Source organism: Salarias fasciatus, chromosome 20, assembly GCF_902148845.1.
Source record: "Salarias fasciatus chromosome 20, fSalaFa1.1, whole genome shotgun sequence".
Taxonomy (NCBI): domain Eukaryota; kingdom Metazoa; phylum Chordata; class Actinopteri; order Blenniiformes; family Blenniidae; genus Salarias; species Salarias fasciatus.
In genome coordinates, this window is record NC_043764.1 from 17909316 (window position 1) to 17960517 (window position 51202).

General features: G+C 41.5%; 3 protein-coding genes across 3 annotated transcripts; all 3 read right to left on the reverse strand.

Annotated features, from left to right (window-relative positions):
• Positions 1 to 6802: 6802 nt before the first annotated feature.
• Positions 6803 to 7985, reverse strand: tcf15 (transcription factor 15). Its single transcript, XM_030119042.1, has 2 exons — positions 7515 to 7985; positions 6803 to 7116 (listed from the first exon to the last, which is right to left on the reverse strand). The coding sequence occupies exons 1-2, from the start codon at positions 7983 to 7985 to the stop codon at positions 7054 to 7056; spliced, it is 534 nt and encodes a 177-aa protein (XP_029974902.1). The 3' UTR covers positions 6803 to 7053.
• Positions 7986 to 13518: 5533 nt separating this feature from the next.
• Positions 13519 to 18375, reverse strand: srxn1 (sulfiredoxin 1 homolog (S. cerevisiae)). Its single transcript, XM_030118709.1, has 2 exons — positions 18142 to 18375; positions 13519 to 17078 (listed from the first exon to the last, which is right to left on the reverse strand). The coding sequence occupies exons 1-2, from the start codon at positions 18355 to 18357 to the stop codon at positions 16869 to 16871; spliced, it is 426 nt and encodes a 141-aa protein (XP_029974569.1). The 5' UTR covers positions 18358 to 18375; the 3' UTR covers positions 13519 to 16868.
• Positions 18376 to 30641: 12266 nt separating this feature from the next.
• scrt2 (scratch family zinc finger 2) lies at positions 30642 to 35913 on the reverse strand. The gene is made up of 2 exons (XM_030118630.1): positions 35275 to 35913; positions 30642 to 31808 (listed from the first exon to the last, which is right to left on the reverse strand). Exons 1-2 carry the CDS (start codon positions 35432 to 35434, stop codon positions 31009 to 31011), a joined length of 960 nt encoding a protein of 319 aa, XP_029974490.1. The 5' UTR covers positions 35435 to 35913; the 3' UTR covers positions 30642 to 31008.
• Between the last annotated feature and the right edge of the window lie 15289 nt (positions 35914 to 51202).

Consider the following 51202-nt stretch of genomic DNA (forward strand, 5'->3'; position numbering starts at 1 on the left):
TCAGTGGCGAAAGCTGCTCGGGCTTGTACGACTCATCAGCGTTGTGATCCTCTGAGGGTGTCATTCTCCGTGTAAATATGAGCGAGTGCACATGTGATTTGTGCACGTATGCATTTGATTCGGCTCTGGCTGCTGCAGTTAAAGGGTGTTGCACGCCACGGTAAATCCCAGAGGTTGTTAGCACGCCCAGCTGCCGGTGCAGGTCTCCATGTTTCTGTCAGCGAGGTTGTTCGCTGCACACTCTCTCGCCTCTGATTGAGGAAATCCTCTGTTTGCAGAAATGAAACATCCCAATGGTTCCGCCATCTCTCCCCCCGGTCCTGTACACTGAGACTTTCCCATGCAGGCTGTGCATGTTTACTGGGATTTGACAGATTTAAAGCTCTTTGACGGGCCGTTACAGTGCCAGTGTTTCAGTGCGGGCTAAGAGGACAGATTTTGAGAGAAAAATAGGCAAAGTCTGAAGTTACTCCAAAAAATTATTGTTGAAAGAAAAACAATTAGGTACAGAACAATAAGAGCACAAAGAATCAACTTCCTTATATAAACATTTATAGATCTTTATTGCTCTATATGTTTTTTTTTTCTTTTTCAGCAACACATAGTGAAAACAGAAAAAGCTAAAAGTCAATTCAAGTTTAATATAGTCCAAAAATGTGCTTTTTTTAGGGAGCTAATTGATCAGTCTAAAAATGTACCAAATATCTGCTCCATGGTTGTTTGCATTAATCGACCCTTTGTCTTTGCTTCCAGGAGACGTCAGCATCGTTCTCCTTTTGCCACGACTTGGATCAAAGACAGAGGACTGGCTGGGGGATCCACTTGTTTGGAGGCTGTCACAGATTTGCTGCATGTCAGAGGAAGAGGATGCCAACGATTTCCTGCCAAGACCATCAGATCCAACATGTCAGACCGCAGCACTTACCCGGGGGCTTCCACGCCTGATCTGCGGTGAGTCCGGATGAACAAACAGGAGTTTTTTCTGCCTCATATTAGTTACTGCTTAGAGACCTTTTCAAGGGAGCTGCCCAGTGTTGTAGTGGTTAGCGCTCTCACCACTCAGCCAATGGGCTTGGGAGCTTTTCTGAGTGGAGTTTACATGTTCTCCCTGTGTGTGCACAGGGGTTAAGCAGTTATTTATATTCATTGGTGTTCAATTCAACTATATTTCTGAGAAAATATCAAAATATGAAATATTTCTCTCCTTTTTAAAAGACATTAAGGTGGATAATGTAGTAAATATGCATAAACTATTCAACATGTACAACAGTGGCAAAACTGGGACTGATTGTTCTATTATTCTTGAAAGTTGAGTTACTTCAACAGCCCTGTAGTAGTTTAAAAGAAATGTTGAACATTCTTGAGGAGTGGACATGTGGAACTGCTCTCGTTCATGCTTCGGGAGTCTCTCTTTACTCTCTACTTATGAAAATAAATATGTCATTATTAAGATTCAGCAGAATTCAATATCAGTCCATTCATTTCCAACCATTGTGTTGTAGAAGCTAAGAGACTCCTAAAACAGGCAGAGTGTTTCAATTACTATCTGTAACAACGCTAGACGCTCTCAAGGCGGTTTTATCTTCAGTCCCCGTGCTTCTCAGTTGGCCAGATCACTTCTCAGGAAACTCAGGAGTCCCATAGCATTCAGTGTGGGATGTAAGGCAGCCTGTATCTGTCAATTTCTGCAACTTTCTATAACCGCCCATGTGAAATTCACACTCACTTCACACTACGACTGGTCGGCAGTGTGGAGGTGAGAAAGAAGCTGAGGATTGCACTTGTCTCAATAGCTTTCTGTTTTCCTGTTGCACCTCTATTGGTGCTTTTCTCATGTTCAGCCAAGCATGGCACAATGCATTTCCCCCCCTTGTTTTCAAATCATGTCACAGCCATCCATTCATGATAAGATCTTTCAGTCTCCAATGTCGTTTAGAATAAAAGGAAGAAAGAAAAAGAAAACAAATTCAATTGTTAGCTTGCTGCAACATTTGAACCCTGAGCATAAAGCACATCAAAAGATTATTTTAAATGTATTGCAGGTATTTCATCATACATTTGTTGACCTGAGGATGACAACAAATGCAAAGTAAGATAAAAAACTAAACCTCTGATCCCTATGCTGATTCTGATGGCGACATAAATGTCCAAGCATCATGAATACCTGCAAATGCATGAAACTGCCGACCCTGAAAGGGTGTGAAAACAGAAAAGCTTGTTGCATCATTTTTGAATGACAAATGCTCATCATGGTTACAGTCTCACAGAAAAGATCCAGGTTTGCTGGGATTTTATATCGCCTTGTTCCTGCGTAGGTTTTCTTTTGAGAGCTGCAGCTTTCTTCCACGATCCACAGACATGCCTGTTACACAAATCTTTGTCTCGAAATTGTCCATATGTCTGAGTGTGTGTGTCTGGATAGTATCCCTCTATGTTGGCCTTGTGATGGTGACCTATCCAGGGTGTAGCACTCCTTTCTCTCATTGTCAGATGGGATCTGAGACAAACTGAGAGAAAAAGACAGATGTGGTGCTGCTCCTGAAATAGAGTAATCCATGTTTCATTTCATTTAAATTTGCAGTGATAGACAGTCCCGCATACTGTGGAAAATAAGCTCTCTTATCTTCACTCAAAATGGGATATTTTCTCCTGTGCGATCTGGATAATGTCTTTGTTTTGTCCAGCTGAATGCAGCTGTAACTCGGCGAAATGATTCCTGTCTTTGTGAGGGAATTGAGGCTGAGCGGCATCACATTGCCTGTTCAATTGTTTATTTAAGGAAGCAAAAGCCCCCTTTAAGTCTGCTTTGCTGGATTCTCACCTCTGCCTCTGGGCCTTGGCAGGCTGCAGACGGTTGGGCGTGGATTGTCCGAGCCTGCAACAGAACACAGCAGCCTCACGACAGGCTGTATTGTTCCCTGATTTCTTCTCTGGGATTTCCTCTGACTAGCTGCCCCCACCCACCCCTCCTATTCGCTCTGCAGCCCTCCATCATCCTCCCTCTGTCTGAGGGTCTTGCCAAACTCTTTGGCACATGAAAACAATTGTTCTGGTACGTTTTAGAGGATAAAACTGTCACCTTGCATGACTTTTTTTCTCCTCCAAAAGAGGCTCGGCTAATGGCCGTTTGGACAGACTTCCTCCTACTGCCCCCTCCTACCTTTGGAAAAGTGGTCATGTTCAGTAAAATCGGAAGCAAACTATCCGAGTCTGGAGCCACGGAGTGACTCAGAACCATTAATATCTTTGACATGCAGGTGGAGCGAGGGGCCATCTCCCCAGCCAGCGAGTGTTTGAAACACGCTGAAGCAGACTCTGAGAGCAAAAGCTATTAAAATATTACCATGTGCAGGTTTGTTTCTAACAACAGCTCGCTGGCAAGACTACAAAATTCTGAGCGTAAGCACCCACCTGGGAATCAAGACAGCGCTCCCAGATGATGCTGAAAAAACGCTTCACATCCTTCCTGTTTCTGGATCATCTATTTTAACTTTTTTCCCCCCCTTCTCTTCTGTCGGTGAGGCAAGGACAGGAACGCGTTTGAGCTGTCTGAGCGGTGATTTGTGTTTCATCTGCAAAGGTGTTTTCATGGAGACGTTGCCGAACAGTATTCATTAAGCCGCGCTTGCAAAACGTGACAGCTTCCTTGTCTGTGTGTTTAGATCACATAACTGTCAGTCGGCGTGAACGCATTATGTCAGTCTCTCCTGCTTTTATTCTTGAATAACTTTCTCATAAGGCAGACAAGAGCACTAAACTCCAAGCTGTGATGTACAGATGTACAACAACACGCTGAGATACCCAAAGGGGAACTTAAATAAACTGCTTTTACACACTCCAAAGTGTTCAGTCTTCATAGTACCTCTGAATGTTCGTGGGTTAAATCAGCAGAGGCCACTGGTCCGACCAGCATGAATTTTATTTGTTTGGGTGCTTTTGTTTGGGATCTCCTCTTAAAGTAATCATGTAACAAACATCATGTCTCGTACTCCATCCATTTTTGCCAATACAGGGTAGGGACACACTCATGCTCTCACCTTCAAGAAAAATTAAAAGTTATCCATTTACAACAGTTTCTGGGACTGAGAAATAAACCAGAACACTTGAAGAAAACCCACACATGCACAGAGGAACATAACTCCGTACAGAAAAGCCCTAAAATGAATGTTTTCATGAATGAAAGATTTGCATCGAGGCTGGTCAAGGCTCGTACCTGTGATCCTTTTTAGAAATCATCGGTCAAGTAAACCACTTTTCTTTATTAATTAAATTCAAATCATAAAAACAGAAATAACCAAACAGTGAAAAGTCATTATGGTGATTATTGTCAACAGAAAACACCAAAACTCTACTCACCTGCTATTTTCCATGCTCTGTCTAAATATGTCCAGGCCCCCAAAGCCTGTTGATGTTGTAGCTCTGAGGAAGAGTTGGAAACGTTACATGATCATGTCGCTCCATGGATTTCATTCATTTGTTTCCAGATACTTTTCAAATTAAGTTGCATCTTTATTGGATGGTTTATTTATCCTGCTATGAGTGCAACACTGGACAAAGCAGTGATCGAGGACTGGAGACCAACAAAATCACTATCAGCTGATTTATTTACTAAACAAGAAGATGACAAGGTCATCTTTACTCGTGTTAGTGCCACTGATAATTACGATGCTGATTTAAAAATGTGACAGAATGTAAGATTCAGATAAATTCAGAGTATGTTTTTCCCTTATAGAGTGAAGTAATGGCAAATTTTAAATAAAAAAAGTTAAACATATACAAATAAAGAAAAAGCAGTGTGTTTACTAGCCAAGGGTCCAGTGTGCAACAATTTATTTTAAGTTTCTGGGTCATGCTGAAGCCCATCCTTTAAAGAAAAGCCAGAAGAATCTCAGTTAAAGACGATAGAAGAAGCAGGGCAGGTTTGCTCTTGTGTTTTCTGCTGCTATCATCCACTAAACTACTCTGACTATCACATACATTTTTCACCTGAAGTCATAACTCTGGCAGGACACGGAGGTGGAAGTGCCATCTAGCTTCATTTCATCCCTGCAGAAATACTTCCTGCATCCTCTGCTGGGATTAAGAGATGCGAGTGTCTGAGGAAGAGGAAAAACTCACCAAAGCGAAGTGGTAAAGCTTTGCGGTGGTCCCCAGGTGGATCCTCTGGACTCTCGCCTGTCAGACATGTTAAACAGATTCACACTGACTTTATCTGCCATCGTTGCTTCCCCCTCCCCGCCGTCTCCTCTGATGGTTACTGCTCTCAATTTGTTACCTGTCATCCACGGTAGGAATATATAAAAAAAAAAGGAAGATCTCCCTCGGATTTCTTCTGGAAACTCACTGTTTCGCGAGCTCGCTCTGAGAAGCATCACCGGAGAGCTGTACATCTGGGTCCCAGCGCCGGATGATGTCAAGACTGGCGATGACCCAAAGCCCACCGCACAGAGAGTTCCTCGGAGAGGTCGGCTGCACGTTGTTTTCCCTTCCTCTGTCTACGTGACATCTTCCTGCCGGGGGGAGCCTCGGGGAGCCATTTGAGGAGGCCCAGCGCCTGAGCGTGGTGGACAAATTCAACTCCTCCTGACAGAGCAGGTGGGGGAGGGATGACGAGGGGAGCAAAGACCCCCAGCAGGCACCTTTAACTGCCTCAGAATTCACTTTCCATACAAACTCCTGCCACTGGGGAGATTTGCACTGCTGTTCAGAGGCAGCGTTTTGCAGCCTTATTCAGAGCGATGCCAGACAGGAACTGTGGCTCAGCTGTCCGTATGTCTGAGCTGAAATCTGGCTGTCAGTGTTCACTGGAGTGACTTTTTTCAGACTGGAGGAGACAAAAGGACGTCCACAGAGGCTGGGCTGTTTCCGTTATTCAGCTTGATTTCTCAGCATGTATCAAGTATTTGAGTTAAAAGTTCTCCTGTGCTAAACAGACCACAATGCATGAAAATCTAACAATTACAGGGTAAAAAAAAAAAAAATCCAACATTTGCTCCTTTTTGCAAGAAAATAAATGAAAACGCAGTTATGTCTTAATAAAAAGCACAAGAATCAAGTTCAGGCTGAAACTTCCATCCGCTGCCGACGTGAACTGAACTACTAACAAGAGGTGACACACTAAAAAGACAAGTCACCCCAAAACTCTGCATTGGGATTATATTTGCATCAATTGCAGCGATTATACGTCAACAAGGTTTCACATCAGCGCTCCACTGTGACTTCTGACCTCTCACCCCATCTCTCCCTGTCCACTGAGTCCGCCGCCGTTGATTTATCCCTCTGACATACCAGCAGCTGTGTTGGGGGCTCTGAAACAGAGTGTGGGCTACTATTTGCCGTGACTAATCGATAGCAGACTTCAAAAAACACCAGTCATGAGATTTCGGGAAAAATGCACCATTCACTGACACGGGAAACCCTCAACCTTTTCCTTCATAAACAAAGTCTTTTTTTTAACATTAGAACAGAAAAAAAGAGAATGTTTTATCATTAAAAAGTTGATATAACCGGTTAGCAAACAGAGCCTAAAAATGTGCAATCAGTAAAAATTTAAACATACATTTAACTGTTTTTTTTTAAAAAAACATAAATGTAAATGTAAATTTAGTATAATGGATTTCCAAAACTGCAGCAGCCAGTTTCAATAATAAAGTTTTTTTTTTTTTTTTTGGCCTCAAAAAATTGTTGGTAGTTTCTGATCTTTTCATAAAAGGGATTTTTTTTTTTCATTAATGTGCAAACCTCATTTGATCAAAATTGGCAACAAGAAGAAGAAGTAATTTTTTTAATAAAATATATTTTATTTAAACTTTTTGACAAATAGAAAAGGAATACAAAAAAATCATAAGTTTCAAACAAATGCACTGCATCTTTGAAAGGCTTATGCCTAGATTTCTCAGTCAAGTATAAATAGTCTCTTCTTTGGCTCCATCATTTGATCCAGCATGTGTACATGTACGTGTACGTGTGCGCGCTCTGCAAAACCAGCTTGGACTCTTCCCTGAGAAAGTCTTTTGAGGATTTTCAGGTTGTTGATCATTCGCTGGTCCCCAGTCAACGTCTCATCCGCAGCGGACCCAGTCCTCGCATTTTCAAACAGTCTTTTCCATCTTTAATCTGCAAAGAAAGGAAAGAAGCCAGTCATTAAAAAAAAAAGAGTTGAACACAGTTTATCCGTGCCAGATGTTTCTGCAGATAACGGGCTTTATAAAAGAATAATAATAAAATAAACAACATTTAATGTTATATGTTAACAAATACAGACGGATTTATCGGCCATGCTATATTCTGCGTTGGGCAGATGAAAAAAAAAAAAAGTCGCCTCAAAAGCCACCTGTGCCAGGAATTTATAAGCACTTTTACGCACACGTGTTGGATGTGCGTAAACGCGCTCTGAACGCACACGTCAACCATTAAACGTGTGAAAACGGGATCACTCCAAAAATGTAAAAGGATTGAGGTTAAGCCCTTTTTTCTCTTCTTTTCATGCACCAATAAAACCAAACAGCATGTACCCCTCTCCTCTGGTTGCTCAGGCAGAAGGTGCAGATGGTCCTCGGCTGCTTGCCCCCGCTCTCCTCTTGCGCGTGGAGGCACGGCTGACCGTCGGCGCTGCCGTCCCCGGTCAGCAGCACGTTGGCCAGATGGGAGATGTAGCTGGACGCCAGGCGCAGGGTCTCGATCTTGGAGAGCTTTCTGTCCACCGGCTCGGTGGGTATGAGCGTCCGCAGGGCCGTGAAGGCGGTGTTGACGCTCTGGGTCCGGCCTCGCTCCCGGGCGTTCGCCGCGCTCCTCTGCTTCATGACCACGGCCGTGTCCCCGTCCGAGCCCCGCGAGATCCGCCTCCGCTTCTCGGAGGAGCCGCAGTAGCTCTGCTCCGAGCTGCCGTCGCTCTCGCTGCGGTTCTCGTCGTCCTCGGATGTGACCGTGAAATCCGAGTAGATTAAGTGCGTCGCCATCGGCCGCAGCATGGCAAAAGTCATCATTAGGAGGAAAAGAAGAAGAAGAAAAAAAACTAAAGAAAAGAAAAAAAAAAAAAATCCCACTCCAAAAATCCAGGCTCCGGATCTGAAAACTACCCCACAAGTTGCCCCTACATCTCAGTATAGGCGCGAAGGCTGCGACTTGTAGCCACCTGCGTTAAAGCGCGTGTTTAGCGAAGGCTGGTGATCTTTTCATGGAGTCTGGTTGGCCTCAGTCAGGGATGGACCCGGACTACCTGGTCAGCTGGGCTCTTATAGCTGGATGGGAGGAGCTGCCAGCAGCGCTCACTCTTACTGTCTGTAATGTGAAACATGGAGCAGAGATAGAAATAAACAGAAACCTGCAGAGTTGCAATACCAGCAGACACTTTTCTCTGTTATTTGTTGTTTATGCGACGTGAAATCAACCAGCTGAATTGCAAGACAATGAAGAGTGTGACAGTATGCAAACATTGAACAACAAATAAGGAATAAACTATCATAAAGTGTACAGTATTTGTAGAATGTAGTGTAAAATGTGCATATGTGATAATGCTTGAAATAGATACTATATAAATTTGGTGATATAATCTAAAACATCAGCTGTATGATGTGTTTTGTATGTAAAAAGGAAATAGCTGCAAAATAAATAACTGATATATAAATGATAGATATATAAATGATATTTGTACTGAAAAATCGTTTAATTAAATGTAATGTCAATTGTATTAAGTCACCAAATGTCCTCAAGAAAAATCAAGCCATATTTGCTAATATATTTTTAAAAATTGTAAATATTGAGTGGGACTTCATCTTTGAAATAATTTCAAGTTATTTAAGGTTTAAAAATTGAGATTAAATGTTAAAGGAATCTGTTGTGATTTCTTTTTGAATCCAGGTCATTTAGCTTTGAGCCTTATATGATCAAATGCTTGAAATAAAGAAAAAGTTATTTGCCCACTCTCTCAGTTTCACCACTGCCTAAATGCACACATGTTTAGAGATGACTGTTTCTAGATGTGTGGTTTTAGTCCTCTTTGTGGATTTTCAGACTAAAGCTTTCTTTCCTGTTGTTTTATGGTTAACTCTGTCATTTCAGACTGACATGTTTATGGTCCTTCCACCTGCTGAGGTCTGTTTTTGTTGTCTGGTTAAGTGCTTCAGTGAAAGCAAAACCCAAATTACCTTCGCCTAATTCCTTCACAAACTGCAAACTTTCCCAACATCCAAGCATATTGGAAACTATTAAACTGCTTTAGAGCTTCAGAGGTTCAAATATATCAAGTTCTCCAATTTGAATATGTTTTATCAGGAGCATGTACTCTCTACTGAACATATTCTAACAGCTCTACTCCTGTTAAACTAAATAGTAGCTGCTACGCCTCCCTATTAAGGCTGCTTTTGGCTCGTCCAGAGGATCACAGGTCAGACAGCAGGAGAAAGTTAAGTGTGAGTAAATAAACAATGAACAGATGATCCTGGGATGGCAGAGACTTATTTGCTTGCTGCCCCGAGTTCAGAAAAACAAAGCGGTGGCAAATGGATGATTTAGCTCCTGCAAGCCACAGCAGTAGCCACAAGCCAGCAGCACATGCGGCCACTTCAGCGAGCCTCAGCTGCATCAACAGTCGGACGTCACACACCCAAACTGTCTGCTGAAGGAGCGCCGAGGTCTCACAAAGGACAGCAGGAACCAATCACCACACTCTGTGAAAGAAGATCCCCTCTCCAGAAGAGGCATCTAAAATAACTTTAAATAACTTTCTGTCGTGTCTGATGAACCAGGAAGAACAAATATTCCCAACTTGTGTTTTTCTCAGTGGTTAATACCATTCATCGTGAATCCTGTTATTTACACGTGTGTGTGTGCGTGTAACGGCGCACTAGCGTGGTGACTTGTCTCCAGAGGTGCAGGCTGAATCTTTGTGAGAACAGCTCTGATTTCTCAGAATGGTGAATTGCTCTTTTGCTCATCAGGAAGATGCACATTCGTGTCTCCACAGAGATGAGGCCACAGCGTGTTGGTTTTACCACCCACTGAGATCCACACTGTCAACCTTCAGAAATCCCCTACAACAACAGCATGCAGAGAAGAAGAATCTGTGTGTTTTCACAGATTTTAGTTGAACAGTGATGATCTTTAAAGTTTAAATTCCACAGTCCTGTACTTATAGACAACTGGTGTAACAGTTTCAGTTTTTGTTCACCTGCCATAAAGTTTGGCAGCGGTATTCATGTTTTCCAGGGGATAAATCCGAAGACAGAAAAACCTATTTTGTTGATTGGGGACAGTAAACAAAAACATCCTTGAGAATTTTTCCTTACAAAACATACAAATGGGAGTGGGAGCTCTGGATATTTTTTTTTCTCTCTCCCTGAAAATCCCTGGTTTGAGTCCAGGCTCTGTGTGTGTGTGTGTGTGTGTGTGTGTGTGTGTGTGTGTGTGTGTGTGTGTGTTTGTGTGTGTGTGTGTGTGTGTGTGTGTGTTGTCAGCTGGGATTGGCTCCAGCACCCCTCAGCTGGATAAAGCCTTATAGAAGTGGTTGAATAAATGGAAACTATATTACACTATTTGCACTGGATCACCAATGGATAAATCGCCCATGTACCCCTTTGCTTTAGGAATACAACACAATCCAAACACAGGGTCTCTGAGGTCAAAGGTCGTTGGATTTCAAACACATCATAAATTAGCCCCAATTTTTTGGAGTCTGAGATTATATAGAAAATATTTACTCTCACTTCGGCAAGTTGTCTCAGACATATTTATTTTCTTTTTCCTTTGAGGTCTGAAAGTATTTCTTATTCTTCCAGCATAGAAGTTTTTAAAAATTTGCTTTTTTTTTTTTCAATATGTGGATACACTGTTTTGAATCTTTTTACTTTTATCCTTATTTTTTTTCAGATTAAACTGAAACCAGCCTTTTTCTGAAATCTACACAGATCTGCACATGATTATTGATAGTTTTAAAAGATTGCAGCACTGACTGAAGGAGCTGGGAAAGTCAGAATTAAAATGAGTGGCATTCACTGGACTGTAGATGATTTATAGCAGGTTATTCTGTTTTTTTGAATCTCTGGCATGCAGTGCTGATTTGTGATGTACATAAGTTACAGATGCTTTTTTTTGTTTGTTTCATTTATTCATTTGGGCTGTGACTGTGCTTGGAAATGATTTAATAGGTGAAATTTTGGAAAAAAAATCCCAGGTTAAATAGTAGTACTCTTAATCTGTTGACTTTTCATCTAGAAAATCAACAATGAAATTGTCTCGGCTTATTTCTCTGGAACCTTGAAGCCCCATTGTTGTGCAAGAGCTATTAAAAACACATCAGAGAGCTCGACATTGTTGCATGGTGTGACACATCCCTCAATTAGTGGATCCCACGCACACACCGTCCCGCTGCGCTAAATACCCACTTCAACACTAAATCCACAAACTGAAAATAGACTCCAGTAAATACAGGACAGAGACCTGTGTGAGTAATGATGCCTAAACTCTGCAGCGCCCCGGCTTTTTCAAAACTTCATGTAAAGGTGGCCTGGTTTCACAGGAATTAAAATATGCTTGAGGCTGAGAGCTAAGAGAAAGCCTGGGGAAAAAAAGATGCTGGGCTTTAAAAGGCTCTAATCCAGTTCTTTTTTCTTCTGAGCCTCTGGTTTGAAGAGTTTTCTGTTTAGTCCCCTTTTGTAAGTTGAAATGATTTGATGCCAGGAGTCATAAAATTGCCTACAATCACCCTGCTCGCCCTCTTCTTCAAACCAGCAATGCACTTAGTTGTATTGCATTCCTATTGAGTCTTGCCAACATCAGTCTTAATTTCCTTGGTGAAATTAAAGCACTCGTCTGTCTTTCCTAAAATACCCCACAGGAATGCATCATTCCATCCTCTTTACCACTTTATCCTCAGGTTGTGGGGCGCTGGAGCCGATCCAAGCTGATTATGTGTGAAGGCAGTGTACACCCTGTAAAAGACGACGATCTATTATAGGGAATAATTAATATATTTGTGTTTTTTAATTCAGTCTCATTCATTATCTATTGTCAGAAATGATGAACAGTCATTCATTAAGGGTATCGAACAACAGCTATCAATAAATTTATGTTGGAGAAAATCCAAATGCCAGTTAAGGTATTTAGTTTCTCCTCCCGGCTGTGATGAACGAATGAAGTCAAATGAGCTGCTGTCACAGCAGACATGACGAGCTTTTTCTTGTTAAATAACCTTAAGCCATTACTTTATGGTGCTGCTTATCAAAGCCTTTTTCTAAAATGGTTCTGGATCTTTTGTATTTAATGCATTTTTTTTAGGTTTTTTTCTTTTATCTCTTTTTGACTTTTGCATTTGTTTTCGTGTTTGTGTAAAACAGTTTTCTCTCCATTGCTACATATTTTCATCATGGACAGAATATTTTATTCCTGATATATTTTTAGCAGAAGATCTTCTGTAAAAGGGATGACTAACTTTGAGTTTCATTAAAAAACACAATCCACACTGAATGCAGTGTAAAAATGAAGTCAAACTTGAAGACCCAGTGTAAAGCAAAAATAATGCAACAGGTGTGGCAGCTGCAGGTTGGTGTGAACACACACCTCATTTTTCAAAGTCAATGACAACAAAATGCTTTAATGAGGAAACACAGGAATCAGTCAGAAAAATTTCTACTTGGTTTGTAGACTTAAATGCATGATTTTATGCTCTGAATGTGTTAGGTCAGACTGCACTAGAAATTTAAACCAAATACTTTGATGTGCTCTGAACTGCTGGTAAAGCTGCTCTGATCGTCAGGTTTTATTCCCACTGCATTAAACAAACATGGGAGCTGTGTGGTTGAGACGAGGAGGGGGGAGACCCCTCATACCTTGGTTAATTGTGCAGTTATATTCAGAATACAAGCAAAACTCCAAAGACATTATGCTGCACAATAAAGTTTCCTCATGAGACAATCCCTCTATGATCGGCCGGTCACATTCACTGCCAGCGTTTAAGCCTTGGTATTCGTCGGAAGCCTCTGGGAAACACAACCGATTTCTATTATACCACATGTATACTTTCACAAAGCTACATGGAGAAGGAGGTTTATGCACAGTGAGTCTCTGTGCTGAGGTCAGAGGGTGGATACGGCATTGCAAATCTGGCCCAAATTACACGCCTGCAGCCACCAGTAGTCTGAGCGAATTCCAGATAGGAAGCTGTGAGAAGTCCTCACCGTCTCCCAACACCTAAACTCTTTCAAGAGGATTTGGCTGTAATGCCTTCTCGGGTGGAACAAATGGGTGAGCTGGCTAACCAGAGATCATTTTTCAGCTCCATTTTAAATGTGGACTTACTCAACAGGAAGGCCAGAATCCATTTTTTAAGGTCTCTCAGCAGTCTAATTGGGGCACTTTGTAGAAGAGGAGCAATCGCTTCGTAGAAACATTTTCAGAGACATATGCCTCAATAAAGACGTGTAAAGACAGATTTGTTTTATGATGCATTGTCAGGGGTCGGGGTGGGACGTTCTAATGGAGAAATCCAGGATGACACATGGGCAGTGCTGCTTCACTCTTTATTTCACTGAAACACAGGAAAAATTCATGACAATTCTTTTTTTAAACAAACCCAATGAGTGGTTCACCATCACAGAGGTTGATCTAAAAAGTATTAATCATTTTAATTCTCTTGTTTGTGTGGCATCAGCTCGTCAGTCAAAAACAAGGGTAACATAACTTGTTTGACACAAGTAATTAAAGAAAACTGCTTTGCTGCTGTCTTAAATTTGTGTGTTGACATTATTCTAGCAGTCCTGTCACTTTGAAGGGCCGCGGTGCCTCTTCGATTTCTTGTACTTATAAAAATCTACACATTTCATATTTTGTTCACAAACTAAGTTGTTGTTCAGAGGTGCCACTCTCTCCCCTGTTTCCTCTAAAAATAGCACAAGAAAGGAAAAAAAAAGTTTTTGAAGTCCTTTAAGCACATCGGGACGAAAACGATCACATTCCAGAATGTTCTTCATGATTGGTCACACTGTTGTTGGTAGAATCAGTTACAAAAACAGTCTCTCAGTCCTTTATAACATACTCTAATATATATTGATAGACTTGTTGAAGGATATTTCAAAACCTTTTCACCTTCGTCATATATTTTTCCATTGAATATTGCTCAAAAAAATATCAATACTTTATCTTTTTAGCACTTTGCATGCAGAAAATGTCTTGCTGGATTATTGTAAAAGGTTATAAAAGATAGTTACTTGCTATGCACAATTTTTTTTTTAATAAGATGTTATATACTTGAAAAGTACTTTAAGTATGTTTTACATGGAATTCAGAACATGTATAAAACGGGAACACAACCGTATGTATTAGTTTTATGCATGGTGAATTTGATCACACATTATTTTTCATGGTTAAAAAACAATCTTGTGCTTTAATTAGGAGTTAGAGATGCTTTGCCAGAGTAAAAGACCAACATCCAGGCTGTTTCGAATAACTTCTAATAATCCATTGTAATTCTGGCTGAAATGTGAAAACACATAAATGTCATAAACTACAGTCACTTGCTAGATAAAAGTCAATATTCCACTCCTCTGTTTTGGAAATCTTAGTTTGTGTTTTTATGTAGAAAGATCATAAAAAGAGGAAAACAAATGTGAAAAGCAACACATTCACTCTTTGATTACAACAACTAATAGTAAATTAAAGTACATGAGAACTATCCCAATATTGATTTAACTCATTTGAATCAGGCTATTCTTCAAGAATGAATATACTTTATATTCTCATATTTTTCACACTGTCAATCTCTCTGAGCATAAAACAGTTCTTTTACAGGTGATTGAACTCCAAATCAGGAAAATAATTAATCTTCACTTACTGTCAGCCAAACACAATAATTAACAAGTAAATTCAATAATCGCCTTTCATCAAAGCAGGAAATCAATAGGACAAAAAAAAAACTTACAAGAAAATTACATGCTGTTGTAAAAACGGCCTCAAACAGTTCCTCTTCTTAACCGCCCAAATCTCCTTGATCTGTTCAAATCCTCCAAGATAAGGCGTGCAGAACCACCCATGGAAACCGCTCCCCGGAGCAACAGGTGCAATGTATTTTTTCCATAGCAGTATTGCGTGTCAAAACCCCTTTGAGGATATGGTTACTTCCAGACAGTGAGTGAGCCACAGGAAATCTTCTCACACGCGACGATTCAGGGGAGAAATTTAGAGCCCTTTAGGGCCGGTCGGTAAAAGCTGCCCCGGGTCTCCCTTCATTTCCTCGATGGCCACAAAGGGAGATCGTCAGGCAGCTCAGAGCTTGCATTGTGAGAGCGCTCACGTCGGAAAAGCCCTGTCTCGACGTATAGCTCACCTATATTATTCTGTAAAGTTCCTTCCTCCAAGACGGAGGGAAGGGAACTGCTGTCTGACTTGATTTAGTAAGTGGAGCCGGTGTCAAGGTCAGCAACAACAACAAACAGGGCATGATGTAATACATCAAAGCGTTCGCCGAAGATTATCCCTGATGATTACTGCAGGAAGAAAGCATTTATACCCCTGATTAATGTCAAAATGCAGTGTCACAGGGGAATTAAGTAATTTACAAGGTTATCTTTAATTTAATTTCTGAAAAGATTGCATCTGATATGACTTTGCTTCGGCGGCGTTTTCAAAGGAACACAATGGAACTTCCATTCCTTTGTCGAAGCACAATCTGGGAGGTTAGAGGCAAGATATTTTTCAGATATCTGGAGAGGGAGAGGAAGACCGACGACAGGCAGAACGAGCAGACTCAGCAAGACTCGACAACATCTTGCATTTTGTCAGCCTGATGTTCTTAAAGCACCTGACTCCTTCCACACGCCATCTGGTCTATAGGCTCCTTTCTGCTGCCGAGCTGTCTGGTCCGTCACAATCAAAGTTGACTGTGCATGAACAAAGTGTGTAAATAGCACTCAAAAACTAAGGGCTGCATGACACGTACTCCACTGAGATTTTATTAAGTTCTCATGAAAATGAAGAAGATTAGCACAGTAGAGAGATGTTGTCTTTAGTGTGGCAACTGAAAAATGTCTTATTTGACATTTTGATTCTCACATTACATTCTCTTGGTGTCATTTGATTTCTAAAATTAAACACAGTTCTACCGCTAATAAAAAAAAAAACACACACAAAGAGACTACAGGGACCTTCTGACATAATTTCAGGCAAAAATAGCTCAATGAAAGATGATGTGTATTTAAATCCTCCGCAGCGCTCAGCAGGAGGGGCTGCGAAAAGGCACACTTGAAGGAAAGCCACCGGTGGATACAGCAGAGCTTTTTCAAGTGTCAAAGCAGCAAAAAGCACAAGTGTAAATAAAATGAGTAAAAACTGCCACCATTCATCTGCTGTGTTGTAGTACTCGGTTCACAGAGACCGCTGAACACATCAGGGAAATCATCATGATGAGAATTATCCCAACTTTTCAGTCATAATATTGCTTCTTGAAAAGATTTCAAAATTACCAAATAAAGAGTTTTTGCTGTGTCTTAGCTTGATTGCTACATAAGTGAATAAATAAATGCCACAAATTATCCAAGCTAACAATAATCATACAACTTCATATGCAATTAAAATTTATATTATAAGTTCTAAACTATTAAGACAAGGGTTTACAAATAAGGAATGATAACACAAATAAAAATATGATAATATCATGTCTTTCAGTAAAGGATTACATTTCCCCCTGCTGGTAAACCTTTTGCTCTGCAGTCACTGACTGTGTTCAGAGGAGTCACAGTGACCCAACCTGACCAAGACTCCATCCATTTACCATTGAACCACTACATCACAGTGCAGCCAGAGTCTCTCAGCACAAAAACAAAGTGAACTCCCAACCCCCTCCCAAAAAATAAAACAAAAAAGAGTGAGCTCCTCCGGTCTCACCGCAGATCAGGCGTGGAGCCCCCCAGGTAGGTACTGAGGTCCGAGATGTTTGATCTGATGAGCTTGGCAGGAATCGTTGGCATGTTTAACCTCTGATACGCAGCAAACCTGTGACAGCCACCGAATGAGTAATAGTAATTTCCGCCTTCTCTGCCTTTGATCCAGAGCACATCAATTGGAGGAACGATGCCAATGTCTGCCGTTTCCTGGAAGCAAAGCCAAACTTGGATTTAATGCAAAACAACACTGGAACAAACAAGTGGACATTTTGAATGTGTGAATAGAAAAACAGACATGCCTATATAAGAACACAGTACATTTGCAACTTATTCAAATTTTTACCATGGGAAGGACAGCAAATGATAATGCATTCATATATGCATATTCAATCTGGGATCTATAACAGCACTGCTTTGCAGTATGGGGTTCTGTCTATTCTCACTTTTCTCCGCAAGAAAACACAGAATTAAAAACCTGGTTTAAAAAAGACACTGGTCTGCTGAAGTTTAGGCTCATTTTATAAACTCCAGTTATTCTAATTAATTCACTAAAGTAACATGAAATCATCATTATGACATGTAAACACACAACACACACCAGTCTGTTTTATGCGGTGGGGTCTCAAAATGTGGGAGGATGAGCTTCCTTTCATTGCTTAAACCACATCAGAACCTAACCAGCTGTCACCATGCACCTTTTGTCTCAGGTCGATTAGTAACCTCTGTCTGAACCACAGACTTCCAAAAGCTTCTTCTTCTTTTTAAATGAAATAAGATAATGATGACCTTCCATAGGCTCATACTGTTACTGTCTTGAAAAAAGTTACAACAAAAGAATAAACTATTCAAAGCTAACTTAACTCCCAACTTTATTAGTACTATTTTCCTCACATGCATGGCATGTATTCTAATAGCCAAGTACAATTAACGCCATCTAATCTACTTCAATACGTTTAAAATGAGGTGTTTGAGTACATCCTATATTGGAACTGAGTCAAACCAGTTATTTTGCATGTAAATATTTAGTAATGGCATTTTTATTTAAACAAAAATGTAATTTTTATGTATTTTAAAGTGTTTTGAGTGTGTTTTTAAGTTTTCATGACAGCTTTTGATGATGTCCCAACATTTAGAAGATGTGGCTGTTAAGCATATTTAAAACCAAGTTTTTTGATTGGAGCAGTTCTGACGAGCCACCAGTGTTCAGGCCGGCTCTAGGCCTTGTATGACCTAAAGAAATTCTCAGGGCCCTGTTCAGTCAATACTCCACCTTTATCGTGTCCATCAAGCTTTGGACCTTCTGCTCGTCCAGCTGTGGAGGGAAGGGTCTGATGATGACCCGCAGCGGGACGTTGTGAACCTCCGCCACGTTGCCAGAGTGAATGGACTTGTTGCTTTCACTGTCAGTCGACATGGTGGTCGCGTTTCTGCTGGACGAAAACACCAGCTTCCTTGAAGTTTTAGCGAAGTTCAACAGCCGAAGCATTTGTCGCGTTTGTTTACTTCCTGGAATAGCCGGTAGTGTCATGACCAAGGTTGTGATTGGCTGCTGGTGCTGTCAGTCACGTGTAGGTCCCGCCCCACGTACGTCAATCGTTCCTACGTCAGTGTCAGTATCCAGGCTTGATTTCAGTTTGTTTAGGATTTAATCGTTCTTTTTCGGGTTAGTTCTTTTTCTGTCTGCAGCAAATCAAAGTTCACAGCTATTATTGAGGTTTCAGCTGAACATGTTTGCAGTAGTTTAAAGCCTGGATTGGAAGTTGGGGAGCAACATCACTTTTTTTTTTTGCTATTGTTCAATGTAAGTCCAATTTTCTATCAGTTTTGGGACTCTGTTCATTTTTCGCTTCTGTTATGGTCTCAAACTAAGTGTCTGAGTTGAGCTGAGGTGATTTATCAGACTTTTTTGGTTGACATTTTCTGAAATGTATTATAAAAAACGCAGGCTCTCGTAAATGGAAGGACTTCTCGAATATTTAGTGAATTAAGTATAGAATGATCCAGGTTTGACTAATTGAAACATGAAAAATAACTGTGAAGCCAGAAAGGAAAACTAACGAATTACTGTTGCATTTTTTACAACAATGCAATTTTTACAGCAATTTGTACAAGTGCAAAACACTCTTCTCAACAACTATTTAAAACAATTTGATTCAAATGACCTGGTTAGAATTTCTGTATTCCAGGCACAATTTCCATACAAACAATCAATTATATTAAAGTAGCAAAACAAAACACCATTTGAATTTCAAACAAATGTACCTACTCTCTTTTTAAAGATTGAACTGTTGGCTATAAAATGCAGACCAGAGTTTATCAACTTTAAAAGGAATTGTTAAGTTTTCTGGTGGAACTTTTACATTGCACATTGTATGATAACGTCAAATACTCCTAAAATGACCCAAAATTCTAAATTTATGACAACAGTCCAGGTATTTAGGATGCCATGGATTCATGGATGCCATCAGATAATATGCGAACACAATGAAGTTTTCCATCTAGAGAACACAACTAAACACATGGACCATGCAACATGTTGATCAAAACATTTTATCAGCCATCATGTTGCAGCATTTCAATGCATTGATTGCAATAGGCTGTTGCTCATGACCTGATTGACCATGAAACAAACCTAAAATCATTGAAAGCATTTCTTAAAACATTTCAATGTCCCACCACCACAGGATGTGGCATCATGGGAAATTGAGCCCAATACTCTCTGATATCATTTACATAAGGAGCAAAATCTCTGAGGAGTATTTCTTGCTTGTTGTTACCATGAAAAATGACAGAGGTTTGAAGCCAAAAGCAGGTGAAATCATCTACGATCAAGGTGTAACCATTGCTGTTGGTTATATGTGCAGATGGATGTGATTTGCAAAAAATGTGATATCAGTTGATGCCTAAACTGATATTGGCTTTAAAATTGAATGTCAGCATTTGACCTTGAAATGACTGTCTGCTGATATGACAGGCTGATGGAATGGAGCTTTAGCTATGCTTGATTTGTGTCAAAAACCCACATACGAGCAAAAAGAACAGACTGACTACTTTTACTGAGCTTACATGACAAAGGAGAGATTTGTTTTTGTATGCAAACGCAGGTATCTAAAGCTCCATCAGCAGCAAATACCAACACAATCTAATCCTTCAAAAAAAAGTAATCCCAATGTCATATATCCGATGCTAAAACGTTGTGAAGATATAAGGTAGTAGTGATACACATTGTAATTTAACATAAAGCTCCAGATTGTTCAATCTGGCCTTGATTCCATTTGTTTATCTGTCGCTAACAGTGATTGAAAGTTATTACATTTAGTCAAGTACTCAGAATGCAGATATTTTCCATTGCTTTTGGCCGATGGTTGATAGTGACGTTTGCATATATTTTCCACCTGATGTCAAAGAACATAAAGTATTTCCTCTTGTGGAATTAACGCATCAAGCTGCTCTTATCGAGCTGGCCCACTGGCAGATGCAGACATAAAATAAATTACTTGTCAAATAGTAAATGTTCAATGGGCTAAATAATAAAAACTACGTCAACTAAGGTTTTAGAAAACATGCCTTATTTAGTTTTATGCTACAGACCTTTAGGATTCATCAAAGCTCAAAAGGTTTAATTACTTTCCCATGGTTGCAACCAAATAAATGAAGTTTCTTGATGTAGTCAACCATAAAGCATTTGCATATCGTTACCTTCACCTGTGGTCGGCATTGGATTTCCTCCTTGATTCAAGTTTAAAGATTATCTTGTAAAATAGTCATTACTGCATTTGTTTCATTTGACTTCCATCCATCCATCTTCTGCTGTCCCACTTCATTCGGCTCAGGGTCACAGGCAGCTGGAGTGAGCACACAGTCCATCACAGGGCAAACAAAGACACACACACAAACACACACACGAAAAAATACATACTTCTACAATTCTACAATTCTACAATTTCATTTAGCAGACGCTTTTGTCCAAAGCGACGTACCACACAAGCAAGAATACGGACATAAGAAAGAAACCACTAGTAAATTCTTCAATTGCTTCAAGTGCGATTGGTCAAGGGAGTTGCCATCAAGTTGCAGAACAGGAGCCACTACCCCACCCCCCTCTTTTTTTTTGTGTCAACTTAGTCAGTGGTACTTAAGTGCTGGGTTTTAGACCTTCAAATACTTGATAAAAGTTAGCAAGTAGCGTCATCAGTTATCCTCAAATGCATCTTCTTGTTCTAAAAAACCTCAAGAAAAAAATCACATATGCACAGGGAGAACAGGGAGCTTTATAATAAGACTTTCATGTTTTGTGAAAGTATGAATTCTTTAAAATTACTGCCCATTGATGTTATACCAACAAAGACAACTGCAATGGACCAAAGTATATGTTGTGTGTGTGTGTTTTTTTTTTCTTTAATCATTTTAAATATAGCAGAACGTGTAAAATCCAATTATCTGAAATGATCAGTTGCTTTTTGAATCCCGAAAGCAGAATTCTAGATGTAATGAGAGTAGTTATTTATTTGTTCAATGTTTCAAAGTCAGGACTGGCTTTTTGAAGTGTGATGTCTTTTATCTTTTTTATTGAGATTTTTCTGCTCTGATGTTTTGCAACCGTATTTTCATTGAATATTGTTACTGTGAATTTTAAATACTCATGATAAACACTTGTTTGGAGCAAGTGTTCCTTTTTGCGATTGGAATAGCTTGCAAGCAGTGTGCCGAGTGGATCTGGGTGACAAGAGACTTGCAATTTACTGGAAAAGAGCTCAGTGCAAAGTATTTGAGTCAGATTGTTATTGTCAGAAAAAGCATAATTTGATTTTTTTGCCAAATCACTCTGCCCCACTTTCTTTCTAATACACCCCACTCACTAACAAGTGTCATGATGAAGAGATAATCAGTGATCCACCTGTCACTGTTCATAATATTGTGGCTGGAAGGTGTAGCTTCATCATATTAATATATTTCTGAGACCTCAGATAGAGGAAATAACAAGCTTCTGAAAACAGGTCAATAAAATCCTGTTGATATGTAACTCTAATAGAAGTAGTTCATAAACAAGTGTGAACTGGTAAATAGAACATCAGGGTTAACTGGTCTGCTTCTCAACACATATTTCATAGCATGTGCATGTCGTACTAAACACACACTAAACACATACTCAGCCAAACACTTCCTCATTAAAATTCACTTCAGCAATTAGTCATGCAGTTAAAAAGCGCCGCCACAAGCCCACAGTCCTTTGGTGACAGTAGTTTTTAATGAGGTCATTGTTTTGTATTGTCGACTGTTGCGCGATATAGGCGCCAGTCTTCAAAGTGCACTACTTCTTGATTTTTCTATTTTCGCAGGAATTTCAAAGAGCCAAGCAGGTTGCTGTGGTTACAAAAAGGACGTCTGGGCTCGCAGCTTTGCACAGGTAAGTAGAGAGCTTCAAAGATCCGCGGCAGTGGAGTGGAAACAGAACTATTGTTGTTTTCTCCAACCCACTGCCACAGCATCTTCTAATGAGACAATTAAAAATGATTTCTTGGACAGGAGAGGCAGGCCATTATATTGAATTATTACAAATTCTTTGAATTACAATGGCAGCGCCTTTTATGTTGATTAATTGGTCACACGGGGATCAGTTACAACATGAAAGCGGTCTATATATAGTATGTGATCATTAACAGTTGTATTCAGTATATTATTATCGACCCTTGTAGAGTAAAATGGAGAGCAATGCATCCTGTAATGTAGGTGTTGACGGTAAACGCAATGAACTTTTTTGTACTTTTATGAAGTGACGTAGATTTAAAGCCAGCTGACATGCTGACACTGAAATACCAAGGAACTCCTGTCGGGCGGTGACGTGCCGACACAGATCACACACAGCTGGCTGCATGACTTAGTGTTCCTGTGTAACTAACTGCAGTTACAGTAAATATGTATGATGACACATCCGCCTATGGGTATTTCATGCCGCAGTCAAGCTGCCAATCAAAATCCAGCTCATCAGGCTCCAAAAGGAAACGGCATCACACGGAGAGAAGAGAGCCTGTCATTCAAAGCTTATAGACATGTAAATCATCTCCCGTGCTGATGCGTGCTCGGAGTCCCACTACACTCTGCGTGACCCTTCGCTGTCACAGCAGGACTGCATTCAAGTCACTAACATATCTCAATTACTTAGATTGAGTTAGTCACACAGGTACAGCGGCAGGTCACGGAAGAACAGTTCCCACATAATGATTTGCTGTTAATATTAGATTTCAGTCCCCGTGGGATTGTCACACTTAGAGCAGCTGGAGAAAATTACCTGCCAGCTTTTCCGACAGAGAAGTGAGCTATATTTATTTATGCCTTCCTCTTTTTTTTAACACGTTGACATGCTTTTAAAGTGATAATTATTTTGACGCCTTCAAACTATAGCTTTGTGATAGATGAATGTGTGTGTGAAATCATAACACGGTTTAGCAGCGGTGGATGTTGCGGTGTTTGCGGCTGAATGTGTGACTGATTGGTTCAGTGATGTTGATTATTCACCAGCGGCTCCGACTGCCTAAATCTATGAAATTATTTTCTGCGCTATCTCCTTCAAGTACAGCTGGCCAGAATGAGATTCCTGTTTAATGATCTTCCATTTCCTTGAAACAAATTTGCTCTCCAAGCCTCATCCAGAGAGAGAAAACGAGGTGCTTGGGACTGAGGTTATTTAGATGTGGATTAAGCTTGCAGCCTTTCTTTCCATTTACACTTAGCTCAGTTCATTAACCTTACACTCACAACAGAAACACTCTGCTATTTTTTTTTCAAGCTGTTCAAGCTGATCTACCATAGAATGACACAGAGGCATCGATACGAAGAAGAACAACAATAACATTGTTTTCATCGGTAGAATTTTCTGCTTTAAAATGTTGGGAAAAGGTTTGTTGTTTCTCCAAACAGTCCAAGGTCATGTCTTTAGTCCTGTTGTCCAAACAATGCATTAAGAAAAGATATTCATTTATCATCAATAATAACAAAAAAATAGAATATCCTCATAATTCAGTGAAACAGACTCTCTATTTCATTTTCAATTTGGATGATAAACTTAATCATTTGATTTTTCAAAATATATAAAATTGCTGATTAATTTGTCCCTGGTCTACAAATCATTTCATTCCTCCAAATCCTAAACCCTTTATCTTTAAAAACTTCCTTTCCACATTGTATATGAAGGGAAAAAAGGAGCTATTTATGGAGTGCCCTCCTTGACTTTTGCCTGAGTGGTGATGACAAGTTGGATATCTTAGATGCATAAAAATGCGATTTTGACACGACTTCAAAAAGAGAAGCATACGGATGAGGTGGACCCTCTGCCAACAGAGAGACGAGGAAACAGATGGGTTTTACACAAACAGCACAAACATCAAGAACACTGAGTTAAAGAGCTTGGCAGTCTCACTTGATGAAACAGTGAGGAATGGAGGCGCTTTTAATGAGCATCTCTCCTGTGATGCAGAATGCGAAAAGACAAACTGTTAGCTCTTAAAGGCACAGTTACAGTTGGTTGGTCCGGACGGCACGAAATTAATAGTCTCACTAACCTCTTGTTGAGCCCCGTGTGGTCAGTTTATGCAGATTGGTTATGTTGCTCATATTGTGTAATTAGTTTGGGATGCATTTAACGACAGACTCATGAAGAGCGGGATTTTCGGGGTGCAAATATGCAGATAAGTCATGACCAAACCGATGGCCTGTTTGGATTTTGTGTCTCGGCGCTCATGCTGATGGTTGGTGATCAGCCAACAGATGGCGCCAGATGTATGACGAGGGTCAGAGCAAGAGGCCAACACCAGTTGAAGCAGGGTGCAATTGAGAAATGTGGTTTGCTTAATTACAAAAATGACTTGTTGTTTGCTTTGTCATCTGAGAGCAACTGAGAGCCACCAGCTGCAGCTAAAATACGCTTTCCAGAGTGATTTTGCAATAATATCCCTTTAGATGGCCAGTGAGGACAGTTTATTAACCCGGTCTCCATTCTCTTATTGTTTGCTTGAAATTAACTGGAGACTGTAAAATGCCCCCCAAAAAAGCCAACTCCTCAACAGGATTGGTTAACATCATATGAAATTGCTTAATTTTATGTTTTAGGACATCAGAAATGACACATTTATCATGAATAGAATTTATCAAGTAATTCTCTGTTGATTTGTAAAAGGGTCCTGTAACTTTAATTTTGTGAATTTTTAGCCTGGCGCGCCAGACTGTCTCTCCATGCTCAGGGATACATGGGGGAATGTCTTTATATGTGTGTACTACATAAATAAAGTCAGTCTGGCATGCCAGGCTAGTGAATTTTTGCATTTTACAAAATGTAAGTGAGTTCTGCTGCACTACACTTGATATAAAACTATATTCTCATCTGGCTGATAATCAGCTATAACAATATATTGATACATATTTGTTCCCTAAAGTCAAACACTGTTACACTCAGATATTTAGTTCTGACAGACTCAGATCTGTAATTAATTTTACAGTCACAGTTGTTGCTGATTTCGCTGTTGTCTGAACATCTGAATTTACATGTTGTTGAAAATCATTCGACATTCTTGCTCTTATGAAAGCCAGTCAAATATTTTGTCACAGCAAATGCAAAAGTTGACCATGTGAGCACTTAATTTAGAGCTGCAAAGAAAGGTTATTAGTTCTTAAATAAATTCTTTACTGTACAAATTGACGGTAATGTGGAAATTGTTCATCCATTGTAGCTCAAGCTCAGTCATAAACAAAAAACAAAAAACATGACTGTATTATCAGAATAGTTTTCACATAAATATTATTTATAATTTGTTGTTTCCTGCACAGTGCAGCTGTCGCCTCTGCTGCTCAGTTAGTTTGGTGACCTTGCTGTAACCCCTCCATCCATCACAAGGCAGGTGTATTAACTCTCAGACAGCCACTCAGGAGATGACTGCGCTCCCCGGTTAGTGTTTTTGAGATGTGGGTGTAGCATGCTCAATTTTGCATGTTGTTCTCAATAATTCACCTGATGTGCCGCGAGTGTGAGTGGCAGTCGGCGACGCCTGCGCCGGCGCCGTGCGCGGGGGATATGTATGCAGGGCCACGGCTGCCCTACCTGCCTCCCGGTGCTGATCGCTCGCGGCGGCTGTTGTTGCGCACACAGCACACCCACGGGTGATGTAATTGGATTCCACGGGTCCCCATTTTACAGTCCATTGCCATGTAATGAAATCAGTTATTTACTTTCATCATAAAATCTGATAAGGGACAACATCTGCCGGGGTAAAGTTTGAGCGAGGACCGCACATGAATGTTGATGTTGGGCTCTGCAGCGTCCCGATCCGCGGCGCCACGGAGCCGTTTGTTGCGTGCGCTCAAAGCAACACTTGGTTGGGAACTTTTCCGCTTTGCTCAACACGTGAAAACTGACACGATTTATTCAGCCTCGCTTAACTTGAGCGGCGTCGCCGGCGCGCAGGTAAAAGCACGGGCGATCACAGCCGAGGAGGGGGAGTGTGCAGCAGAGTGTCTTGTTTCTGAGTCCCCCGCTCTGCTCCGACTGCCGCCTCATTATACTGCTGCCGTGCTGCTGGAGGACACTGAAGGACACAAGCGATTGAATTCAAGTGTTGTATATTCCCTGGAAACCAATCAAGAAAAGCCCCAGAATAATAATCCCTGTCCGCTGTCGTGATTCATTTTTATTTTGTTCCATATTTTTCTCTGGCTTTTGAGTCACTCAGGAAGAGTAGTTCCAGCATAAAATCAATGTTCCATTAAAATTTAATGACCAGGAAGGGCTTAATAGTGGTGGAACAGATGCCTCTGCTTTTGATAACGCCGACGTCTCAGGAACTCTTATTCAAAGCTCGATTGGTGTTGTCAGGTCCTCTGACCGCCTCTCTGGAAAACAAAGGGCTACTGGCATCGCAGTGCCTCAGAGCGGTGAAATTAAAAGTTAGTAAGTTGACAGTAAAGCTCATAAAATCCCTCAAACATTGACAGAGGAAAGTACAGCTGATGGCACATTAGCGTCAATTACTCAGTGTGTTAATGTTGACTAAGGGCGACTCCAAGTCGATTCCAGACTCGCCATTTTTCTCACTGTGCTCCGCATTTCACAGACACATAGAAAGAAAATTAATAAGACGGAACAAGGGAGCGACTGAACATCTGCCGTGCGTGTGTGCGTGGTCAACATAAATGTAATGAAACAATGAATTAAATGTTCCGCGGTTAGTCAACGTAAGTGAGATCGTTTTAAAACAAACCACGAGTGGACGTGCAGGTTCCTTGTGCTATTGTTTTTATTAATGTTATCATTGCTATTGTTGTCATCATTATTAACTGTAGCGAGAACAAGATAAATCAAAACACCCCTCAGCAATCATGGCTTAAGTTTCTTCATACTCAGCTGGAACAGAGAGAAAGAGAGAAGGAGAGAGAGAATGAGAAAGAAAGTGGAAAATCTTAATCATTTTTTTTTCCTTTTTTTTTCTTTGAGGACCATATGGAAGGTTTCAAGCAGCCAACCATATGTTGAAGGCTTTTGTCATGGAAATCATACTTTTTGGCACTTTTTCATTGCGCAGCCAAGCCGGGCACATAAATAAAAAGAAAACAAGAACAGAAAAATCATACAGAACATGATCAAATCTTTGAGAATACACAGAGTTTGAAGTTTTTGTTTGTAACTTACAACAGATAGCTTTTTAATCAAGACACTCCCTGATTCACGTGGCCACCCAGACTGCAATTGGTACCTGTATTTGTCTTTTTTTCTTCATTAAAAAAAGACAACATGAATATAAAAAGAGCAATTAAATGTCCACATGCATTGTCATATTATTGCTGTGATATATTTACAAATATATTTACAAAATTATCAAAGAGGAACAATGTTTCCCTACATCTAAATTCAGTAGTTTGGAATCAAATTGTGCCTCCTCTGTAATTAGTATTTTCTCTGAGGACAATCTGTAATACTGCCAGGTTCAGAAACAAGCCTACAGGTACAGTACGTTTCCAATTGATGTTTTTTAATGATCTCAGTGCTTTTATCTCCCTTATTAAAACACAGTCCCCAGGTTTTGGAGATACATTACATCCGGCGCTCACCGTAAAATATAAAACCTATAAAAGAATCAGCTGGAAGTAAGGGTTTTCTGCATTAGTTCAATGATACCGCGACGTGCCAAACTGTGTGTTCTGCAAGTTAATCAGGAGACAGGTGGTTTGGATGCTCTCATGCAGTGATTCAGCTGTAGCACTTAGGCGACCATTGACAGGATGACGGCGAAACAGGATCGGATGGACAAACAGAGCAGAAGCTATTATTTACTCCCTCCTCTCCTCGGTTTTAGTGTTTTGTTGGGTTTTTTTTTTTTTTCTTTTAGGGCGAGCTCAGCATTACTGTGATCGTGTCATCCATTTGGAATATGCAAATAGCTGACAGTGCATTTGCCTGCTGGTGCTTGACCTTCCCCTTGGAGGTCGCTCACCGACTCAATTACGCTCCCTATCTGCAGTCTGTCTGCAAACACCTGTTATCCTCCCACACTCCGCCACCCTCCGCCAATCCCACTTCAGCACATCTCATCCTCGCTGCGTCTGTTTAGAGGCAGTTGGGACAGGCTGGGGACGGCCGGCGGGGAGGGGCGGGGAGTGGCGGGGAGGAGAGGGGTTGCGGGACAAATGATGTGGGAGTTGGACGTGCGTCGCAGCGCAATGCTTTATCACAACAAATCTTGAAAACTTTCCCAACAAAGGCCGCTCATGTCAAGATCACCACCGAAGACGTACAGTATGTACAGTACATGCAGCCAGCCCGGTGTTATCTCAGGGGGAGTCTTCCCTCGACGCCGCAGAGACTTGTTTCGAGCCGCAGTGGACGCATGTGGGAGTAGTACAGTAAATTCAACTATATTTAAGCGTCAGTGACCTAAATGAGAATAATTGTAATCCTGTTGTGTAATAACCTTCTCTCAATTCAGTCAGTTCTCACCTACATTTCAGCTGCCAGCAGATTTTATTTCGCTCTTTAAAACAGAAGACTTTAATATTAAGGACGATCCTCCTCTTACAGACGGTTTAACACTTGTAGCAGGCTGGAAATTGCTGTTTAATTGATTGAATGTTGCTCGTAGTTACCTCATCAACAGCATTTATTGCTTTTGCACCTTTGCAACCCTGGCATAACTAAATTACACCTACTATATTCCACTCTCTTATTTTAATAGGGTTTCATTTTCGGGGTGACATCCATTTCTGAGAATTTCTTATTGCCTGAGATTTAAAGGCCAAAAATCTCCATTTAGGAGGAGTTGGTGGGAAACAACATGACAAGGAAGAATTTTAGTGTTTTGTTTTGCTCGTATTGCCCTAAGTTGACTAAAAACAGGACAGCTGTGATTGTTTTACATGTCAATTGCTGTAAAATTATTGCCACGGAAAGAAAAAAAAGAAAACACAAACTCTGCATTCATTCGTTTGTAATCCTCTAGCACTGGTACTGTACATTGTTCCTCTTTAAAAAACTAAGTCCCAGGGACTCTCTACAGTTTTCATGCATATAAACATTTTCTTTGAAGATCAGCAGCATCTTACAAGGTCAATGGATGTTCGTTTAGAAAATTATAAACAATAAATAAATACATGATAATCAAGCAAGTCTTCAATAAATACACAAAAGTAGGTAGATAAATGAAAGTATAAATAATTAAATAAATAGAATAATAAATAAATAAATAGATAAATAAATAAATAAGTAGATAAATAAAGTATTTACATGATAAATAGATGGTATGCATCTAAATCATGGGCTTTCAGCGACGTATAAAACAGACAAACAGAATAATTGAAAGTGTCACTTTGTAACTGAGGGTGTATGAGTCCATTCCTTTACTCTGAGGTAACACTGGAGGAGTGAGGAGCACCTCAAACACTGGGTGAAGATTGCTTATTAAGACTGGACCATGCACCATAAAGGCAGCAGAGTTTATGCAAAGCCACCATGGTCGAGGAAGAACAACGAGAGTTTTCATTGCTATAGACGAGTCAACCACACATGGCACTTATAAAGATAGATCATTTGGTCTGGCTCTCTGTGTTTTTTTTTTTTTTTTCTTCTTCTTCTTCTTTGTCCAAGTCTGTACATCAAGGTGAGACTATGAATTTGATCAGACAAGAGTGTGTGATAACCTGTTCAACAGGCCAAAGTTTTAAAAATCACAACGCTTGCAGAATTGAATTGAATGACCTATGATCCTGTATAGCTTATTTAAATTATTTTTTTTTTCTGAATACCCACAGTTACAAAGATGCTTTTGATCAACAAGGGATAATAAGCACAAAAAAATAAATTTAGAAAAATCAAATAGAAAAATAACATCCGTTGAATTGAAACATTGGTGTGGAGAAAGGGGGTTGTCTTTTACCTTTTAAAATGATCTCCCTTTTTTGCAAATACTGTCATAGTTCACATTTTCATAAAAAGTTCATGTTGGCAGTTGCAAAAGAATTCAATTCTTAGCAAATAAAAAGCAGCATAAAAATACAAGAGGTCATTTTGTCTCTAAAAAACAAAAGAACACTGTTAGTCCCTTTTTATGTTTTTTTTTTCTTTTTCTTAATACTATTTCCTATAAAATATCAGGAATCTAAATATTATTACTATTGATATCAATATCATTATAGTCATTGATAAAAATTCACATGCCAGGCCTCATATATAATTGTGTATGTGTGTAGGTGTAAGTGTGCGTATACACACATGAAAGTGTTAGTGTGTGTGTGTGTGTGTGTGTGTGTGTGTGTAGGTGTGCACGCATGTTCGTCTGTTTCCGTGTGTGTGTGTCAACATGTTCGCACTTCTGTGCGAACACATGTTGCTGAATTGTGTACAACTATCATCTACAGTCTCTATTTGGGGGAGGGTTGTTTGATTGTATGTTTCTGTGGACGATTAGCTACTGTGCAGGGAAAAGATCCAGCATCTTTTGAAATTGTCTTTGCCATAATCATTAAAGTTTCTTCACGTAATCTCAGTGAAAATATTGCTTTCTAAAAAAAGGGAAGGAAAAAAGGCATGGAGGGCAGAGTGAACAGGGTTATTGGTTGTGAACCGACAAGAGGGGTTCAGAATTTTGCTTCTTCCTCGTGGTTAATTTTCTGATCCAGAGTCGTCTTCGTCCGCGGAGCCCTTGAAGCAAGCCGACTCGTAGTGCTTGTTCAGGTAGGACTTGAGAGCGAAGGTCTTATTGCAACGCTTGCATCTGTAGTGCTTGAAGGCAGAGTGTGTTTGCATGTGGGCGCGGAGGTTTGAACGGTCAGCAAAGGCTTTGCCACAGTGGGCACAGGCAAAGGGCTTCTCTCCTGTGTGTGAGCGCATGTGACCTTGGAGCAGCCACGGCCGACTGAAGGCCTTGCTGCACACTTCGCATTTGTGCTTGAGGTCATGGGTGAGGATGTGCATGGCCAGCGCCGGCATGGACACGTACACTTTATTACAGGTGGGACACTTGCGGGCCATCTTGCTGTCCAGGCTGCGGTGCGTCTGCTTGTGTCTGCTGAGATTGGAGGAGGTGGCGTACGTCTTGCCGCACTCGTTGCAGGTGTGGCGAGGCGTGCCGGCTCCCCTCTCCTGAGCCCCGGCGTTGGCGCTGCTGCTCCTCGAGCCCCCTCCGCTCCTCTCCCCGTCTCCCTTCCGCCTCGAGCGGCCGTCGGAGATGAAGAAGGCATCCATGGTGTAACCCTCGGCCAGGGCCTCTGATTCACCAGTGTAGAAGCCGCTGGCCGTCATGCCAGACTGGGGGCTGTCGGGGTGCTTCAGGTCGGGGTCGCAGTACTCTCCTCCGCTGCTCACCTGGGTGTACAGGGGGTCCGACACTGGCGAAGCCAGCTTGTGCTCCATCTTCTTCTCCCCCTGGTATACAGATGGCGTGATGTAATCCTGGATGTATCCTGGGTAAAAGACACACGCAAGCACAGTTGGCCAGGGGTTGTGATGGAAAAGGACACAGTGACATGCTGGTGATTACATGATTATAATGCTGGATGATTGCCCTTTGTGAAACGCTAAAAAGAGTGAGTGGCAATGCAGAGCTAATTGCGGTTTTTTTTTCCCCCCTTTCCCAGAACTCACAGGTTGCTCGCACAATAGTCCATTGATGCAGGGAAACATGACGTGCTGCTAAACTGCATTTAGGAAGGTTGCAATTTTACAATGAGGACGAGTGCTGTATAATAGCTCATCAAAGGAGTCTCCTGTGCAGTAGGATGCATACTAAAGCCCCTCTTAAATGAAGCACGCTGATTGATTACAGCTTCTTTCTCTGGGAGTGCTACAATATTGCAAGTAAAACATGATGAAGTCCACAGACTGAATTTTAACAACATACTCAGTGCTAATGGAAATCTCCGCTAAGAACAAATACACTTTTGGACCAGGATAACTTGTTCCATAGCTGCTTACATCCTGCAGGATTTTGAGCTAGACTTGTAGCAGGTTTAGGCACGATGCAGCAAAAACACAACACAACACCAAGAGTGATTTAAATGTCCCCAACTGCACAGAGCATGATGTTAGAGAGATATATTTTTGTTGGCATCATTCATGTCTTCCCTTTCCCTCTGAAGCAGCTCAGTGCCAGAGGAGCTAAAAGGCTTGCTGGCAGCCGGATGCATCCACACAGAACTCAGTGCAGCCTTGTGCTGCGAATCTCTGGAGGTGAATTGATACTAAATGCATTTTTACCTCCAGGGTTGACGCTCCGTGGTTTAAACATATGAGGCCCAGTATAAAAAGTGGTGAAATACTTTCCCTAAAACAGAGTGCATAACTGCAGAAAAAAAAGCCATTCCTAAGCACTGTGTGCAGCAAGCAGTGGAAATTAGGTATTGACTGCCTTTTAATGAAATTCAAAGTTTTGAGCTGATCAATAGGCTATCATCTGTAAAATAGTGCAGCTGTTGGTACAGTCGAGAGCCGGAGAAGATAGCAATAATGTGAGGAACAGATCAAGTATTTGCGACACACAATAATAGGTTATTGAACCCGGTGTGCTTGAGGTATAAACTGATAGAACTGGCATCACACACATTGTTCGTGAAGAGGGTCACCTGTCTGCAGCAGCGAGCAATGCTGAAGTGGCTTCAAGAAACAAGCCATTAAGAAATCAGCTGAAGTGCCCTCTTGCTACCGTGTCTCCATTCCCGAGGGTTTCAGTTCACACACCCACTTTGTCAAAGACATGACCATGACACCCGGGGACAGGGAAACACCAGGCCTGTGCACACATTATTATGCTGCACTACATGGCTTCAGTGTTTTCACCGAGACAGATGGTGTTTGTCCAGAGAAAGGGGAGCGTGTTATTTCAAATGCAAAATATATTAAAAAAAAAAAAAAAAAACAGAGGATACTTTAGCCTTTTGTTATTGTTAAACCCCGCCATTACAGAAAACAGTTGAAATCCTGCTGCTTCAGCAGTTATTAGCAGCTAAACCCACCTGTTTAAGAGCCTCAATACAAACTGTCAGAAATACACCTAATGAGTCGTTGCGCTGCACGTGAAAACATCATCCTTATTTTGTCTGGATTTTATCAACAAGCCATACTCTGCTGCACGAGCGTAAGCAGACTTGTTTACTATGTTTCAATTACCCAAGGTCAGACATGGAGCTCATCGTTTAGGACTCTCGCTGTATCAGCCTTTACAGCTCATAGACTCATTTCTGTAATGCAAAGCAAGCATGTAATTAATGGACCCTCTCAGCCACCCCTCTTTGTTGTTCGACAGACACTCAAGTCAAATGTCTCCACAATGGGGGGAAAGAAAATCTTCTGGCACGGCAGAAGTGCTGATGTTAGGTGTTTTAGCCACGCTGAGATTTTCTTTATTTCGCCCCCTTTTTTTCCATTTCACTCAGCATGAAAAAGACGATTCTTTAGATTAATTGTTCTGAATTAAATCAATTTTGTCTACATCAATGCAATGCCTCTTATTTTTCTTTTTATCGCTTAATGTTTTTTTTTCTCTCATTGTTAAACAATAGATCCAAGAACAATAGATAGTGGAAAAAATTATCCAAAAGGGTTCCTAAATAGTAAAACAATTTCCTACAGCAGGAAAACTAAATGGCATCTAGTGCTCACAACAATATATATATTGAGATAGTATGTGAAATTATTTTAAATTGTTATTTCTGTAAATACTGTGTTTAAGTAGTTTATTATTTTTAGTTTTACAAACCAGCTCTTTCTCTCAAAAACATCTTAGTTAATCCACTAATCCTCCTCCTCCTAAATTCACTCTGCTATTGACACGGTTGAATAACAGGTGGGTATCGTCACAGCATTTGGCCGCGGACTGTGAAGGGGTCCCTGCACCGTGAACACATCTTAAGAAATCACAACAAAGACTCACATATGGCCCTCCGAACGTGACCACAAAATGGAAGCGACAAGCTTAAAGCAGACTGTGAAAGTGAAGGTCGCCTCTCGGCTCCGACGGGAGCTCCGCGTGGCCGGTCAGCACGCTGACCACAGTGCAGCTATGTGCTTTTCTTCATGTTTACTGTACAGCCTCTGTCATGTGATCAGCTTCAATGCTGCCCCAAGCATTTTTGTCTCCTCTTTCTCCTTCCCTCCTTTAACCCCTCAGCACGGCTGCACACCTCCCTCCTGGCTCTACTGTACAGTGTGTTGATGTCTCTTGTGGCGGCGATAGGCCTGCACGGCTGAAACTCTAACCCCTGCTAGTTTTCAAATGCCCGGAAGGAAGAGAAAGATGTAGTGGAGCGATGGGGGTGGGGAGACTGTGCATACTCCATTTGGATGGGAAGAGGGGGGCAAGGGAGGATCGGACCGTGATGGGAACTCAAGGACAATAACAGCTAAGGACAAACGTATCATCTGATACTCATCTCTCATATTCATGAATTTTTCAGTCCACATGACGGCCAGATATTGTCAGGCTACGTGTGTTTAGCCGCCACAGGGTTGGTGCAGTCATATAAATACGTAACTGGAGCTTCTCCTGATTAGACACACGTTTGGTTCCCTATTTACATAAACTAATCCGTGGCTGTGACCTGAATTGTGTCCGTCCTTCGCTGGAGTCAAAAAACAAAAGTCTGGGAGCTCAGCGATGGGGGTGGGGTGCCTCTGGAGAGGATTATTTAGGATATCGGTTCAAAAATCAGCTGGCTGCATGTAACACACATTAATTTACACACTACGAGCATGTTATTGGCTAATGCGAAGGGAAATCTCGCCCGACAGAAGGAAAAAAAAAACAGAAAAGGATGCCATCTGTGCCGAGTGGAAATGTCAGGCATGCTGAAATCAGCACCGGAGCTGTTTACAGGCAGGAGTGCTCGCACATCCCTAACTGGAGCGGCTCAGACTGGAGGCATGTTAACTCACCATTCTCGCTGAGACGAACGCCGAGGCTGGTCACCGAGTCTGTGATGGAGCGTGCAAAAGTGAACGAGTCGTCCAGGTGGTGATGATGGTTGGAGGTGGCCACATTGGACGAAGAGAAATCATCAAGCTTGATCTTCTTCACCAAAAATGAGCGGGGCATGTTTCAATGGATAAAAACACAGAGCTGAGAAAAACGCATGAGAAAAAATAGAAGACCCTCTGAGGAAGCACGCGGATAGAGCTGGCTTGATGGTAATCCTTGTGGTTAATATGAAGACAACTGCCCAAAACATAAGAAAGAAAATGGAAACCAGTGGAGAACAAGGCTGACGGCAATGCTGTGTGATACTCTCTGGCTCCCCCAGCTTCCCCCGGAAAAATAAAAAAATAAAAAATAAAAGCGATCCTGTTCAGCACTGGATAGCTCCTGTGATGCAGCAGGCTTAAGGGACCAGTGAGGAAGAGAAGAGATGGAGACAGACAGAGAGAGGAGGGAGAGAGAGAGACTGTCAGACTAGCTGAGATCAGCAATCACGCCAGCCTTTATATGGGGCACAGGCAGTGGAAGATCAGGTGGTGCTGCGAAATGGAGCTGCTTAGCTTTAATCCATCAAATGTCCCCGGGGACACACATCAAATTACTACTGAACCGTCTGTGCATTCGCACACAGACAGAGGAGAAAGAACACAGCCAGACCCCCACTGCCCCCACTGCTGCTCCCCCCTTTCTCTCCCCTCCCTCTTTCACCCCGCTTATGCTCCATGCTCGGAGGAGGAGTAAAAGAGGAGGGCAGACAATGGAGATGTGGATGAGAGCACACTCAGTGTCCTGTCCCCCATTGTTTTCAGATGAAGTGGCACAGTTTATGTTTGTCTTGTACAGGCGCTGCCTCCCTCATGTCATCTCTGTTACCTCAAACAGCCTCAGATCTTTCCGTCCCTTCGACACGGCGCACTGTACTCAAACGCTGAGAGCCCACATACAGTACAGGGGAGGTTATTGGACCGTCTGCGAGCGCTGGACCTTTTTTTTTTTTTTTTTTTTTTAAAGCCGCAGCAGATTCCAGCACAGCTGACGAGCCGGCTACAAGGAAGCACTAGTGCTGCACGGCTCAGCTTGTCTCTCTCCCTCCCCATTACCGCTGCACAGATGTGCATCCTGCCATGCGTGGCAGAGAATTATCTGATTAATTAATTACATCTTTTTTGATTAGGGTGAAATCTAGAATTAGATCCATGCTCACTAAATTGGCCACATATCTTGTGGTTGGTTTGTGTTTGTGTGAATTTATTAGCTCACTCACTTGATTTTTATGCAGCATTATATACTCTGTGTATTTCGTCGCAGCTTCCATTTCTCATGGTAGTTATACACAGTAACTATGAAAGTGAAACAGGAATGATGCACCTGTTAGATTTCGTCTGATCAGGAAAGACTCCTGTCACAACACTTGTCTAATCATTCGTCACAATACAATTGAAGTTCAATTCATGACCTTATTTCTTTTGTGTTTCAGACATGTTTGTGTCTGTCGAGCGAGTGGCTTTTTTGTTTTTCAGCAGCAAGGTGCGGCTAAAGTCGTCATCATAGTGAAAAGTCTCAAAGGGGGGACAATTAAAATGTGACGTGTTGAAAACCCAAACAGTGCTTTAATATACAGGCCGATAAATTAGACAGACATGAAGTGCTCTCATTTTGGAGGCTGTAACCAGAGAAGTGTGGCCGCCTTATTAATTATTTAAATTCTTAATTGATTCTCAGGATTTTCTGGATTTGTTAATGTCGTCTCTATTTTTGTGTGCAGTGGAAAGGCCTGGGCCTCTGTTTTCCAAAATAAACCTCTACAACATTTTTGGGAGCTGTGTGCAACTGTAAGAACTCAAAATATCATAAATCAACTTGTAAAGGCCTCTGAGGATAAAGTCAAAAGCTCCTGCAGCCTGGAGACGAACCTTTGACTGATTTCCATAGATTTAGCATGTTTGTTGATAGACATCCCGCAATTGTTCTTGAAAGTGGTTAAAGCTGCAATAGATTTACTCAGACGTTAAGGTGTGCCCTCTCACCTGGGCTGCTTTAAATCATCCTCGCTGCTAACACTGACCCTGCGGCCCGGGCGCCGCGGGAGTCGAGAGGGCCCAGTGTTAAATCAGTGCAGCCAGGATTTATCACACATATGTGATTGTACATTACGGGAGAAGTTGACGTTGCTGTCACTGAGCCAAGCTTATAGCGTGGAGGCAAGGACAAGAAAGGTCAGCGGAACAATCATTGTCTGCATTGAGCTACAGTGAGGGTTTTTGTGAGAGAAAATAATGTTTTTATCAGTTTTGTGAATGCCTTATGAGGTGGAGCAGCACGTCTCACTATATATTCTGTTTAATTTCATTATCGGACCACATCCTGGCCTCTGTTGTGCGTGAGTTCCCCCTGTAAAGATGATAAATGACTGCTGCTGATAGACAAAAACCTGTGGAGGTCCTGACTGATTCTTCAGGTTTGCTTTCAGGTTAAATGAACTGTGGACCTTATTTCATTCACAATAGTCTTTTCAGCCACTTGTCAGACCGGCAGTTCATCTCTTTTTGAATGACAGCTCACCTCTGGCAGACGCTCTCACCCCTTCGCTCTTGAACACTCTCAGTTTACCTCCTGAAAATCGTGAAACATCATTAATGAGTTCTGAGAGGTTTGGTCTTGATAAAATAACTGGAAAGAGCCCATTGACAACTGTTCACTTCTTTCACCATCGACTTTCATGTCTTTAATGTGCCATTTCAAAAAAAGCGGAAAAAGCTTTTTCTTTTGTTTCATCTAAGAACACAACCCAGTTAATAATACCCATCCTACTGTCTTCATTACTCTATCCAACTTTATGGATGTGCATCAAATGAAAAAAAATTCTTTAAAAAAAAGAAAAGAAAAGTTAATGATTTAGGTTTTCGTTTACTTTGAGTGTTTTTTTCAGTGCCAGGAGTGGAGCTCAGCTCAAATATTGCGTTTCTAACTGTATTTCAAATTTGCATTTATCTGCCTCATCATTATATAAACTGGAGAAAAAAAAGATCTTTAATATTGATTTCGCAGCCGAGGCTGATAGATAATGTGTCCTGTTGGAGGAAACCACCTGTAAGTAGAAAAAGCCTCACCCGGCCTGTTTACACTAACATTGCATTAAATATTCTGCGCTCAGGCTGCCTCCCGCCTGGTATTAACATAATCTGCTAATTAATTATTGCACCATTTCATCGCATGTGAATTGTGCCCGGTGAATGAAGAATCGAGTGCAACAAGTCAGCTACAGGTTAGAGGTGAACTGTGACAAGCATAAGGAAACATGCTGCGGCTGAAACGTCTCTCAGGTCGCGCGGATCCAGCAGCAGACGACTTCTTTCCTCCTCCTCCTCCTCCTCCTCCTCCTCTTCCTCCTGTCGTCCACTCGTGGCCCCCAGACTCCCGCTGACATGTGGTCACTGCCTCAGGACGTTACCATAGCGACTGCCCCCCTCCGGCTGGAGGAATGGCTGTTTTTTTTTTTTTTTTTTTTTTTCTTTTTTCCTCGGTGCAGGAGAGGGGGGCTCTGGTCTGGTCAGATGGGCTGTGATACAATCAGCCTCATTAACATCCTGTGTGGCCCTCCAGGGCTGTGGAGGTGACCTGGCAGGCCAAATGAATGAAGTCAGTCGAGTTGATTTGTTTCTTCACACTGTTCCACGAGAGACAGCACTAACAATTACCCCATCGTCAGTTCGCTCTCATTATCTCCTTTTGCAGACACACAATCTCTGTTTAATTGTTTCCGTTTATTACTTAAAGAACCGCTAAACAGAAACAATGATTTTCCATGAGAGAGGCGCACATAAAAGCCGAAACTTAAATATCTTGCATGAGCCACTGCTTACATAAAGACACTCTGGGCTTGTTGAGCTAGGTGAAGAGAAGCTAAGAGTCCATTAAGCGCAGCCATCTATAATTCACCTCACTCTTGCTTACTGGGTCACTTCACCGAGGCCTTTTAAAGCTGCTACAGCAGGAGTCTGTTGTGGTCTTTATAAGGACACGACCCGACGATGATTAAAATGTTTAAAATAGAATACGAATTCATTTTCAGTTGCAACAAGTACTCCTTTCATCACAAAATGCTTCTTATTTATTTTCCCTTCTCGTTTTTGTGGCAGCCGCTGTGCGTGTTTGGGCTTTTTTTTTTTTTTTTTGCACAAAAATCCTTTTTACACCGACAGTGATGAGACATGGCTCAGTGAAGAAGGTCATGAAACAAGTATTTAACATTATACTGTGGATTTGAGGTCTAACATGAAGCCTGAATGGACCTTAACTGCCTCCCCAGTCATACTGTAGCTAATGCTGTTTGGCAGATAGTTCAGTGTATCACTCATGCCCTATTTGGCTTGTGTCTGCCTGTTGTCCTGTATGCATCTCGGAGCGTGTGTGCATTTGTTGTCCATGGGCAACTGTTCAGTAAATAGGGCAATTAAGTGTGAAAAGCAGAAAGGAGCTAGCATGTTCCTATCTCTTTGGTGGGGGAGATAATTTATGCTAATAACATCTCTACCGCTCAAGCTGCCCAAAAATGATAGCAGACCCTTTTGGCTTCAGAAGAATCTTTTCATCCTCTTGGAAGAAAAAAAAAAAAAAAAAGTGGTTTCTCAACACCTTGCAAATAAGACAGCTGTGTGGCAGTGAATGAATCTCCCTCCGTCTCTCTCTCTCTCTCTCTCTCTCTCCCTTTCATCTCCAGATGATAATCTTTTCTCCTTGCCTGTCGTGTATGGTGCATGTTTGTTCTTCATTTAGCCTGTGGAATACTTGAAACCTAGTTCCCCCTCTGTCTCCTCCCCGCTCTCTCATAGCCTCACACCCTGCACACACAATCTATCATCATTTTTCCTTCAAGAGCCGTCATAGGAAGTCGCAGCCTGTGTGAATGTATTACTGTAAATAGTATCCTATGCATGAGCGATGCTTCTTAATAACACTTAAACTCGAGCTCAGTACGCTGTTCATGTGGCATAAATTCCTCTATCATACTAAGGGCACAGAGGCAGTGGGTGTCTGTGGAGAGCAGGGGCCATGCTGGCAGTTCAATAAATAATCCCGGTGAAAGTGGAAGCAATAAACCATATGAAATCTCTACCAGCGACCCGCTATCATGCTCAGTGAGGAGCTCCCACGTCAGCCACTAAGAACAAATGTGCCAGCTTCTTCTTTTCCTCTTGTGCACAAAGAAAAAGGAAGGAAAAAAAACGGATTTTAAAAAGTGTTTTAAAGAGTGTACCACTTTCAGGGTTTCATCAGGATGAAATTTGGCATGTTGAAGGGAAAATGCTTTCTTCCTGAGAGTTTATATGCCTCTAATGTCAGAGGAGGAAATATAAGGCTTGAAATTAAGTCTGCATGTTCTCCCTGTGCATGTGTGATTTGTTTTAATTTGTCCGGGTTTCTCCCACACTTCAAAAACTTAAATGTGGGATCAGTTGTTTCTAGATTGTCCAGTGTGAATGTGAGTGTGTGTGGTTGTCTCACTCTTTGCCCTGTGATGGACTGGCAGCCTGTCTAATCTGTACCCTGCCTTCATCCTCAGTTAACTGAGACTGGCTCCAAAACCACGACCCTGAACTGGGCTGAAGATGTTTGGATGGAGTAAGATGAAGTTACCTTTGTTCCAGCTGATTCTCAGCTGGTACAGCAAGTCGTCTTTCAGTGCAGCTAGTGAACTGACATTGGGCACGTCACTGAACCCTGAGCTTTTCCAAATCCAACTTCAGCACCTTACATTGCAGCCATCACCATTGGTGTATATGTGTGTGTGTGTGAGTCTGTGTGTGTGTGTGAGAGAGAGAATGGGTCAGTGTGGCTAACAGTGTAAAGCACTCTGAGACTGCTGAGGCAGTGAAAATGCTCTTAGAGAAGTCCATTTACCAGCTAGTGGCCAAACGGTTTACGACAGTAGCGATGTCAACAGTGGAAGTACGAAGGAAGATCATTTCAGAGGTAATGGTTTACAGCTGTAAGATTACTTGATTCATCAGGTTGTTTAATGGAGCATTATTTAGAATGAGTCACATTTTTCTCTGCTAGAATATGTTTCTGCTACACAAAGACGGTTTTGTGTTAAATGGATTGACCAACCTGGCAGATTTGAGAGTTATTATCCAAATTGAATGGCTATTGTTGATTAAATTAAGTACTCAGCTACAACAAACAGGTGTCAGGCTAAAATTCATACCAGCCGTTATTAAGCACATGACAGAAGGTATGGTGGTGGCGGGATCCAGGGTCAGGAGGTCAGAGATTCAGGACCATGTGAAACCAGCATTAGCTTGAGATAATACTTTAATTTATCCGAAATAGAGAAATTTAGTGTAGGCAATAAATAAATGTGGTTTCCAATTTGAGTAATTAAAGTCAGTACTGTTTATTGATTTTTTTTTTTCATCGTTCATTAAATTGTGTTTATTTTTGGAGGGGAAGTTGGAACAAGGAGCTATTGTGCCACAACTGAGAAATTAGCCAAATATTGTTGTAATTAAAGATACCATTATGTAATCTATGTATACAGTGTGAGAACAATTGTGCCATAATATGCATATTGTTATCATGTTAAAAAAAAAAAATCCTTCAAGCTCACCTCCACTGTAGTTCTCTACGATCATACATGTTTATAATGACTTGACAACATCATTTTACTGGACTGATGCTAATTCATATCAGTCTGTTGTTAGCGTGCCCAAACAGGAAACTCCCGACTTTGACTTTGTCTTTTATGCTATGTTTTGTTGAGCTAACATAAAGCTTGTATTCATGATTGACCTGGTTTGCTTAAAACCTGGAGGGCGTGTGAAACTCAGAGCTCCACTGGAGCTTCACTGAGGCTATCGCCAAGCCGGCTGCTGAATGGAGTTGCTGCTAATCGTGGCTGACTACTTGTTACAGAGTCTTGGACTTGTAGCTTTGGAGGGTTTGAAGCTTTCTTGAAGCACCGCTGACCGAGATAGATCAGCAACAGGAGTCGTCGATGTTATTTGAAGGGGTAAGTTTGTGGATGTGAGTGTGCGGGATTGGTTTTGTCTCTCAGAGTTTGGACTGACTGTCCGGGGTGCTTCCTGTCTGGGATCAGCTCCAGTGCCCTGCACCCCCAAGTTGGATAATATGGCACAGAAGATAGATAAATGGAAGTAATGATTTAAAACTGAACAGTAGCCACAGTTCCAAGGTGGTTAACTGAGATAATAATACTGGAAACAATGTTTAACAGCTAGCTAGGCTTCATAAATGCGATCGGACCTAATTGCCGAAGAAATAATTCTCCTGATACTTATTACATTCAAGCTAAATAAAGCCATGAGAAAAACAAGAGTAATTGAGAATTCCTCTGGTAACCTGAGTAAATCATTGAGGTTTGCCTTTAGGTAAATGTTGTTCCTATATCTCACCCAAATGTTTCCTGTTTTTTTTTTTTTTCAATAGTACGCTATAAAAACTTCTTTCACAACCAAAGATTTTCCACAAAGAGTGTTCCTAGTAAAGCACTTTCATTTTCTAATGCTGTAATTAAACCTTAACTGTAATAGTCGTCGTCACACCTTGCTCTGATTTATCGAGAAATAATTGTTCAGATAATCTTAGTCTAAATTAATTGGGTTAATTAATCACCACGGTGTCTTTGCCCTCCCTTGCTCAAATAAAGGCATTGTCGGTCTTTTCACATTATGTTCCATCATGAAGGTCAGAACGGTGGGTAATAGACTGTCGTTTCCAATTTGTACGTCCACGCAAAGGAAGAGCAAATGCATTAGTGAGATGGTATCAGCCTGTTTAAAATTAGACAACAAACGGACAGATTTGCATGCGTGCAGCATGGATGAAGCAGCCCTGCAGAAAGACGACTGCATGCAGCGGCACGCCAGGAAAACAGCCACACACCAGCTACTAATTTTCTTTTTGAAGATTCACTACACCTGTTTGCAGCCAAGGGGACAAACAAAGATACCGGTTCCTGACACCACGCTACAATGAGGTTTTAGGGGGGGGAAAAAAAGAAAAGAAATGTGCAACCAAACAAATTTTCCACAAGGCAACACTGAGACAGGCATTTTCCTCTTATGTGTTTTTCCTAGTAGTGCGTGTCAGGGAGAGAGGTGAGATCAATTTCCACAGGATTAGGCTGCCTGGGGAAAATGATTGCTTTTTCTAATACTTAGTAACAATTTTTCAATTTCCTGTGGTCTTTGTTACTCTCAACATTTTTGCAAATGAGCAAAACAGAGGCAAGCGGCGTTGCTGCTCTGCGAACTTCACCTTGGGACCAGGCATCATTTGCATATATATTGAGAGCATACGTTTTTGGTTTATAATAGTCACCATTCTGGGGTGGGGGCGGGGAACCGGGGGCGGCTGGCAGGCTTTCTGTCACCTGTTATGAGGCCCTTGTCCGTGAACATCCCAGGGAGACGAAAGCAGGCGATAATTACGATGCTGGGACTAAACTGGTGTTGCTCTCTGCCTTCACACATTGTTTTTAAACCTGAAGAGGGAAAAAAACTCAAACAAAGCCAGCTGTAGGGCATGTTTTTTTTTTTTATTTCTAGACTCCCGGAGATTCTCACAGGCGGCACGAAAATCACATAAAATGAAATTAATTTATCGACACAAAGCTGATTCTGTGGTGATTACAGTTTGAGCCCGGCGCTAATGAATCCACACGTTCCACTTTTGCACTTTCACAGGGGCTCTAACTGCATTCAGGCAGAATCAGAGGAGATGCACTGCAGATGGTCACATGACAAATGGCTTTATTGCCCCGTTATGGAGATTTGAATCATAATTGAGTGTCTCTACAGTGATGTGCACACTCGGTATGACTCACAGTGAGTCTTTTGCTGGAGGACAGATGAGCTCTGCTTCAATCCGCTGTCACGTATTTAGATTTCACCTCAAATCTTTTTAAAGCGGCCTCAGTGTTTCAGTCCTTTTTGTTGTTGTTGTTGCTGGGAACATTTGTCAATGATTCATATCTACTCTAAAAAAAGATAAAAAGTCAGGAAAAGAAAAATCAACACAGACGTCTAATTGAATCGCTCCAGATTTGGGTAATGCATCTACTTTATTCTTTTAGCAGTCAGGTTTATTAGGTATGAGAAGTTGTGTAAAGAGTAATGTGAGCATGCACGTTTGCACATCGAGGCATGTGCGCCACGCATCACTGCTTTTGTGTGTGTTGAGCGCTTTTCAAAGGGCATGCTTTTGTGCAGGCACAGATGATGCAGCTGGCAGAAGCATGACTATTGCTGGAAGCACGTCCACGTTGGCACACTTACAGAAAGCCCTGGCTCCTGGGTCACACTTTATATAGGCTGCATTAAAGGCTGCCTGCCCGTCTGCTGTCTGGTCGATCGATATCGGCCGAGACGCACAGACTGTAAAACATTTTGAATTTGAAGTTTTTTTCAAGTCTAGAGCTGAAATTAGTCATCGGTCCTTCAACTGAGTGACAGAAATGTTTCCATTTAGAAGAAGAATTTATATCAAGCAGTTATTTCATATTTTCGTCAGATGGTATTGGAAGAAGATTGCCCTCCGTGGCAATACTGAACCTGAAAAATCTGAAAAGAGGACGAGATTTGTCTTATTTTAAAGTAGCCATGTAATAAAGTATGTTGTATTTTATCTGTGGGATATGTTAGTTTTCCTTTCCACATGTGTAACTAGTACATTTGGGTTTAAAATCATATTTTTCTTCTCTGTTTCTTTACTTTCGCTGGCCTGCTAATGGCTTTGGTTTCTTGGAATTACAAGTGTTTCTGTGCAAGAGGCTCAGCACAAACACACCTGAACAACACCGGGAGATGAAATCGTCAGGCGTCCTCCGATCTACAGCTGGGTTGCCTTCCTTTCAGGAATCAGCTCAAAATCCAACTCCGAAGAGAAATTGCATGACTTCCAACAGGATCAATCATGTTTCCCATGTAAAGATAGCTCCATTTATTCTGTAATTGCCTGATAAATTAACCAGCACAGACACCTGTCAAAACAGCCGACAATCTCTGTGAATCCACCTCCCAACAGGCTCATCTTGATGGGCTAAGTTGGTAATGACAACTCTCCAAGTCTGTCCCCTCAGGCTGAAGGATGAGAGCACCATAGAGTTCTCTTTCCCCATCCGTCCCTATTAGGATAATGCATCAAATAGACATTTTAATTTGAAGTTCATTTTCTCCTCAAGGCTCTGTAAATGTCTGCTAGCATGCATTCTGGAAGAGATAACCTTTCAGCGTGTGATCTTTTTGTTTTTGTGTCCTGATGAAATGTTCACTTATCATTTGCTACATTTTGGCAAGAGTGTAAATTTTGTATATTCCAAGTGGCTCTTTAGAAATTAGGAGGATTCCAGTAGCAGAAAATAAATCCTGATGTTTCATTCATGAAAGCTCCTCCTCCAGCTCGACTATAAACAAAACCGCAGATGACTCATTGATTTCCACAAACAAACCAAATTGCCGGCAGTCGTACCCACCGCTGAGGAAACCTCATCACTCAGCAGTTATATTGTTGTGCACCCAGCAACCTCCTTTTTCTAACCTACCTAGTGCGGCGATAACGCGCGTGAAATGAGCGCCGGGCCTGCCAGTGGTGCCTGAGCCCTCGCAGGGCCCGACACCTGCCTGCGCTCAGCTGTTCCTGCCACGCTTGACCGCATGTGGCTAATAAACAGACCTGTCCTTATCACTGGAACTCCATTAACGGGGGTCGCAGTCACCTGAATCCCTCGCCAGGGCGACAGCAAATTACAAGGCAAATGTAATGGGTTTTGCTATATTGCCACACACTGAGATAGTGAATTACACCAAAGGCCTGATGTTATTACATGTCCCCAGGATGCAGGCTCTGTGTTTTATGATGACTACAGTGAAAACCAGGTCAGTGCTCAAATTGTCATGGTCTTCGCCTCCATTGCTCCAGTTCTATCTATCATGTCCATTCAAAGGGGGCACAAAGGCATGCAGCAGGTCATCCACTTCACATGTCAGCCAGTGGTGAGTGCCTCAGACAAGTGTTTCGGTCGGCGGACACATACAGACGTGAAGCCGCTCTCCTCGTTCTTATCTGCAGCAGGTGACAACGCTTTCCACAGAAGCAAAGTGATTAAAGCGGTTGCCCCGCCGTGATATCCAGAGGACCGTGAGGTGCTTTAAAACACAAAGAAAAACCAAATGACATGAGGGCAAATTAACTGTGATGGCTGGTTTTGTTGTGAGTGCTTTCTCATGATGTAGATATTAAATAGTGGAAACAAGGAAGTCTTCGTGTTTTGACTTTAGCTTGAGTAAACCATAACATTTTTATATTGTATCATTCATTTTTACATGAAAACATCCCCATCATATACTTCACTGACATTTGTCCTTGGTGTGTAAAGACCTGAAATCTGATTCACACTTGCATTTGAAAACAGCGAAATATATGATTAAATGTAAGGACAGAAGAGTTGAGTTGTTGATTCAATCTGCTCTTGACCCTCAGGCCAACAACAAGCAACAATGGAGGGATTGTTGTAGCTTATTAGCTGTATTGCAGCACCCTCTTCCATTTGACCCCTGTCGCTGACGTGTGAACTGCTTCACAAGACATTTATGAGGCAGGAGTCTGGCCATATTATTGGTATAAAGTGGGAACGTATTGACTTGTTAGCAATCAAGAAACTTCTCCAGCTAACAAGCTTTTAGAGTGACAGCGATATAAATAGCTGGCTTAATAATTAACTAAACACTGAATGAAGTGCCGTGTTCTCAGTGACAAAAGCCATTGTGTGTCAGTGTGGGACGCTTGTTTGGTCGGCCTGCCTATTCCCAGCGGCAGTTAGCATACCTGCTTCACGACGACGTATAAATAAACGAGGCCTTTTGTTTTAAAATTGAGTCGAATTTGTAAATGAAGTGAAATTTTCATTCTGGTTTGTTTTCCTTCACACTGATATTTCTATACCTCAGTAGTTTCCAGCAGCTCATAAAATGCAGTCTCTCTCCGCAGTGCGAGGCAGAACAAGAAGCCTTGTAACAGAAACAGTCAAAGACAAGGGGTTTGTTTTTGATTATTGAACACTATATCTTCTCTGTGGCCATACATCTTGTTCTGCCAGGCGTCCCAGGGGCTTCAGGCCGTCCAATGCTACAGGCGAGCTCTTGAGAAGGAGGCAGGGACAATAGTACCTGCAGGTCCCCGCGCAGGCTCTGGAGATATCACTGGGGGCCTCATTGACAAATTGTCCTTGTCTGGCCGCATGAGAGAGTGGGGATTGCGGTAATTGCATATTTCCCTCTAATTGCATTTGTCACATGTGGGGTCTGCTGCCGCGGAGCCAGGTCTGAGACCCTTCTCAGTGATGTGTTAAACCAAACAGCTGAACTCTCACCTGCACCTCGAGACGGGGCCGTGCAAGAAGAGGCCTGCAAAGAGGGCAATAAATTATGTAGCGGCACAAAACATCAGCGGAGCAGTGGCGGAGTCGGGCACAGACGGAGACGCGCTGCAGGTCCATTAAAGCCTCAGACGTGGTCATGGAGGACTTGACTCACTGATGCTGTTTGAGGACAGTCAAGGGCTTCTCCCTGCATGCTCACATGCCATGAAGCTCATCATGCCGGCGCAGAATGAAAATAAATCTGTAGAGAATTTTACATGATAGAAACTTCATCACAGCTAGAGAGTGAATGTTTGCTTCTGCTGAGATTGGTATTCCCAAGAAATAAAGGCTTTTTGTTGTAATAAGGAATCTATGTTTGTATGTTTTGTGTAAAGCTAACATTTAAAGATCTCTACTGAGCCGCTGAATAATTGTTTTTATCTTGATTTTAAATGTTATGTTCAGATTTTAATTTACATAGAAGAAGAAAAAAAAAGCAAATGCTGATATTTTAGTGACATTTTTGTCATTTTCATTCAAACAGTCGCCAAAATGATTTATTGATTGTCCTGATAGTTTGAGCTAAATCCTTTGTGAGCTGACTAATTGCTTCAGCTGTATTTTCACCCCGGTTTCACATGTTTTGTCCCTGTTTTCCTGCTTCAGCAAAGTTTCACATCGGGGCGGTGGCAATAATAACAAGCGGCTCTCATCTTGGCTTCTGCTGCCTCGTGATATGCGGCCAGCCTGCTGCATTATACAGAGGGGTTGTACAACTACATTTTAATCCACTCGTGTTTCTGGCCTGATAAAAGGATTCTCTCCATCTCTTTCTGTTTAATTCACACCATCATCAATCAAATGTGTCCCTGCTCTCCCCTCCCTTCCTCCCTCTTGGGTTTTGGGGGTCTGCAGCAGATAGGTTGGGGGTCCCCTGAGGGGGTTAGGGACATGACGGACCGGTCACAGATGCCACAGAAATTAAAATGCAAGAGTCTGTGCAAGGTGTTACATTTCTCAGACATGCTCATTTGCAGTAATATCTGAGCAGCATAAGGAGGCTTATCTGTGATTTCGCATACGACTCACACGAGATTATGTGAATATGATTAAAAAAAAACAGCTATTTAGGCATGCAGTCTCCATAGTGTGGCTACAAGTGTGGAAGATTCCCTGTGTGGTAGATGCACTGTTTTTGTCTTCCGCCATTGTCTGCACATGACAGTCGCCACAGGCTACTTAGTAATGAATATGTGCCTGTAGCATGTGTGCTGTGTGGAGCCTGTGAATAGAGTAAATATGCTCATCTCTGCACAACAGGTCAGCTTCTAAACACAGACTGAAGAGAATATGATCAACGGCAGAATAAGCTCCTGAAACTACAAAGGAATTATGTATAAACAAGCGCTCGGGCTGCGACTAAAGTGTCACGCGATGACGCCTGATATCCCAGCAAACCCTTTTTGTCTAAATAAGGCGACTATTCTGTGTTCTTCATTGTCTTTCATAAATATCCATAAACCTCTGATGGTGGCTCTCTTTATGTGACACATGAATAATACACTCATCTGACAGGTAATACAGCCTGTAACAAAAATAGCATGTTTAAAAAAAAATTAAAAAACCTATGTTGGAATGCTTCATGACACACTTATAAAAGAAATACTTTTCAAGGTGATTTGTAATATGATAATATGAATGCATACTGCAATCTTTTTTTTTTAAGGTAACTGATTGATGAATTGAAAAATACAGCTTTTTAATGCACTGGCGGGTCAGATGGCTCAAAATACAACATGCATATAACATCAGACTAAACCTTTTCCAGTTTTTAATCAGGTCATGCATAAGTAAATGAATATAGCGATTGCGTTTAGACATACATGCATACATTGAAAGAAAGATGAAAAATCCTAGTTTATTCAGCCTGGATCTTATCGTAAGTTGACATTGAGTGAAAGGCTTCACCCATCTCTTTGATATCCAATGTTATTTTTATTCTTTTAATGCCTGATAGCATTTTACCTCGCGTCATTTAATTTTATTCAGACTCCAAAGCAGCAAAAGCAACATGCTTTAAAATTATCACATTTAATGAGAAGATTGAATTAGCATATTTCAGCAAGTAGAGCAGATTGTGCTACATTTAATGACTAAAACAGTCTCCTTCACTTTCATATTTATATCTCGAAATGGGAGCAGCTAGCAGGTTTGTTCAGTTTAAAATGTATGCAGACAGAAGGGTTTACTCGTAGAAATGTTCTGCAGCTGGGACTTGTAGTGCTGTAAACGTTACGACAACGTCTTAAACTGTGTTCTGTAACAAGCAGAGAATGTGGAGTCTTCGACAGGGAAATATGAGCTCTTTTATTCTTTCTTTTTTTTCCCGTAAAGCTGCCATATTACGAAATGTTTACAGTCTGAATTGCTGCCTATGTTGGCAGTACTTCAGTGAAAAGAACCGGAGCTGTATATGATCAATTCAGCAATGCTGAATAATGTTTATACAATAAAAACAAGATTTGTTTTTTTCACCTTTTTGCAAAAAACATGCCGGTGCTTCCAGTTAAAAAAAAAAAAAAAAAGGCTTGGTGTAGAAAAAATACCCCAAAACTATTGAATAGTTTGTTGCCAACTGGGCAAAACTGTAGATCAGACATGGGCAAGTGGCAGCCCAGGGGACACATGCGACCCCGTCCTCAAACTTTGTAGCCCGTGAGGCAATTTCCAAAACCGGCTTCACAGGTAATGGGACGATGATGATCGTTTAACGCACAGTTGAACCAAGTATCAAGTCAGATTGATCCAAATTACTGCATTGCTGTGCTTGATTCAAGGTAAAAGGAAACAACAAGAATTACAGAGACAGTCTGCATTGAGTTATTTTCAATATATTTTCATCGTCAAAGTTGAACATCCACTGCTGTAAATTCCAAAATAGGGAAATCTTTTAATATGTGCCTTATGTTCAGTGTTGAGTTTGTTGTTGGTGTTATGTCTTAAGACATGTCTCTTGCAGTTTCTCATTCAAATCTGAGAATTGTCATCTTTGATTAAGCTGCAGTACTGCATCATGTTAGAATGATCAAGTGTCATGAAGCGGCCTGTGGCTGTATCTGCTCCACACCGACACATCAGACCTCTGACAATCAAACGGGATGCTGCACAACGCGGTCAAACCCAGCGCAACTCCTTCACGGTCTAAACTGATGTGCAGGGTCAAGATCTTTTGCATGACATGGACTTTGAGGATGTGACTCACTCCCTTGCTGCATAAATTTCCTGTGAGTGGCTCTTGTTTTTCCTTCCATGTGCCTCTCGCAGGAGCATGCTCAGTCTTTCATATCACGTAAAGGTCCCTGACAGTCTTGTACGCTGTCACCGTTTTATCTGTATGAAAGTGATACGCCTGCAGTATGTGGCATTTTTGAAAGGACAAAGGATACAAACACACATGGTGTGGTTATTTAGATGAACAGGAGGCTCTTTTTTTTTTTTTTTCACTC

What these genes read in the sequence shown, in the direction of transcription:
- scrt2 (XM_030118630.1), bottom strand. Translation starts at nt 35,434, where the DNA reads ATGCCCCGCTCATTTTTGGTGAAGAAGATCAAGCTTGATGATTTCTCT. An exon ending in CGTTCGTCTCAGCGAGAATG is followed by an intron (nt 31,809 to 35,274) that starts GTGAGTTAACAT and finishes TCTTTTACCCAG; the next exon opens with GATACATCCAGGATTACATC.
- tcf15 (XM_030119042.1), bottom strand. Translation starts at nt 7,985, where the DNA reads ATGATGACTTTTGCCATGCTGCGGCCGATGGCGACGCACTTAATCTAC. An exon ending in TGAGCAACCAGAGGAGAGGG is followed by an intron (nt 7,117 to 7,514) that starts GTACATGCTGTT and finishes CTTTCTTTGCAG; the next exon opens with ATTAAAGATGGAAAAGACTG.
- srxn1 (XM_030118709.1), bottom strand. Translation starts at nt 18,357, where the DNA reads ATGCTTCGGCTGTTGAACTTCGCTAAAACTTCAAGGAAGCTGGTGTTT. An exon ending in GCTTGATGGACACGATAAAG is followed by an intron (nt 17,079 to 18,141) that starts GTGGAGTATTGA and finishes CTTTGCTTCCAG; the next exon opens with GAAACGGCAGACATTGGCAT.